The sequence below is a fragment of the Bidens hawaiensis genome, unplaced genomic scaffold, assembly GCF_021521415.1.
Source record: "Bidens hawaiensis isolate Kalapana, Puna unplaced genomic scaffold, B.hawaiensis_p1.1 tig00018037_1, whole genome shotgun sequence".
NCBI classification, from domain to species: domain Eukaryota; kingdom Viridiplantae; phylum Streptophyta; class Magnoliopsida; order Asterales; family Asteraceae; genus Bidens; species Bidens hawaiensis.
Genome location: NW_027492725.1, coordinates 87,451 through 159,539, shown reverse-complemented (window position 1 = coordinate 159,539; position 72,089 = coordinate 87,451). Strand labels below are relative to the sequence as shown.

Below are 72,089 nucleotides of genomic sequence, written 5' to 3'. Positions count from 1 at the left end.
ATGATATAGAGGCCAGAGTGGTATATTTAGCAACACTCTTTTATAACTTTTAAATATTATTATTATTAAAATATCTTATTTATGAAACTATTCATCATTTAAATTTATTTTTTGGATTCTAAAATTTTAAATTTGCTGTGAGGAATTTCAAAAACAAATTCAAGAAAAATCATCCAAAATTAAAAATACATAAAACTCGAAAATAAACCAACGATACAAATAAACAAATCATCCTCTAACCATCCTCACCTTTGTTCCAAACACTAAACCGAATAAGAATACAAGTTAGTCAACAATTAAGAAAAGTACAACCGAGTCAACTCACGCCTTCTTCGGCCTCCCTCTTCCTCTCTTAGCCGGTGCCACCCCGCCATCCTTATTGATGGCAGGTGGACGGCCCCTGCCACGGCCTCTGCCGGAAGATGTCCCGCCTCCTTTACTCTTCTTTTCAGCAAAACCGTTGGCATCCGAGTCACTTTCATCTTCATAATTGTTTTCTTCAGATTCTGAGTCCGAAGATTTCTTGGATTTCTTCTTCCTTTTGTTTGGTGTTTTTGAGGCAGTAGCCGCCTTTCGGGTGGTGGTTTGTTTGGCGGCCGTGGGTTCGGTACTAGGTTCTTCAACCCCTTCACCCGCGGGTTTTCCATCATATATTTCAAGCTGTAAAGAATTAAGGTTTAGGGGTATTCATAAACTGTAGAAAAACTGAGCCGTTTAAACAGAAGCAAATTGGTTGGTTTGGCCTGTTTTGAGATTTATACTGAACCATTTAAACAGTAGCAAATTGGTTGATTCAGCCCGTTTTGAGATTTATATGGTTCGGTTTTGACGGTTTGGCGCTTTTATGTTCCACCGTTTGGTTATGAGTGTGCATGAAATTGAAAAACCCGAACCAAGACAAAAACCGACGATTTGGTTTAATGTTTTCATAAAATGATTTCCGTTTTTATTACCGAAAAGAACCAAATTTATGGATTTCTATATGTTATTTTGGATCTTAAGTTGTTAAAAGAATTCTAACAGTGTAACCCAAATATTTTAGGCCCAAATGTATAACGATCATTTAATCATTAATTAACAAAAAGATTTGAGGCCGAATTTATTATTTGGCTATAACTTTTTTGTCCCGAAAATTTTGAAGCCTAAAACCGAAACTGAACCGAACTCAATCCCAAATCCAAAATTTTGAAAACAAAGGATTTTCAGAAACTCAAAAAACCAATATTTTGATTTTTGGTTCAATCTGAGTCCAAGCTGACCTTGATTCCCCTATAGTTCCAGCCGGGTTCAGAACTTAAAAACTGGCAGTGTAAACCAAACCAGCCGTTTAACCTTTATATTTATACTTTTACATTTTTGGAATAAGAGTAATGTATATATGATATATTCACGAACACTGAACCATCTTTATCATTTAAAATAACAATAAAGATGCAAAATACTGACTTTGGAAATTAGAAAATAAAAGAGAAACTGGTGCCATACGTTAAAACTTAAAACCAGTGAGTACAAGTCCGGCAGGTTTGCCATTTCTAGAAATCGTAAGATTGATTCAGCCCAGAACTTTCATTGAAACAGGCCGGCGGGTCAGACTTGGAACAACCTTGGCCCGCTTTAACTCCATTTGTCCTTTTAACTAATTATTTTGGATTTTACAAGTTTGAATAAAAACACGACCCACTATATATTATTAGCTTCATTGGAACAAAATACACAAATTAAAAGACTACAACATGAAGTTTACCTGATCAAGTTGACCAACGACATTCGTCCGATCAACCACCACCAAAGAATGAGCAAAACCGCATGCAACACTGCAGGGCAACGATTAGGGTCTGGATAATTAGAACCAGAAAATAATGCTTGGCAAATTTCAATTCGTTAAGAAACATAATAAGTATCTCAAATTACTAAATTAGGATAAAATCGTAACCAGAGTACTTACTTTAAAACATGCATTCCTTCAAGGGCGTCTACCTTCTTTGGGATAGAAGACGATCTGCCAAATAAAAATTTAAACAAATTTACAGCCGTTTGAAGATGGAAAATCACACAGTGAAAGTGTAAAACAAAGTAGCATACTTCTGCTGGTGGGGTCCATATCCGAGCTCACCAGATTGAGCGTGGCCCCAACTTATGCATGAGCTATCTGCACCCACAAAGTGGTGCATACTGCCTGAATCCATGCAACGTATGTTCCAACCACTACGCACAAAAAGCCACGTTAAATCTTTACTTGCCTATAATTATGTGATAAGTCCATGTAAAAGGCACTTGGGCCTTGGGGAGATAGTTAATTGTCTTGCAAGTTGCAAGTTGCAAGTATTACAAATAAAATTTTAGGTTACAATTTTATTAACCTTGATGTTGAGAAAATCATGTTGGTTTAAATCATTAAACCTGAACACAACCCATATAATTATGGGTGTAAAACACATCAACCCGGACCCAGACACACTTAAAAACGTGTTACCTGAACACGGCGCAGGCTCATTTTAACAGTTTACCTAAATGATTTAAACGGGTTGACGAACTAATATCGTATTGTAAACATATAAAACGGGTTGGCGTGTCAACTTGCTTAATTAAACATGTTAGAAACTAAACAGGTTAATCAAGTCAAACCAAGCACGGCTGTTAAACCCACTAATCTTAACAAGTCAAACGAGTTGGTGGGTTGTAAAAAATGAGTCAATGGTTAACCCGGCATACGCGTCGGCCTGTTTAATAAACGGATTAGGAAAGTTAAACAAGTTGACCCGAACATGACCCGTTTAGTTAGAAAGAAGGTAAAAACCTGAGATCCATGAGAGGTTTAGGGTACATCCAATCATCACCCGTGTTCTTAATCTTGCCCCACATGTACATCTGCCCTCCACCTGAACACACAAATTTATCATTCACAAGAACCCAAAAACCAACCTAACCATCTAAGATGTAAATATGAAACGCACTACTATAAACATATTTAACATGTGCAAAAGAGAACAATTTCTGCATACCAGCAGTAACACTAGAATTAACAGACCAGCAGACACGACTGCACCCGGAGGTACAAGATTGTGTTTTGTGAAAACATCAAGGCGGCGAGGGCTAAACTCGTCCTTTTGCTCCCTATGCCCAAGCCTGTTATATCATAGTACAAGTTCGTGTCAAAACATCATAAAAATTTTTAAAAAATACATATTAAAATAAGTTATAAGTTAAAAAGGTACTAACCTTCCATATCCTCCAAAGCCCCACCTACAATTGATAAAAAGACCACAAATTAATTCACTAATGAACACTTCTATTTATCAAAAATTTGTAACCATGCAGAAAAACTTACGTGTAAACATGACCGTTTGAATCCACAGCAACTAAACGTAAAACCATATTAGAAACAAAAGAATTATAACAAAAGTAATAAAAAATTGAAAATAACCTGTATGGTTCGATCCACAAGCCACTTTAACTATGGTTTCATTAGCAAAAGAAGCAATAGCCTTAGGGCGCGGTTGAGCCTCGTAAGCAAGTCGTACAGAGCTATCTTTTGTATTATACTGTAAACAAAGAATAATAATTTATCTTACAAAATGTACATTTATGATCTTATAAATCTTTAAAATTAAAAGGTGTGGCAAATATGTTATTGAGCATACCAGAAATCTTTAAAATTAAAAAGTGTGGCAAATATGTTATTGAGCATACCTCATTATCGGTTCCGTGTCCAAGTTGACCATATTGTGGAAGGCCAGCCGTTCTACAGATCAACAAACAATATAAAGTTAAAAAAGTAATATTCCAAACATAAACAACCGAATTTACAATCATGATAAACTTTGGTTCATGTAATTTCAAGTCCAAAATTGGCCAAAACAAGGATCTGTGGAAAGCTTATATGTAAAACAGATAGAACAGTAAACAAACAGAATGTTCACTAACCGTTCGGCGGGAAGTTCGTTTAGTCAATAAACGACCAAACATGAACACGTGTCTAGTTCATTCATATATGTTTTTAATATACGTTCGTATATTCATCTAAATTGTTTAGGCCCATAACGATTTATCTAGTTTTAATAACTTTTAGGCCCGACACACTTACTTAATATAAATATGATAAACATAAATAAATATTAAATAAAAATGTGTTGACCATACAATATAGAAGTGCCTTCATTAGGAGTCAACCATACAGTAAAATCAGCTCCACATGCAACATTCGTGACATCAGATACCAGACAACGCACCGGATACAACTCAATTTCTACAAAAGAAAGTAATCAACTTTATAATTATGTTCTTTGTACAATAATTAATATATTTAACTAACTCACCATTTTTCACTGAGCCTGAACCGAGCTGCCCGTGTTTGTTCCAACCAAAAGCCAAAGAGAGACCGTCTTCGGTTACTACAACCGTATGGGCTTTCCCGCTCCCTGCTTTAACAATTTTGTACCTGAAATTTATAAAATAAAATCAAGAACTTTAATGTTATTTCATGAATTTAAATTTGTTTAAATACAATTTTGACAAGTATGTGTATATGTAAAAACGATATCAAGCATTACTAGTAGAGTTTTAGATTATATTGTTCAGATTTAAACACGTACTAAGCCCACTATTTAGGAGACAAAAAATAGGTTTTAGATAATCAGTTTCACCTGACTAGTCAACTACAAATCCCGTCTCATAAAACTTCTGTTTTTTAAAATAAAAAAAATGGCCTTTATCCTGTCATTTTATTAACCATCTCGTTAAATTATAAAATGTTCTTGCCAAGCATTCAAACTAGGAGAGTGCATGAAACCGATAAAAATGACCTGCAACCAAAATAACGGAATCCAAACAAAAACCCAAAAACCGTACTTTCTGTTCAGGTTTGGTTTAGCACGAAATTAAAACAGAATAAACCAAACCAAATCTATGAATTTTCATTTTTAATTTTGAGCATTATGTAATTTATAGAAAATTATCAAATTTTACCTGAACATTTAGCCCAAATGCATAGCAATCAACTAATTATTAGATTAACAAACAGATTTAGGCCCTGAGTTTTAGGCCTAAATTCATTAATTTGAGCAAAAATAATTTCGGCGTAAAAGTTCCAAGCCCAAATGGTGAAACCAAACAATCCGACACAAAACAGTTTTACAAAAATCAAAAACCAAATTTTTGGTTTTTGGTTCAGTTCAAGCCCAAAACCAACCAATGCATACATCTAATTCAAACTTTCGATTCTTACAACTTAAAAACAAACACTATCTTGTACAACCCATTTTTATCATCTGAATTAGGGGCGAGCAAACAGGTCAGACCCGACACGGACCCGTTGTTTAGTGGTATTCTCTCAACCCGGGACCCAACTCTATTGTAAATAACCGAGTCTGATCGGCTAGGGTCTCGCGTTAAGAGAAAATGGTCAGACCCATGAGACCCGACCCGCATCCTTTTAATAGTATTCTTAGAACTTGGGAACCGACCCTATTTGAAATAACCGGGTCCGGTCTTGCGAGTCTTACCTGGTTTATGCTCACCCCTAATCTGAATCAACCGATTCAACATCACATAATCACTTTCAAGGCTCATAAAACAAACCCATAAGCGAAAAAAACAATCTAAAATAATAATAAATAAAAAAAAATACTGACGAAGCAAGTGCAGAGACTACAGTGGGCCTATCGCGTTGAATCTGATCACCATGTCCAAGCTGCCCCTTCTGCAAACACCAATTATTTACAGAAATAAGAACTTTAATTAATAATAAGAAAACTGAATCTTTGATGCAAGTAACTTACATCATTTCGACCCCAAGTATAACAACGTCCATCAACATCCACAGCAACACAATGACAAGATGCTACAGAATAATACCAACAAAAATTAATATAAAAAAAGAGCAAAACGACGACGTATCAGTGAGCAGAAGTCAGTGACTGACCACACCCAGACGCCACAAAGCGAATGTCAACGCCGACGAGTGGGCGGAGGCGCGTGGGCGAAACCAAGTTAGTTTCCGTCGAGCCTTTCCGGCGGCCAATGGTGTCCCACGCCGTCGTGCCACTGAACAACAGCTCTCCGCCCTTCACTTCGTCGTCTTTCTCTGCCGCCGCCGTCGTTGACATCTCAATGGAGATTAGGGTTAGTGAAACCCTAATTAAATTAAACAATTGGGGGAAATGAAATGAAAAAAAGACAGAGAAAGTGAGGATTGGGGTTCGGATTTCAATTCCAAATCAATGTATGTATTTGTTGTTGCTTTATTATTATTATTAGTTATCTTTCTTTCAAGTGTTATTTTATTATTATTATTGTTGTTATTATGCATTTCTGGAGATACCTGGAAGATGACTTTAGGAAGATTTTTGAAGAATTTTTTCGCTCTGGGTTGATAAGTGCAGCTTGATGTACTTTTATTACTTTAATTGCAAAATCTAAAACCCCGGTAGGTCTTAAAGATTATAGACCTATTAACTTAATAGGTGTGATCAGTAAAGTTATCTCTAAGGTGCTGGCAGTTAGATTGAAGAAGGTTATTGGGTTGGTGATTTCGGATTCTCAATCAGCTTTTCTGAAGGATAGGTATATCTTGGATGGGCCTTTAGTGCTAAATGAGATTGTTGGGTGGGTTAAGAGGACCAAGCAACAGGTGTTTATGTTAAAGATTGATTTTGAAAAGGCCTATGATAATGTTAGTTGGAGTTTTCTGCTCTCTATTATGTCTCAGATGGGGTTCCCGATTAGATGGTGCAATTGGGTGAAAGGGATTCTTATGTCGGCTCGTTCAACGGTGCTGGTTAATGGCTCTCCCACTTACGAGTTTAAATGTCAAAAAGGTTTAAGCAAGGAGACCCGATCTCTCCTTTCCTTTTTCTTATTGTCATGGAGGCATTGGCTTGTATGATTGTTCGAGCCGTTGATATTGGTATGTTGGAAGGGGTGAGCGTGGCTAGTGGGGCCCGGTTGTTTCTCATATGCTCTACGCGGATGACGCCTTGATCCTTGGGAAATGGAGTAAGGAGAATGTGGAAAATACTAATCGGCTTCTTCGTGTTTTTTTACTTATGCTCGAGTATGACAATTAATATCCATAAGTCTGTTTTATATGGCTTGGGAGTGGGGGATACGGAGGTTAATAGTATGTCGAATGTGTTGGGATGTAGAGTTGGGAAACTTCCTTTTGTTTACCTTGGGATAAAGGTCGGGGCTAATATGAATAGAGTTTCTAATTGGGAACCGGTTGTAGATTCGATTCGGAATAGATTAAAGTTTTGGAAAGCTAAACTTTTATCTATGGGAGGTCGCCTTACGTTAATTAAATCGGTGCTTTCGAGTCTTCTGGTTTACTACCTATCCATTTTTAAAGTTCCTTTGGCGGTAGTGGAGGATATGGAGAAGATGATGAGAAAATTCTTGTGGACCGGGTGTAGGGATGGTAGAGCGCTTCATTGGGTTTCTTGGGAAAAGGTTACTAGACCTAAAAAGAATGGCGGGTTGGGTGTTTCCAAGATTGTCGACGTTAATACGGCTCTTCTTGCTAAATGGGGTTTCCGATTCAAAAGTAGCAAGGCTGGATTGTGGCGTTTGGTTATTCAAAGTATTCATGGGGGAAAGGATGATGGTCGTTTCTTCCTTTAAAAAATATGTACACCGGGTGTTGGAAAAATATAGTGCGTCTGTTGGATAGTTTGGTGGTTAGCGACTCGTCTTTTAAGTATTGTATCAGGGGTAATTTAGGGAATGGGGCTGGTATAAAATTCTGGAAAGACTTGTGGTTCGGCAATATTCTGCTTATGCTTCGATGGCCAACTCTTTATGCGCAGGATAAGTTTAAAAATGCTGCAGTGAACGATCGGCTTCTGCAGGTTGGAAACCAAGCTGTTATTGCTGATTCCTGGACTCTGAAGACAGATTCTGTGGCGGCGATTTCTGAATTTCAAGACGTCTTGTTTGTCATCTCCCAAGTTCAGTTCAAAGAGGCTGCAGATAGTTGGAGTTGGGCTCCGAATAAGGATGGTTTATTCTCATTTGCGGAAGTTAAGAAATGGCTTATTAAAGATTGTTTTCCTCCTTCGATCCAGTGTATGAAGTGGGAGAGTTGGGTCCCTTTGAAGGTTAACATTTTTACTTGGAGATTGGAGTTACACCGCATTCCGACTCGAATGGCGATTCTGAATAGGAAAGTAAATATTCCAGATCCCTAATGCCCTTTGTGTAATGCTATAGACGAAGCAGGTACCCACCTTATGATCAATTGCGGATTCTCTTTTGGAGTGTGGAATAACATATGGAATTGGTGTAAACTGTATGGGTGGTGGCCGGGTTCGATATCCGAGTTGTTGGAGCTGCAAGTCGTGGTTAATAATTCTAAATGGGAAAGGAAGATATTGCGAGGCATTATTATGATTACTTGTTGGATGATATGGAGGGAGCGAAACAAAAAGGTCTTCCAAAATTCGACACCTCAAGTGATGGAGATAGTCGCTAGTGTGAAGGCTTGTTCCTTTTTTTGGTTGAAATATCGTTCTAGACTTAAGGATGTTGATTGGATTGAATGGGTTAAATACCCTATGTATATGTTGTAATTGGTGTGGCGGTCTTGATTTGAGGCCTTGCCGTTTGTTAATGAAATTTTCTGTTAAAAAAAAAATTATTGTTATTATGTTTTAAATTTTTTTATTTCTTTTTTTGGAGGTCATTGTCAGGAAGATTGTGCACCCCTTTTTTTTCTCCAATTAGGGTTTAACTATGTTATGTGTGTATGGGTCACTTCCGCAGGTTCTTTCTTTTTTATGGATGGATGGATGGATGGATAGATGATGCCTTTGGTTTGGTTTGGCCCACTAGATTCATGTTTTTAAGGTTGTATTCTTCTTTCTTTCTTTCTTTCTTTCTTTCTTTTTTTTTTTAACTTTGGAGGCGTTTGAATGGAAATTAAAATTGGTATTTTGTATTTTAGGTTTGTTTTGGAGATTGATTTAATGAGGGAAATGAAAGAAATCGGGTGGAAGCCGGGAAAATCGCAAATTATTAATATAACAATTGACAAGTTTGGTGTCGCCGAGGGTATCATATTTATCAATTGTTTTTTTTTCTTTTAAGTTTATTTTTTCTTATTGTTTTTAGTTCTAGTATCGTAGCGAATAACAGAAGCCGACCAAACGTCAATTTTGTAGTTTTTATTTGATTGACTTCCGGTACCGTAACAAACATGATAGAAACCGAATGATTCAGCCTAGACTCATCGCCTTAACGTCCGGGACCGACAACGCTTGAGTTTTACTAACACCCAAGTTTACCAATGGACACCACCGATTCGTGCACCTCAATATATATATTATCCATTTTTTTGCTCTGGTACCATAACGATAACTAATTGGTTGGCGATATTTTTCTAATATCCTAACGAGTGTCACGGAAACTGACCGCATTCACGTAGACTTGCCATATTTTGTTTTAAATCTGGTACCGTAACACATGTAACGAAAACCAACCGAATGCTGGTGTTTTTTTTGTTTTAGCTCTGGTATCGTAATGAACGTGACAGAAATCAGTCGAATTTGCGTACACTCACTGTCTCAACGCTCAAGATCAACAACACTCAGGGTCTTCCCAACGTCCTGGTTTTACTAACCGATACCACCCATTAGTCTATCTCAATTATATATATTTTTTGTTTTATGTTTAGGTTTTAGTTCCGATATCCTAACGCATGACACCGAAACCGATTTAATTCGAGTCGATCACCTCATCATCGGGACTGACGACACTTGAATTTTACCAACCTGCCCGGCACAACGCGCCGGGTAAAACCCTAGTTTAAGGAAACAAATAGAGATAAAATGTGAGAAAATTGATGTTTGTTTAGATCGAACCAAATTAGAAATATTTGGAGCAACTGGTTTTTAAGCACGTAAAAAAACATTCTTTCAATTCTTTTTCATTTTCTTCAAATTCAACATGGTAGTTAATCATATATTTCATTCCCCTCCTTTTTTCCTCTCATTAATTCCCTTTCTTTCATTCTTTCTTTTCTTTTGTTTATTAAACTCGAGCTAGTGGTTGAACATATGGTAATGTATGAGGTTCGGTAAATGGTTGAGTAACTTCTTGTGAGGTAGTCAGGTGGAGTTGAGTGTGTTAGCAATTAGAAATATGTTTAACTATTTAAGACACGATAAGAAATGTTAATAAAAAAATGCAGTATGTGATATTTTTATTTTCTTAAATAATTGAAATTAATAGGAGAGACGCCATAATTATTCCTTATTAGTACGTAAAACTTAAATATGTTTTATAGTCATGACATATAAAGTAGTTAAACGAGTCATATTCATGTTTGATACTTGTGTTAAGCATGTCGTTTATAACCCGTTAAGACACGAATTGCAAGCTCTAAAGATAAGTAGTGAAAAGGTTACCAAAAATTGCCACAAATTGAGCATTGGTGGCATTGAGTAGCGGTGGGATGGTGGCGTTGGCAAGTGTTACACAAATGATGAGTCTCAGTAAGGTCTCTTGTTGGATGGAGATTGGGTTGTTTGAGCTTGAGGTGTATTTGAGTTAGTTAAGGAGAAACTTTTTATAGGTGGCTTTGCTTTTCTGTCTACGGTTTGAGAATGACTCGGCCTTGACCTCCTTTGGCGGTTCGGTTGCGGATTTGTCGGCGACTTAAAGACACACTGCATGCCATGGAATGCGAAAAGAGTATGAGATAGATGGAATATCATGAAAATGTGAGTTTGCAAAGATAAAAGATAAAACTATAATTCAAGTCGCCAAGAACATATAAATTAACATCGGGCTAGAAATTGAAATAACCAAAATCACATGAAATGGAATTGAATTTGAATTTTAAATATTTATAAATCACCATGAATTTCATATTTCAACAAACAGGATAAAAATAAAAGGGATATTGGATTTATGTTGATTTTAATAATCCAAACTTTGGCATATTGGCTGGTTTTGTTCCCAACTTTAGAAATTCCTTATGTTAATCTTAACTTTCATCATATTGGCCTCCACCGACTCTTTTCCTAACAGAGACTAACTCGGTTAGTTTTTGGGCAAAAAGTTTGTCATTCTCCAACTTGAGAGGGACGAAAAGGGTTAATAAACTTCAAAACCCACCGCCACCTCCGCCGCCCGCCGCCACCTTCGCCGACCACCGCCATCGTCACCTCCGCCGCCACCATCGCCGCCGCCGTGCAGATTATAGGTTTATGAAGGAGAGTTTGAAAATTTATATTATTATAATTAATTAATATATACGAAAAATAATGTTAGTGCAAAATGTCTAATGCTAGGTCTTGTATAGTTAAAACGAGCTGAACTTGTTAGATTTGATGGGCGTATAAGTTTGTCTACCAATGTATAAGACTTATTTGGCGTATAAGTCTTATACACCAGGTGACTTATACGGCTTATATGTGTTTATGTATAAATAGGCTTGATCATGTCATATTTTGTAATCTTTGGCAGAAGATATTATCACTTATTCTGACTTTGTTATATGAATATAGTGATAATTACAGTGAGTTGACATGTGTTTAGTTCCTTTGCTATTATGTTTCTGTCGTATAGCATAGTATAGTAAACGCAACGTTTTCGGTCTGTATCTATTGTATCTACACGTATACGATGACAGTTTATGATCCCGCATCCGGTCTTTCAAGTGGTATCATAGCATTAGGCTCGTGTGTACTACTGAATTGAACGCGTCAACTCATATCAATTTAAAGATTTGCAAGTCAAAGTTTCAACAATACTTATTTCTTCAATTAAACACTCATTTGAGATTCAAAATCCAATTCAATCTCAGAATCATAATCGTAAACACCTGGTAATCATTTCTGCCAGAGTCAAAATATCAAATTCTAACAGATTGTTCCATATGAAGATCATGATCAGTTTACAGATGCTGATAACGTATTAATTCTGCTTTGCCATATAAGCTTTTTCTTCGTATAAGTGGGTTATACATATAAGATTGTTTCCCGTATAAGTGGTTGCTCCGTATATCGTCTTTGCCCGTATATGTTGTTGAGCCATATATGTTCATCTGTTGACGTATAAATCACATTTGTCGTATAAGTTGGTTCAGTGTATAAGTTCAAGATAGAGGGTATAAGTGTTAAAACGTATAAGATACTTATACGCCATGTAACTTTCAGTATAGCGTATAAGTCTTACATGCTAACTACTTATGCGCCCTAATACTTATACGTTATATCTGCTGATTTTCTTGATTTTCATGCAATTATGGAGGAGCTGAATGCTTTCATGTCACAACTTTCGGAATTACTTCATAACATGAATCTAGAGAATGAGATGGGCACATCTAACAATCCACCTAATCTTTTGAGAATGGAGGATTATCCGAGTTGGGTGGATAAATTTGAGACATATGTGCAAGCTGTTAATTATGATGTGTGGGAAGCTATTGAAGTGGAGTACATCATTCCACGTAGCGAGAATGGTACTAGCTATCGTTTATCCCAAATCCCTAATGGTGAAAGAGCAAGATTTCTTCGAGAATAGAAAATGATGAATCGTTTTCAACAATCCATTAAGTTCGAGATTTTCCAACTGATACCGCACATTGGTTCGTGTCACTCAATTTGGGAAGTATTACTTAACAAGGAAAAAGGAAATCCAGATATGAGGAAATCTAAAATGGGTTTGTTGAGAAAGGAATTTGATATATTCACCATGGGTTAAAGGAGAATCAATGGCACAATTAATTGAGAGATATTGCCATCTGGTTAATGAAATGAAGAGATTGGGTATTGAGAAACAAAAGTATGAGTATATTGATAAGCTTGTTGATTCTCTATATGAAGAATGGGATACATTCATTATGATTCAACAGTCAAACCCGATTGCATAGCTAGGTTGAGTCTAGCTCGATTTATTGAAAAATTAGAAGCTCAAGAACTCGAAGTCCGCAAGAAGCAGAAAATGAAGAGTACCGTTGTAACTCAAGATATCGGGTTATACTTCAATTCATCACAATCTGTGGTAGCTCCTAGCCCGAAAATCCCAACTGCTTTTGTCACTAACAGTAGCTATGGTGGTAGTTCACATCCAAGTCAATTTCAACCAACCAACATACCTCACTACACAAACACTGGAACCGGCTCTTCTTCTGATCAATCCTCAAAACCTATGAGTCCATCATCTGGTGTTATGCAATGCAACACAGTTATTAATATAAAGAACATCAATGGACTTACTGTTGAGAATGTTCAAGAGCAATGGACTTATGTGTTATGTGATAATATTGGTTAAAACACTAACTCAAGATGTAAACAAGTTAGTTTAAGCTAGATAAGTAATACTTAGAAGTTGAGGGGCCAAGGTGTAACATATTATTATTTATAATATTAAAACCCTAACTCTTTCCTCCTCCCCACACAACCCGATCGCCCCCCCCCCCCTTGGCTCCCTTGGCTGCCGTCGACATACACACACATACATACAATCAATTTCAAGCTTTTGATTGAAGATTAAGGTGCTAGGAAGGTATAAACGACTATCCTATGCATCCTTTATACTTAATCTTGACTTTTATTGGGTTAATTACAAACCCTAGATTCCGATTTTTATATGTTATTGTGTTCATATGATTTTGTTTGATTTGATGATGTATTGATGATGATTTGATAACTAGAATTGATATTGTTACATGTTAATTGTTGTGTCTTTGATTTGAGTTCAAACAAAAACCCTAATCATGTATGTAATGTGTAATTGATGTGCATGGATAGTGATTATGGAGTCTAGAGTGTTATATGAATGAATTATGGTTCATAGATAGTTAATATGTTGAGTTTGGATGCAAGATTGTGTTATTGATGTTTAATTGACTGTAACGGGGTGTAAAGGTGAAAATTGGTTGAGATAATTGATACTACAGTAAACTAGGTTGAGTCTAGTTTCTAAAGAATATAAATTTGCAATTTTTGGACGTGTAAAAGTTAACCTTTATGATTTTACAAAAACGTTGTGCAAAGCTGAGTTGTTAGACCTGCTGTTAGGTTGTTTTGTAAATGTTATGTCATGAACTACGAGACCAATTGGGTTGGTTCCACTTCTGGAAGTTGACTTATTGAGTTAGGAACCTAACCCAAGTGGTCTTGCAATTATTGGATTTTTCGTTTAACGGGAATTTCAAATAACATTCTGCTGTGCATGAATTTGACTGTTATGAGTTTGCTGTAATGATTTGATTATTGTGGGAAACCTATGTGGAATAAAAATATAATAAAATATGTTCTGGAAACCTAAGACATATATGCTTTTGTGATGATTTTTGGTAAATTAATTGTGATGCTATGATCGGTGGGATAGACTAGTTTTTCAAGTAGAATTCTGTCGTTAAGAAACTAGTTGCTGAATTTTGTGGAAGTTGCATGAAACAACGTGATTGCTAATTTATTATCGTGTTTTGACCAAATTGCCCTTGAGGGGAATGATTGCTAATTAATTGTCGTGTTTGGACCAAAATGCCTTGCGGGGAATAATTGCTAATTGATTGTCATGATTTGACCAAATTGCCCTCGTGGGGAATAATTGCTAGTTAATTGTTATGTGTTGACCAAATTGCCCTTACGGGGAGTAATTGCTAGTGATGTACATCATGAATACATGACACGTAAATAATTGCTCACACATGTAACGTATCACAAATACACTTGTTAAAGTCACACACGATTCACAAACGAAACACGAAACATGTTGTGTGCATAGGTATTATGTGCCGGGTCTAGAGACTCGATAATATTCCGACACTTAGAAAAAAATCTCTTTGTTGTTTTAGAATGCTAGAGAGAGTTTTTCTGTGACGTGCATCATGGTGAATTATTTTGGGAATACTTCGCAAACAGTGAGTTCACTTACCCCTTTTAAACTGTTTTCAAACGCTTTTCACTTGGGGGAGATAACATACTCCGAAAACGCATTTAAGATTTTGTTAATATAGATTATATATCACTTGTAAAGACTAAGTGGCAAACGCAATAACTAAAGTCCTTCATTCACATCGAACCGTTTAATATTGGATAATAGCGAGTCATTGTTGAGTAGTACTACTGGGTTTGACAAACCCCACCCAACGCTAAACTCGACTGGAGGTCGAGTGGGTGTAATCTTGGCTAAACACATACCATGGTCGGGATAGACCTGGTGGCAAGGCAAATGATAAACAGTCAGCTTCGGTGTCGAACACTTAGTAATACTTGTTTTATAGGCTAGCTACCTATAGATATATAATTGACATAACACTATCTGGTAACGCAAAACGCTGAACGCAAAACGCTGAACGCAAACGCTAAACGCTTTATTTTATATAAACTTGTGAACTCACCAACCCCGTGTTGACACTTTTAGTATGTTATTCTCAGGTAGCCGAGGCGGGCGCGCGGTTTAGGATCATGCATTGCTTGAAACACTTTTAATTATGTAAACTTATTTTAAACTGTTATCATTGGGTTTTAAGTCGTCCTGCGTGACGCAAAATTTGTTTCTATGGTTTTACGCTTCCGCATTTAATTACTCGTAAACGTTTTCATGGTTTTGAAACTTTATTTTATGGTTTGATTATAACTAATGAATCCGATCCTGTTAGTTCACACCCTCTGACGGTAAAACTCCGTTAGTGGATTTTGAGGGTGTGACAGATATATCCTCGAGTCATATGAGTGTTTAATTGCGGGACAAATTGGAAACTATAGCATGACTAAGGAGGATTATGATCCAATTGATCCAGAAGAGATGGAGATGTTGGATATTCGTTGGTGCATGGCTAGTGTTGTCAGAATAGTTCAAAGATTTAGGGAAATCACTAGAAAGAATTGTCTTTATGGGACGAATTCAAAACTAGGATTTGACAAGTCAAAGGTTTGATGTTTTCGATGCAAAGAGAAAGGACATTTCAAGGGGGAATGTACTAATCAAGAAATTGGTGAAAATAGTCATAATCCATTTGGTAGGGACTACAATAGACATGCCATATATCATCAAAGCTCTCCTTCATCAGCTGGATCATCAAAGAAACCTGAGACCTCATCATCAAAAGCTTGTCATGCACAACTGGATGAAGGGTTCAACTAGAACACTATCGTTCACAGGGCAAATTTAGCTGAGGTAATTGGTAAGGATCAACAAGCTGGAGAACAGGTAAATGTTGTGAATGCAGGTGAAGCAGTGGAAGAACTTGAAAATGAAGATGCTGAGAACCAAGAACCTAAATAAACTGATGGTGAAAAGACTGAGAGTGTTGGAACATGTGATGATCAAGAGGAGATCAACACTGAGGAAATGTCAAGTGATCTTGAGGAAACAGAATCTCTTGAATCTCCTAAGAGTTTTGATTCAATTCCAAATGAAGTTTTTCAATCATTTTTTCCACCTGATGTGTTTGAAAGTTTTGCAGGTTGGTTTAATGGAGAGGAAGTGCCTCATGGAAAAATTGATTTTGGAGTTGATGATGAAGATAAGACTGCATAATCTGATGGAATTCAAGAGGAACAAAGATTGAGGAAATTAGTGAAGCAACTGTGCCGCCTGAAGGTGTTCCAGCGGCAGTTGATGAAGTGAGAAATGTTCAAAAAGCAACCATTCATCATGCTAACATGGCTAGGCAGGTAAGATTTTCTACTCAAGAGGTTAAACATATTTGTGATTCATATGATGAAAAAGAATTTGTTATTAACTCATTAATAACCGACTATAATAAAATGTTTCATGATTATCAAAATATAAAAGAGGCTTATGACAAACTTCAAACGTGTGCGAAAAATTATGAGTGAAAATCCTACAAGATGAGAAAACAATTTCTATGCTTAAACACACGGTTTAGGATGAATAGATTGCCATCAATAGGCATATCGATGAGAAAGCGAAACTTAAAAAGAAAACTTCAACTGATTAAAATTGAAACTGAAAGGGTTGTAACTAAACTAAAAAGTTATTCCGCCTCATTATGTGTCCTTGATCATATTTTTCCAAAAGAGATTCTGAAATACCATGTTGTACCGCCTCCTATCTGGAGCTCTTATGTTCCAAAATAACCTGAAGGGTTCTTTAAGGCGATGAATGTAGTGACCGATTCACCACATCACGATATTTCATCATCTCTTTCATGTGATGGGCAAGCTGTTAAGTCTTCTCACAGTTCTGAGTGTGAGAGTGAGGTGGGTAAGCAAGCTGCAGAATTTGTGATTTCTAAGGCAAAATCTGAAACTCAATCAAGTGATAAAACTGGTAATCAAAATTCTGATAAAACTGGTAATCAAAATTCTAAATTTTCTAAAACCAGTTTTTACTACAAAAGAAAAGGTATTGGGTTCAAAGAGGTTAAATACACTAGATTTAACAAAGAGTCTGTAAAACCAAACAATGGTTTTCAAAAGATTGTTTTTGTTAAAGGTGAAACCTCTGACGAACAAAAAGAGGCCATCTTTAGAAAACAATCTAATGATGAGTTTTATAGACTAAAGGTTGAGAGAGACCGAGAAGAGGATCAGGTTCCTCCAGTTAACAAGTTTGTTGACAGTAGCATATGTTTTTGTTGTAATGAGGAAGGACATTTGTTTTACTCATGCCCAAATCGATTCTCTCGTTCCTAAGAGAAAAGGCTTGTGGTAAACATGAAACCACATGTGAGTTCTACGTCTGTAAAACCCACATTTGCACCCAAACAGATTTTAAAACAGGTCATGGAAAAAGAACCAATCAAAATTAATTTTGAGGTTGATGAATCTTCAAATGTGAAGAAAATTAATTACGATCCCAACAAGTTCCCTTATGGAGTTAACTATTGCTAGCATACTACATGCCTTGACTTTTACTAGTTGGCTTATCTCTGTTTCTTTCATGTTGCTTCCACTTGGATTTCCCAGTTTTGGCTGCCTTTGATGTTTCAGCGAACATTGTAGGCATTGTAGTGTGAAACAATTTAGCAACTCCATTACTCCATTAGTATTTGACTACAGGCTCCAAGTGTGATCCTTTTCCATTACTTTCTATACTCGAAGTCCTACTACTTTCGTATATCGTTCTATCACGCATTTCTTCAAAAGGTGTCTGGTTGGCACGTGTCTTACCACAACGTCCAGTACGGCCTCCTCGTGCTCTTCCCTTTGTAGCAGTTGTCTATCTCATCTCTAAGTAAACACAAGCGTTATCACTCTAGGAATTATTTAGCACATGATTCGTAAGGTAAGTAGTTAAGGACAATGGCCAAGTGTAATTCACACTTGACATTACTCCTCAGGTTCTACATACTTCCCTTTATGATTTCGCTTGAGCTAGTTTCTACTTCTCACATAATCATGTAAACATACATATAACCTACATTCGTATCCCTATCATTTAAGCTAGCATACACACATTCTTTTCCTAGCAATTGAGCTAGCATACAGACATTCTTTCTTTAGCAATTAAGCTAATAACATACATTCTTCCACTTTCATTTGACATGTATATACATATTTTTTTCTAAATCTTTACACGAACTAAATCATGCAACTTACCGTTACCGAGCTTGCTTGAGCGACACATGGCTTTCTTGAACTGAAATCTTCTTTCTTTTCTTCGTTAAGTCCAATTCTCTGTTCGAGTCTAAGCATGTAAGATGCTTAATTCTCTTGAACTAATGCCCTGATACCAACTTGTAATGCCCTGGTCCCGGTGCCCTACATTAACGTTGTATTTACTCATAAACACAGTTTTAAATATCAGAGTTAATTAAAACTTTCGCGGAAATAATAAAACTTCAATCATTCGTTGCAAAACACTCAAATTTGTCTTTAAAAAACATAACATAAAAGCATCTTATTTAGACGTCATGCCAAGTCTTCAGATGCCAGCCTCCTCTGTCCTGCCATGTGTCTCTCTCAGGCTAGTTATTTCAGTCTATTTACCTGCGTGCATACTAAAAGTCAGCTACGCTGAGTGAGTTCTAATTAATCAGGTAACATACAATACATACACTTACATTCATATACGCATCAAAGATACATATTATATACTTTACCCTTTTACCTTTCTTTCGTACACACATTCTTTCATACATACATTCTTTCTTACTTTTATACTACATGCATAACTATCTTTACAATCTAAGATGTTATTAGAGCCTAGTCTCTTCTATCTTAGATATTTTAAGGGTCTGGTCTCTTATGTCTCAAATATTATTAGGGTGTGGTCCCATATACCTTAGATATTAGTAGGGTCTGGTCCCTTCTTTCCATACAACCATACATACACTTCTTTACACATATATTTTATTGTATACTTTCATACATACTCTTAATCACTCATGTATCATTCATACATCTTATATAAAACTCACATTTCTTGGAGATACGTGCAATATCCGAAGATCGTTCACGTACGGACAAGCATTCATTCATAACCTCAATTATTATCACATAAATCATATAAGGAATAATCTTACCACTTAGGGTAAGCGTATTAACTAATCACATCGATTTTGCACACAGCCCCGAAAACATAACAATGAAGTGGGGCTAGAAACTCACCTGTAAGCGATTCCTTTATGAATTTATGGTTATGCCCTTCTTGAGTTGTGCATGGCTAACTGTGTATCAATTAAGTAATATAACTACTTCTAATTATATTATACTTCCCGCTTTATAAACGTTACCTTTCCTTATTAATTAATTACTTATCTTCATATATCATATAAGTCCATATCTATAGTTTACGTACTTATACGCTGTTTATCTCTCATTTATTTGGAAAATCATTTTAACTTGTATGTCCTTAATGGCGTGTAAGTCATCCAGCGTATAAGTCGTCCAGCGCGTAAGTCTTATATATACATTTTATATACACATATACGGGCATACATACATATACGCCCACATACATATACATCCACACATATATATATATATATGTTTATATATATGCACGGTACATGCATACATACACATTTATATACATACACGCTACATATATTCATATATGTTTATATTCATAAACGGTGCATGCATAAATATAGGCTACATATATTCATATACGCTGTATACATACATGTTACATACATTTACGTTATATACATACATATATGGTCTCTTCTACTTATGCGCTGCTTATACTTATATGGCGTATATACCTATACATATTCAAACATATACGGATACACACACTTATAAACTAACATCATATGTGTCCAAACATATGCGCCCGTATAACCCGTTTCATTTCAAACAACTTTTTTTTGTTCAAGTTTACATTTTTCTCACATAATAAGGTCCGATTTACTAACCCACCAAGTTTCATGTAAAATCGACTTCGTTTACCCGTCCTATTCACAAACCGAACACTACTCGTTTGACCCTGTCACACCCTCAAATTCCACTAACGGAGTTTTACCGTCAGAGGGTGTGAACTAACAGGATCAGAATCATCAGTTATAATCAAACCATAAAAACGTTTAAATGAAATTAAGTGCGGAAGCGTAAAAACCAAAAGACAAAAGTTGCGTCACGCAGGACGACTTAAAAACCCAAGTAATAATAGTTAAAACATGTTTGCATATCAGAATGTTCAAAAACCATGCATGATCCTATACCGCGCGCCCGCCTCGGCTACCTGAGAATAACATACTAAAAGTGTCAACACAAGGTTGGTGAGTTCACAAGTTTAAATAAAATAAAGCGTTTAGCGTTTGCGTTCAGCGTTTTGCGTTCAGCGTTTTGCGTTACCAGATAGTGTTAAATCAATTATATATCGATAGGTAGCTAGCCTATACAACAAGTATTACTAAGTGTTCGACATCGAAGCTGACTGTTTATCAAGTGCCTTGTCACCAGGTCATCCAGACCATGGTACGTGTTAGCCAAAATTACACCCGCTCGACCTCCAGTCGAGTTTAGCGTTGGGTGGGGTTTGTCAAACCCAGTAGTACTACTCAACAGTGACTCGCTATTCCAAATATTAACCGGTTCGATGTGTAGGACTTCAAATGTTTCGTTTGCCACTTAGCCTTTACAAGTGATATATAATTTACTAACAAAATCTTAAATGCGTTTATCGGAGTATGTTATCTCCCCCAAGTGAAAAGCGTTTAAAACAATTTAAAGGGGTAAGTGAAACTCACTGTTTGCGAAGAATTCCCAAAATAAATCACCAAGTGATGCGCGTCACAGGAAACTCTCTCTAGCGTTCTAAAACAACAAGGAGATTTTTTAAGTATCGGAACTAATATCGAGTCTCTAGACCCGGCACATAATTCCTAATCACAAGATACGTTTCGTGTTTGTTTGTGAATCGTGTGTGACTTAACGAGTACATTTGTGATACGATACGTGTGTGAGCAATTATTTACGTGTCATGTATTAATAATGTACATCACTAGCAATTACTCCCCGTAAGGGCAATTTGGTCACACATAACAATTAACTAGCAATTATTCCCCGCAAGGGCAATTTGGTCAAAACACGACAACTATTTAGCAAGTATTCCCCGCAGGGGCAAATTGGTCAAAACATAACAATTAACTAGCAATTATCATGTTTCATGCATTTTCACAAAATTCAGCAGCTAGTTTCACCGAGACAGAAATTCTATTTGAAAGATTGTACTATTCCACCGATCATAGCATCTTAATTAATTTACCAAAAATCATCACTAATGAATGTATGTGTTAGGTTTCCAGAACATATTTTATTTTATTTTTATTCCACATAGATTTCTCATAATGATCAAAACACTACAGCAAACTCATAACAGTCAAATTCATGCACAACAGAATGTTATTTGAAATTCCCGTTAAATGGAAAATCCAATAATTGCAAGACCACTTGGGTTAGGTTCCTAACTCAATAAGTCAACTTCCAGAAGTGGAACCAACCCAATTGGTCTCGTAGTTCATGAGATATAACATTTACAAAACAACCTAACAGCAGGTCTAACAACTCAGCTTTGCACAACGTTTTTGTAAAATCATAAAGGTTAACTTTTACACGTCCAAAAATTGCAAATTTATATTCTTTAGAAACTAGACTCAACCTAGTTTACTGTAGTATCAATTATCTCAACCAATTTTCACCTTTACACCCCGTTACAGTCAATTAAACATCAATAACACAATCTTGCATCCAAACTCAACATATTAACTATCTATGAACCATAATTCATTCATATAACACTCTAGACTCCATAATCACTATCCATGCACATCAATTACACATTACATACATGATTAGGGTTTTTGTTTGAACTCAAATCAAAGACACAACAATTAACATGTAACAATATCAATTCTAGTTATCAAATCATCATCAATACATCATCAAATCAAACAAAATCATATGAACACAATAACATATAAAAATCGGAATCTAGGGTTTGTAATTAACCCAATAAAAGTCAAGATTAAGTATAAAGGATGCATAGGATAGTCGTTTATACCTTCCTAGCACCTTAATCTTCAATCAAAAGCTTGAAATTGATTGTATGTATGTGTGTGTATGTCGACGGCAGCCAAGGGAGCCAGGGGGGGGGGGGGCGATCGGGTTTATAATCAACCCATTCAAACTCAAAAATTAAGCATGTAAAATACATGTGGAATAAAACTCAAAATTTCCAGATTTTAGGGTTTATAATTAACCCATTCAAACTCAAAATTAAGCATGTAAAATACATAGGATAGTTGTTTATACCTTCCTAGCACCTTAATCTTCTATTAAACTTGAAAGATCTTGTGTATATGTGTGTGTGTGATTGATGGCAGCCAAGAACAAGGGGGGAGGGGGGCCGATCGGTCTAGAGGGAGGGAGAGGGAGTGTTAGGGTTTAGGTTTATATTATTATTTATAATAACATGTTACATCTAGGTCCCTCAACTTCTAATTTGCACTTTTCTAGCTTATTTTAACTAGCTCTTGTTTCTTGTTTAGTATCATACATAATATAATCAAGTAACACATATGTCTAACACATAATTATCACATAATTATTGTTTTGACGTTTTTCGTTTATTCACCAATTGTTTGCGTCAACTCATTTGCGTTTCGGTGCAATTCCCGAAAGACTACACATGTAGTAAGTGTCAAGCGTCATTTAAACCCTAGTTTAAATGTAATGAGGTGTGCGTTACAGATTCAATGATCTTAAGTTTGAATTGACGGAGTTGAGTTAACCTGAAATTGACGATTGTCACATCATTCCCATGTTAAAGAATTTTCGTCCCGAAAATTTGAGTCAAGTCGTGATGAGTGTCTGAAAAAGTAAGAAAAATTTTCAGTTTGTCATATCTTCCCCTAGTAGAAAGAAATTTCATCCCGAAATTTAATTCATACCTCCGGTGATTTCTGACGGTTTGTCGGGTTTCGCGGTTTTCTGTGTTTGGTCAGACCTTCAAAAAGGTGAGGATACTTTTTCATCATTTGATCCTCGCGTTCCCACGTGAACTCCGGTCCACGTCTTGAGTTCCAACGAACCTTAACGATTGGAATTTTGCTGTGCTTGAGTGTTTTGGTTTCCCAGTCCAAATCTTCAACTGGTTCTTCAATGAAGCGTAGCTGTTCATCAATTTGCAGTTCGTCCAAAGGGAATACTTGGGTTTCATCGGATAAGCATTTCTTCAAACTGGATACGTGGAAAACATTGTATACACTGCTGAGTTCCGCTGGTAAGTCCAGTCGGTACGCTACCGGACCAACGCGTTCCGTTATCCGGTAAGGACCAACGTATCGTGGGTTGAGTTTGTTTCGCTTCCCAAAGCGAACCACACCTTTCCAAGGTGAGACTTTGAGTAACACTTGGTCATTCACTTGAAATTCGAGAGGTTTTCGGCGCTTGTCGGCTTAACTCTTTTGGCGATCTCGTGCTGCTGCCATGCGATTTCGGATTTGAACAATATTTTCCGAAGTTTCGAGTACCAGTTCTGGACCAGTGATTTGGCTGTCACCCACCTCTGCCCAGCAGAGTGGTGATCGACACTTCCGTCCGTACAGTGCTTCAAACGGCGCTGCTTTAATACTTGCGTGGTAGCTGTTATTATACGAAAACTATACCAAAGGTAAGTGAGGTTCCCAAATTTTTCCGAAATCCAACACACATGCACGCAACATATCCTCCAGGGTCTGAATAGTTCGTTCACTTTGCCCATCCGTCTGAGGATGGTAGGCTGTGCTCATATCAAGACGTGTGCCTAGTGCGCTTTGTAGTGACTTCCAAAAGTGTTAAGTGAAACGAGAATCTCGATCAGAAATGATTGAGACAGGAACTCCGTGTCTAGACACTACTTCCTTCATGTAGACACGAGTCAATCTTTCCATTTTGTCCGATTCCTTAATCGCTAAAAAGTGTGCGGACTTAGTCAACCGGTCAACGATCACCCAGATGGTATCGCATCCCGTCGGTGTTTTAGGCAATCCCGTGATAAAATCCATTGAAATGTGTTCCCATTTCCACATTGGAAGTTCCGGTTGTTGTAGTAGGCCAGATGGTTTCTGGTATTCTATTTTGACTCTGGCACAAGTCAAGCATTTGCTCACGTAGGTGGCAATGTCGGCTTTCATATTCGGCCACCAGTAAAGTGCCTTTAAGTCATGATACATTTTATCTGAGCCAGGGTGGATAGAATATCTGGACTTGTGTGCTTCGTTCATCACCAGAGTTCTCAACTCTCCGTATCGTGGAACCCAAATCCGGTTCTCAAAATATCGGACCCCGTCCGATTTGGTTTCAAGTTGCTTGTTCATGCCCCGCATGAGTTCCGATGGAAGATTATCATCTTTCAAAGCTTCGAGTTACGCCTCGCGAATCTGATCGGGTAAGTTGGTATGAATCGTGAGTTGCAATGCTCGCACTCGTCTGGGTTTATCTGTTTCTTTTCTGCTGAGGGCGTCGGCCACTACATTGGCCTTGCCAGGGTGGTACTTGATGGCACAATCATAATCCTTAAGCAGCTCGACCCAACGACGCTGTCGCATGTTCAGCTCCTTCTGATCGTAGATATGCTGGAGACTCTTGTGGTCGGTGTAAATGGTAAACTTGGTACCGTACAAGTAATGCCTCCATATCTTAAAGGCAAACACCACAGCTCCGAGTTCCAAATCATGGGTCGTGTAGTTCTTCTCGTGAACCCGCAGTTGTCGAGAGGCATAAGCTATAACCTTCTCGAGTTGCATCAGCACACAACCGAGACATTGTATCGATGCGTCACAGTGTACCTCAAAATTCTCCGTTCCCTCGGGTAGGGCTAGAATAGGGGCGCTACAGAGTTTGGTTTTCAACAGTTGAAAAGCGGATTCTTGCGCGTCACCCCAATTGTACTTAGTACCCTTGTGAGTCAAAGCGGTGAGGGGTTGGGCAATCTTTGAAAATCCTTCAATGAAACGCCGGTAGTAGCCGGCCAGTCCTAGGAATTGCTGCACCTCAGTCGGGGTCTTAGGTGCTTCCCAGTTTTTGATGGCCTCTACCTTACCGGGATCGACATGGATACCATTCTCGTTGATCACATGTCCTAAAAAGTGAACCTCGCGAAGCCAAAATTCGCATTTCGAGAGTTTTGCGTACAGTTGTTCCTTCTTCAATAATTCCAGAATTACCCTTAAGTGTTCCTCATGGTCAGCCTTGTCCTTGGAGTAGACCAGGATATCGTCAATAAACACAATCACAAACTTGTCGAGGTACGCCTTGCATACTCGATTCATGAGATCCATAAATACGACTGGTGCGTTGGTTAGTCCAAAAGGCATAACCGAAAACTCGTAGTGACCATACCGTGTTCTGAAATCCGTCTTTGAAATATCTTCTTCGCGCACTCTTAGTTGATGGTAACCAGATCGCAGATCGATCTTCGAGTAATAACTCGATCCTTGGAGCTGGTCAAACAGATCATCAATTCGGGGTAAAGGATAACGGTTCTTGACCGTCACCTTGTTCAACTCCCGGTAGTCGATGCACATGCGGAAAGTCCCGTCTTTCTTTCGGACAAATAAGACAGGGGCTCCCCATGGTGATGAGCTAGGTCGGATAAAATCCTTATCCAACAAATCTTGTAACTGAGTGGACAGCTCCTGAAGCTCCGCCGGTGCGAGCCGATACGGAGCTCGTGCTATGGGTGCTGCACCGGGGGTCAACTCGATTTGGAATTCGACTTGTCGAATAGGAGGGAGTCCAGGAAAATCCTCCGGGAAAACTTCCGGAAAATCTCGCACAATCGGTATATCTTCATTTTGATTCTCTTCCGCGGGTTTCTCAACAATCTGCGCCAAAATTGCCGGATGACCCTTTCGTAGATACTTTTGCGCCTTCATGAGGGTAATAACGCTGGTGGTCATGCCGTTTCTCTCGCCCCAGATCGAAATGATCTCGCCGGAAGGGGTAGTAATGTGGACTATCTTGTCGTGACATATAATCTCCGCTCGGTTCTCGGATAACCAGTCCATGCCGACCACGACATCGAAACTACTAAGCGTAAAAGGAATAAGGTCGATATCAAAGACATGACCTGCCAGTTTTAACTTACATCCCGCAAGTACATGATTCGTTACTATAGTCTTACCGTCAGCTAATTCAACAGGAAACTTAGCATCTAACAGGGTTGGAGTTAGGTCTAAGAGTTGACTAAAGGCTTTCGACACAAAACTCCTATCAGCTCCAGTGTCAAACAATACAGAAGCAAAACAATCGTTCACAGGGAACTTACCAGTCACCACGTACGGATCATTGCGGGCTTGACCCGACCCAATAACAAAAGCTCTTCCTTTACCATTGTTTCCACCACCACTGCCACTTCCATTACCTCCATTGTTGTCGTTCTGTTTCAGCTTGGGACAATCTTTCCTGAAATGACCTTCCTGCCCACATTCGAAACATCCCTTCGTCGTCATAGGTGGTTTAGGCCCTTTGCCGCAAGGTCTCCTCTACATTCCTTTGCCTGGTGACCCATCTTTCCGCATCTCAGACACTTGACACGGTCACACGGGCCAGCATGATGATAGTTACACCTGTTGCACTTCGGGTACTTCCCAGCATAGCCGCTCGAACCCTGCCCGCTACCGTTGTTATTGTTATTGTGACCCTGATTGTTGAAGCTCCGAGTGAATTCGGGCTTTCGGTAGTGTTGCTGCTGTGGGGGGTTCGAGGATGAGGATCTGGTGTTGTCAAACTTTCTCTTTCCGCTGCTCGGGTTGTTGCTGTTGTTGTCAGCACTCGGGTTGTCACGGGCTTTAGTGGTTGAACCCCTAGGTGGTAGCGCACCTTGGGTCACTGCTTGATCCGTTAGTTTGTGAGTTAACCGAATCGCTTGTTGAATCGTGGCTGGTCTGGAAGACGTCACCATGCCCTGAATTTGCGGTGCTAACCCATCAATATACATTTCAATCCTCTTACTCGGCGGGTCTACCATCCGTGGACACATCACGGCTAACTCGTGAGAGCGGGTAGTGTAGGCTTCGATTTCTGAACCCACCATCTTCAATGACCAAAACTCGGATTCCAACTTTGCAATTTCCTCCCTAGGACAGTACTCTTCTCGCATCATGTTTTTGAACTCCTCCCAGTTCATCGCGTTAGCCAGTTCCAATCCAAGGATCTGCACGTTTGAATTCCACCATGTGAGGGCAGAATCTTCAAGTGTTCCAGCAGCAAATTTGACCCTACTGGCAGGGGGACAATTACACATCTCAAACGCCGACTCGGCCTTCTCAGCCCAACGCAGGAAGCCTATAGCTCCCTCGGTGCCCTTAAACGTACTGGGCTTGCAGTCAAGGTAATTCTTGAAGGTACACGTTCCAATTGGACCTCCCGCTTGGTTCTGTACATGTGCGGCTAGAGCGGCCGCCGCGTGGTCATTCAGTAGAGTTTGGAGTTCTGCTGCAGTCAGGTTGATGTTACCACGTCCGTGTCCAGCATTTCTTCCTGCCATTTCCTTGAATCACAGCATAAAATGTTAAACATGAATTTTTCTTTCATATGCAACACGCCATACATGTAATAAAAGATATGTAAGAAAGAAATAAAAGGGACAAACATCACATCACAACCATATATTAATCCAAATAATAATTCATGATTAAAACCATTGTATTCGCTACAAAGTATTTAAAACCAATCCTTAAAATCATAGAAAAATAATAGTTTGGATGGAGACAACCCCTCCATCTAGGTGTTATCATCCTTATATGTCATCGTTTGAGGACACCTCTGAGTGTGCCTCCTCCTCTGCCGGTTCTTCCTCCGGTTCTTCTTCAGGTTCCTCCTCGGGATCTTCCTCGGGATCCTCCTCAGGGTCCTCTTCGGGATCTTCTTCGGGTTCCTCTTCAGGCTCTGCCTCAGGCTCTGCTTCAGGTTCTGCCTTAGGTTCGGCTGCGTTCTGAGCAATTTGCATTTGTAAGACATCGCAGCGTTCTAAAGCTATCTCGGTTCGGGTCCTTGCTACTTGGAGTTGCTCTTGCAAGTCTATCATCTCGGCTTGCATCTTTCTCATAATCTGCATCTGTTGATCACTACCCTCTTGCATTTCCTTCATTGCTACTGTCATGCTGGAAATTTCCTCTTTAGTTTCGGTTCCATCTTTTAACAGTCCGAAAACGTTCGCTCTCGTATAGCGCATGTAACCAACATCACGCTCCAAACAAGAAACAACAGCTGCGAGCACACGCTCTACAGGTTCGGTTATGGGTGGTAGGATGTTGGGGTAAGCAGGATGGTTCGGGTGGGGTAGCGGGGGAACTTGTTCGCGATAGACCATACGTCTGATCATATTAGGATACCAATCCCAGCTAACTTCGTTTTCGTACATGCCTCCTGATAAGCGATACCTCTTCGGTGCGGGAGCTTCGAGTTCCGGAACTACTCGGGGTGGCGATGCGGTAGGTATCTGCGGTTCTTTCCCGTGAGCATGAGTCATCGGATCGGATGATGATGATGATGGCGGCGTCAACATTCCTACAGGTAATCCGTGTATGCGCGCGTATGAGTGAAAGGGGTAAAGAGATAAGATAACAAAGACTACACAAATCTATACAGTGCGTATCATTATAACTAATGGGTCGTCGCGGTTATAGTCTAGTATGCATGCAATTTCTAGTTCGCTATAACCAATGGCTTTGATACCAATCTGTCACACCCTCAAATTCCACTAACGGAGTTTTACCGTCAGAGGGTGTGAACTAACAGGATCGGAATCATCAGTTATAATCAAACCATAAAAACGTTTAAATGAAATTAAGTGCGGAAGCGTAAAAACCAAAAGACAAAAGTTGCGTCACGCAGGACGACTTAAAAACCCAAGTAATAATAGTTAAAACATGTTTGCATATCAGAATGTTCAAACACCATGCATGATCCTATACCGCGCGCCCGCTTCGGCTACCTGAGAATAACATACTAAAAGTGTCAACACAAGATTGGTGAGTTCACAAGTTTAAATAAAATAAAGCGTTTAGCGTTTGCATTCAGCGTTTTGCGTTCAGCGTTTTGCGTTTCCAGATAGTGTTAAATCAATTATATATCGATAGGTAGCTAGCCTATACAACAAGTATTACTAAGTGTTCGACACCAAAGCTGACTGTTTATCAAGTGCCTTGTCACCAGGTCATCCAGACCATGGTACGTGTTAGCCAAAATTACACCCGCTCGACCTCCAGTCGAGTTTAGCGTTGGGTGGGGTTTGTCAAACCCAGTAGTACTACTCAACAGTGACTCGCTATTCCAAATATTAACCGGTTCGATGTGTAGGACTTCAAATGTTTCGTTTGCCACTTAGCCTTTACAAGTGATATATAATTTACTAACAAAATCTTAAATGCGTTTATCAGAGTATGTTATCTCCCCCAAGTGAAAAGCGTTTAAAACAGTTTAAAGGGGTAAGTGAAACTCACTGTTTGCGAAGAATTCCCAAAATAAATCACCAAGTGATGCGCGTCACAGGAAACTCTCTCTAGCGTTCTAAAACAACAAGGAGATTTTCTAAGTATCGGAACTAATATCGAGTCTCTAGACCCGGCACATAATTCCTAATCACAAGATACGTTTCGTGTTTGTTTGTGAATCGTGTGTGACTTAACGAGTACATTTGTGATACGATACGTGTGTGAGCAATTATTTACGTGTCATGTATTAATAATGTACAACACTAGCAATTACTCCCCGTAAGGGCAATTTGGTCACACATAACAATTAACTAGCAATTATCATGTTTCATGCATTTTCACAAAATTCAGCAGCTAGTTTCACCGAGACAGAAATTCTACTTGAAAGATTGTACTATTCCACCGATCATAACATCTCAATTAATTTACCAAAAATCATCACTAAAGAATGCATGTGTTAGGTTTCCAGAACATATTTTATTTTATTTTTATTCCACATAGATTTCTCATAATGATCAAAACACTACAGCAAGCTCATAACAGTCAAATTCATGCGCAACAGAATGTTATTTGAAATTCCCGTTAAATGAAAAATCCAAAAAATTCAAGACCACTTGGGTTAGGTTCCTAACTCAATAAGTCAACTTTCAGAAGTGGAACCAACCCAATTGGTCTCGTAGTTCATGAGATATAACATTTACAAAACAACCTAACAGCAGGTCTAACAACTCAGCTTTGCACAACGTTTTTGTAAAATCATAAAGGTTAACTTTTACACGTCCAAAAATTGCAAATTTATATTCTTTAGAAACCAGACTCAACCTAATTTACTTTAGTATCAATAATCTCAACCAATTTTTACATTTACACCCCGATACAGTCAATTGAACATCAATAACACAATCTGTCCAGAAACTGTTTGCAACAAAACTCAACATATTAACCATCTATAGACTATAATCCGTTCATATAACACTCTAGACACCATAATCACTATCCATGCACATCAATTACACCATACATACATGGTTAGGGTTTTATTTGATCTCAAAATCAAGACACAACAATTAACATGTAACAATATCAATTCTAGTTATCAAATCATCATCAATACATCATCAAATCAAACAAAGATCATATGAACACAATATATGAAATTTCCAGATTTTAGGGTTTATAATTAACCCATTCAAACTCAAAATTAAGCATGTAAAATACATAGGATAGTTGTTTATACCTTCCTAGCACCTTAATCTTCGATTAAACTTGAAAGATCTTGTGTATATGCGTGTGTGTGATTGACGGCAGCCAAGAACAAGGGGGGAGGGGGGCCGATCGGTCTAGAGGGAGGGAGAGGGAGTGTTAGGGTTTAGGTTTATATTATTATTTATAATAACATGTTACATCTAGGTCCCTCAACTTCTAATTTGCACTTTTCTAGCTTATTTTAACTAGCTATTGTTTCTTGTTTAGTATCATACATAATATAATCAAGTAACACATATGTCTAACACATAATTATCACATAATTATTGTTTTGACGTTTTTCGTTTATTCACCAATTGTTTGCGTCAACTCGTTTGCGTTTCGGTGCAATTCCCGAAAGACTACACATGTAGTAAGTGTCAAGCGTCATTTAAACCCTAGTTTAAATGTAATGAGGTGTGCGTTACAGATTCAATGATCTTAAGTTTGAATTGACGGAGTTGAATTAACCTGAAATTGATGATTGTCACAGACCCGAAATGAACCAACTAACCCGTTTACTCTCAAGTTCATTACTTTATCAATAATCGTGGCTCGTTCTATCATCCTATCAATTTTCATGCTAATTCGTGCAAGAAAAGTAAACCTATTTAACGAAAATGTACCTTTGAGGGTTATGTTTGAAATCACTCGAATATAACACAACCATATCAAACGAACTCAGAATTGTAATATTTAAGCGAACACGGAACCGTCTCGCCCCGATCTACAAACCCATAAGCTCACCTTCGCCGGAAAACGCCACTACATTTGTCGGAAAACTGAAACAGTTTCTGGCAAAACTCAATTTTTGCTGTTACGGTTTTGCTGATAAAAACTGGACTTTCCGACCTCCGATCAAAGATCTGATGGTTGTACATCTTCATCTATATTCCATGAACACTCTGTTAAAATTGGTGATCGATCCGACGATTAGATCTCCAGGAATCGCCGTGTCTTTATGGGCTATGGTGTAGAGATGGTTGTAGGCTATGGTGTAGAGATGGATGGAGATGGATGGAAATGGAAAGGATTAGGGTTTAAGGGGTATTTATACTCCCTTAAGACCATGAACCTTAGGCCCATCTTTCTTTTTTAGTCCATATTTAATTTCATCTTTAAAGCCTACTTAACCTTCCATCTTTATTATTTTATTATTTTGTCTACTAACTCATGTAAACTTTTCCATCATAATTAAATAATATATTATATATTATTTTTAGGAATTTCAGGATGATATAATGTATGACATGTGAATGTGTTATTAATAACCTATGAATGATTTAGTAAGTACATAATTATGAAAGTAATAAAATGAATGTATGATGGTATGGTTGCATAGAAGGAAGGGTACTAGACCCTAATAATATCCGAGGAAGGAGGGAAACTGGACCCTAATAATATCCGAGGATGAAGGGTACCGGACCCTAATAATATCCGAGGAAGGAGATAAAACCGGACCCTAATAATATCCGAGGATGGAGGGTACCCGAACATAACAATATCCGAGATATGTAGGACGAAATGCTCTTTACATTGTAAGGTTAGTTATGAATGTATTGTGTATGTTAAAGAAAGAAAGTACGAAAGAATGAAAGTATATATATAGAAGAATAATGAACAGGTTAAGTATGTAATACGTACCTTCGGGCGCGTATATGTGTATGTAAAGTAAGTTATCTGATTAACTAGAACTCGCTTAGCGTAGCTGACTTTTAGTATGCACGTAGGTGAATAGTTTGAAGCAGTTAGCTTGAGGGAGACACATGGCAGCATCCGAGGAAGCTGGCATCTGAAGATTTATCATGATGTTTTAATAAGATATTTTTAGTTATGAATTTTTTGTATTGAATGTTTTGTAATGAATGACTGAAGTTTTATTATTCAGCGAAAATTTTAAATTAAATCTGATATTTAGAATTGTCTTTATGAGTAAATCCACCATCAATGTAGGGTGCCGGGAATGGGGCCTTACATTAACAAGATGAGAAAAATCCAAAATAAATCTTAAATCTTGAAATCAAGTAGACATAAAGCTTAAAAATAGTGTGTAAGGTGTGTGTGACATGGGTAAATAAACACGATTAAATAAACCATTACTGATGTAACACAAAGTTTACCTCTTAATTCATCAAATTGACCCCATATTTATTGGGTATTCCGTGTAAATGTAAGGCCTCGAACCCGGAAACCATACTTTGGAGTTGGATACTAATAAACTCAGTTTACTACAACAGAAGCACATTCAATTTGCAGTAGAAAATAAAACTTTTATACATCTACTTTTCCTATAATCTTCAATATGGATAACCTCGACGTGTAACATGCGTCACTTTTAGGACCCGAAAAACCGACCCATTTAAAATTTATTTATTTCTTATGTTAATTTGTTTTATTATTCTGTCTATTGTTAATAAATTAAATCAATAAAGTTTTATTTAGTTTTTGATCATTTAGTTCATTATGTGACGCCCAAATTAGTTTTGTTTATTGTATAAAATAATTAGATTTATCAATCATGTGCAAAACCCACCCCTAAACCCAACTTTTATCCTTCTTGATCAACATTCAAACACTAGGGAACAATTTGCAAATTATTCGACAATTTATTTTTTCTTTTTTTATTTAACAAGACCCCCCTCCCCCTGGTTTTAATCTTGGTCCACCTTTTAAGGCCGGTAAATACTGATACGATGTTATATATGTAACATTCGTTAATTTTCAAATCAGAAAATTCGATTCGTTTTAAATTTTTGGTTTCTCTTATATATATATATATATATATATATATATATATATATATATATATATATATATATATATTGTAATTTTATTAATTAATATCAAGTTTCATTTCATGTATTTTATGTGATCATTTCTATACAATTAATATTTTCACCACCCTTATAGTATTGTATTTAAAACATTCATAATCAAGATTATCTATTCTTGTACATATCTCATGCAATTTACTTATATTATTCTTGAACTATTATTATAATCATTACCATCTTTTCATATGTTGTTTTTTTAACTAATTAAAATAAATCAATGAATGCTTTAATTAAATAAATTTATTGAAAGAATTAATCACTTTGAAAACCTTTTAAATCATTTTATTTTTGTTTTAAATTATATTAAACATGATTAAATTCTATAAATTCTATAGACATAATAACTCTACAATTTCACTAAATAAAAAGGACTAATCTTTCATTATTTTCACACCACAATATGCTATTTTCTTTAGCTTGAAAGCGCTAACAAGTAAGTTTTACGATGTCATGCATTTTATATTTGTTGTTTTAATTTTATGTTGAATGTTTATGATTGTTCTTCATAACCATAATACTTTTATAATAAAAAGTATATATTTTGGCTTTAAGAATCACTATGATTATGGATATCTAAGACAAACACTTTGATTTTCTAAATGTTGAATCAAACATAGTTATTTTTCAAAAACAAGCATAAATATTTAGCTAAATCTTATGATCTGTTGATCATCATAAACTTATATATATATATATATATGTATATATTAAATAAGATGATTTATTATTTAAATATTGTTTATTTTTCTGTTCAACATAAACTAATATGTATAATTTCTTTAAAATCTTTAAATTTATTAAATAGTAAATTAATTTATTATGGTACTAGAAAATGAAACATTTAATCATAAATCGTTTTTAATCTTGTTATTTAAGCTTATATTAGTAAGATATAATTATTTATTTACAAATCATTCTTCCACTAACAAATATCAAATAATTTATATAAACTTTAATTAATTTTAGTTAAACTCATTTTAAAACGAAAATCCCTAAGTCCTAATTTGTCGTAGTTTCCTTTCCATTTAGACTTGTTAAAATCTAGTATACGTCTTTACTTGTTTAGGATTATCCATCATGATTCTCCGCCTCGTTTGTTCGACTCGTTAAAACTATCGTCCTCATTTTCAAGGTGAGTTTTTCACAACCCCTTTTACCACTTTTCAATATTTTTGGCGTGTAGCACGTCTCAGTTTTTACTTCGTTAGTTATGCATTTGTTTACAAAGCGATTCACAGTATATCGTTTGTGTTGTTATTACTAACACATAATGTTTATGATGTATACATATATTTTGTGCAACGTGTTTACCGTTTTACGGTGGAAGTTACGCAAACGCATACACATAACGGGAGGGTCCGATGGGATGTACATGCGTGGCCTAACGCTTCAACTTCGGTTCTTATGCTTGGCAGCTCTCATTTCCACTACTACTACGGCCTCGGCCAAAGGAACGGGAGGACAACATTATGTGTTTTCATTTACTTTATGTTTGAATTTATAATGCATGACGATTGTTGAATCACACACACACACATACATACACATACACACACACACACATACACACAAACACACATATATAGGGGTGGGTTAACGTACAATAATGGCTTATCATATACATTACGTACGCGGCGTTCTAGAGCTTTAGATTAAAAAAACGCGGTGGCTATTTCGTAAATAACCCAATAGTAGTTCGCGATTAAAATTCGTCGATTACAAATCGACTCTGATCCAAATTCGGAACTCGTCGCTCAATCTTATCCAATTTCTAAAATCTAATCACAGCTTAAAGTATGAAATATCTAAAGTCAAAAACCAAATCAAAATCAAACGACATTGAACTTCAAGAAATCTTCAAATTGATCAAAAACTGATGATTTAATCAATTGAATTGATGTGTAGAAGTATTTAGATTCATCAATCGATTATGGAACTGCAGAAATAATGCACTCAATCGAGCTCTGATTAGGGTTCAAAATATTATGTTTAAACGTTCTGAAACAAAACTGAAGACCTATAAACGTTCAGACCAAAAAAGACATCTTTAAACGTTCTAATACGTTCAATGAAGTTCTGGGTGTTAAAAAAATGAACATCTTTAAACGTTCTAATACTTTCAATGAAGTTCCGGGTGTTCAAAAAATGAACATGTTTAAACGTTCTAATACGTTATAAGAAGTTCTGGGTGTTCAAAAAAAGTTTAGAAGTTCTGAACTTCTAAACAGAACTTCTAAACTAACGAAAAAAATTAAACACCTGAAGTTCTGAAAGGATCCATAATTGCCACGAACTAGCCAAACACAAAGTCATTACATTGATCGAGGACTTCTTAATTTTCCCCGTGAGAGGACTTCTTAGTTTGTCCCGTAAGAGGACTTCTTAGTTGACCCAACCCGTGTCCGATGTTTTATAAATATGAGCATCAACTTAACACGTGCATACCATGTAATTCAATAGAGCATGTCATTGTTTCTAAAACCATTTTCATGCACCCTTATCATTATAAAATCTCATTTACTATATATATATATATATACAAGCCCAAAAAAATACCAAACCATTTAAAAGTAGGCTCGTAGAACTCACCTTAACGATCTCGAAAGTTAACAAGGAGCTAGAGAGTCAACAGGCGATAAACCCACAAGGAATAAAACCTACAGTAACACATATTGCCTCATTACTTGAATTATTCCAAGATCATCCTACTTGTTTTTTTTCCATGCATGCATGGTTTATCAATATATTTGAAAGCATGCATATCTTTGTAACTTATATTCCATGCATGGATGAAATTAACATTGAGATTTAAGAAAATAAACCAAACTCACCACCTAGTGGCACCTTGACCAAAGAACATGTCGCCACAATTAATCCGTCAATGAGAATCGGATATTTTGCATGTCCCCGACCCGGTTAGCCCACCACAGCTTAGGATGTAACAGGTTATCGTTTGCTTAGTCGGCCATCATACGGCAACCGAGTCTGGCTCATGCAAGCAGGCACAGTGTGAATAACAAACCCGTTTTAATATAACAAATTCAAAATACATATCGGTAAGGATTCATGATTCTCACCTTGAACTGATTCCGATTGACGGCTAACCGAGAGCTTAAGATAAACCCTTGAAGTTTCCTTGAATGTCATATGCTCCACAAGTTAAAGTAATTACTGGTTCCTCTTGTTTCTGATTAATATATATACTATACAAACGATCTTGCGTGAAGGAGGGATGTTACAAGTCTACCCCTACAACAGATTTCGTCCTCTAAGCCTGCCGTAGAGAAAACAACTGAGGGTAATTCTTACTCATTTCATTTTCAAATTCCCATGTTGCCTCCGACCTCTTTCTATATTTCCATTGGACTTTCACTTGCTTAACCGTCTTGTTTCGTAATTGCTTTTCTTTCTGGTCAAGTATAGCAACAGGTTCTTCAATGTAGTTCAATTTATCATCAATTTGGATGTCTTTAAGAGGCACATAAGCCTCCGCGTATGCTAAACATTTCCTTAGATGAGACACGTGAAAGGTAGAGTGAATGTCATTAAGTTAGTCAGGCAATTCCAACCTGTAAGAAACTTCACCAACACGAGCCACTATGTTGAATCGTCCAATAAACCTCGGACTCAGTTTACCCCATTTACGAAATCTATTAATCCCCTTCCACAGAGAAACATTAAGAAGAACATGATCACCTGCTTCGAATTCTGTCGGCCTATGCCTTTTATCCGCATATGATTTTTGTCTATCTTGTGATGTCTTCATAAACGCCTTAATCTTATCGAGTTTCTCAGTTGTTAACTCAACCACTTCTAAGCTTCCCAGTTGTCATTGTCCAATTGAACCCCAACAAAGGAGTCCTGCATCTCCTACCATATAACATCTCGAACGAGGGCATCCGGATACTAGAGTGATAACTGTTATTGTATGAGAACTCAGCCAAATGTAGATGATTGTTCCAACTACCACCAAAATCAATTATGCATGCCCTTAACATATCTTCAAAAGTTTGGATGGTTCTTTCAGATTGACTATCCGTCTGTGGATGATAAGATGTGCTACTATGCAGTCTAGTTCCCATTTCCTCGTGAAACTTCTTCTAGAACCTTGAAGTAAATTGCGTGTCTTGGCCAGACACGATAGAAACAGGCATACCATGCCTTGCAACGATCTCTTTAATAAACAACTCTGCCAATTTCTCAGAAGTGTGAGTTTCGGAGATTGGTAGGAAACGAGCACTCTTAGTCAATCTAATCACAACCACCCAGATGGTGTCATAACCCTTAGCTGTACGCGGTAGCTTAGTTATGAAGTCCATCGTAAGGTGTTCCCATTTCCATTTCGGCATTTCTAGAGGCTCGATCTTTCCATATGGCTTCTGATGTTCGGCTTTAACTTGCAGACATGTTAAGCATTTACTCGCATAATCGGTCATTTCCTGTTTCATGCCCAGCCACAAATAGTTCTTCTTCAGGTCCTGGTACATTTTGGTAGCACTAGGGTGAATCTAGTAACACATCTTATGAGCTTCATCTATAATATTTCTTCTTAACTCCCCGTGACGAGGTATCCATATACGTCCGGACCTGAGTTTTACCCCGTTACTGTTAACTAGCAAAGACCCTTCCTGGCCAACCATACGCTCCTTATTAATTCCCCGCTCATTAAAGCATCAGTTTGCGCCTCAAAGATCTGTTTCATAATATCCGGCTTTAAGATAACATGGCACGACTTTACTTGAATAGGCTGCCGACTTAATGCGTCGGCTACGACATTAGCCTTACCCGGGTAATATGTTATCTCACAATCATAGTCTTTGATTAATTCCAACCACCGTCTTTGTCTCATGTTTAACTCATTTTGTTCGAAGAAGTACTTCAAACTCTTGTGATCTGTATGAATTGTGAATCTAGCACCATAAAAATAATGTCTCCAAATCTTTAATGCAAATACCACAACTGCTAGCTCCAAGTAATGCGTAGGGTAATAACCTTCTTGAGGCTTTAGCTGTCGTGAGGCGTAGGCTATCACTTTCCACGTTGCATGAGGACACAACCTAACCCTGGACAGGAAGCATTTGAATACACAACCAAGTCCTTGATACCATCTGGCAATGTCAATGCTGAAGCTTGCGTTAACCTCTGTTTCAATTCATGAAAAGCCTTTTCTTGGTCAGATCCCCTTCAAATTTAACGTCTTTCTTTATCACTTTGACAATGACGAGACTACCTTAGATAAATCCTGAATAAAGCTTCGAAAATAACCCGCTAAACCTAGGAAGCTGCGAATTTCAGACGGTGATGTAGGAGGGTTCCATTTCATAGCAGCTTCCGCTTTAGCGGGATCAACCATAATTACACTTAGGTTAATCACATGACCCAAGAATTGTACCTCCCTCAACCAAAACACACACTTAGAAAACTTTTCATATAGATTTCCCCTTCTTAAACTCTTAAGAACTTCTTTAAGGTGATAAGCATGGTCACTTTCACATTTTGAATAAATAAGGATGTCATCGATAAAAACAATGACATAACGATCTAGCATAGGGCGACATACCCGGTTCATCAGGTCCATAAACACCGCGGGGGCGTTTGTTAACCCGAACGACATCACAAGAAACTTGTAATGTCCATAACGTGTGTGGAAAGCAGTCTTTACTTTTAACTGATGGTAACCCGACCTAAGATCGATTCTCGAAAACCAACTTGCTCCTTGCAGCTGATCAAATAAGTCATCAATCCTGGGTAATGGGTACTTGTTTTTCACGGTAAGCTTATTCAGCTAACGATAATGGATGTTAGTACACGGTTTTGCGTCTCGAGTCTTTGTATCTATCGTTTATTATATTTATCGTTTTATTTATGTAATAAATTATTAAGTTATTACTGCAGTTCGTTAAAGCATAGTCTAGTTTGTTAAGGATGTTTAACGAACTAGATCTAAGTTAATATCCCTCCTGATTCGTTAAGGATGTTCAACGAATCAGGGGGTGATTTGTTAAGGTTATTTCATTTAAGTGTATGTAACGAAGTGGATGCTAGTTCGTTACGGAATGTGTAACGAACTAGATCCATCTTCTATATATAATGGCATTTGTCCACTGTTTAATTTAAGTTTTGAGATATATTAACGAATTGCTGTCCAGATTCACAATCAAGCTTCAATCTAAGTATTAAAAATATACACATACATACATACAACTAATATATCATATATACAACATACAATCAAGAGTAATTATGAACTAGATCCTTAATTAAGAGGTTAATTGTATACATAACAGATCTGAGATCTGTGTATTGGATTAACGAGTTCAAACAAGTGATATCAGAGCTTTCGGTGCTCGTTTACGCTTGATTTGGATGTTAATTGGTTTATTAAAGTGATAATCGATAGTGTTTATATTTAGTTTCTGTTCAATTTGAATTTGGATCAAATTGTGTATTAATTTGATAATTAATGGATTGTTTGGATTGGATTTGAGTGTGTTAAGATATTGGGAATTTGTAGTGAATTCTTGAGATTTGGTTTGGATTAGTGTGGTTATTGTATTGGATCTGGTTAAGCCGAAAACAGGGGTTTGGTTTTGGTTAAATCGGATGCGAGTTAAGTATTAACTGAGTTACAGGATTATGCGAGGTGGATTCGAGATGTATTTGCGAGTGTTGTGGTAGTTTGTTTGAGTGATTTGGTTAAGTATAATGTGAGTAATCCTGATTTGGTTTCTGGGTTTGTGTTCATACGTTTTCCAGAAATCTGGAAAGTATGAGTTTGAAGGTTTGAAGCTTTAAAGATTCATTCTAATTCGTTAATCTTTCAGCCTAATTCGTTCACATCTTTAAGCTGATTCGTTAAATTGATTAGCTAATTCGTGAACTATTTCATTACACATTTCCGATTCGTATTACATTCTAATTCGTGTTACCTAAATTGTGTGACACGTGTCTTACCTCGGTAACTGTTTTATAATAACTTTTCCCACGTGGCATTTGTTGTCAGAGGTTTGTTACAACCGTTGTAACTACCTAATTCCCTATAGGTTGATTCGTCATCAATTGTAGCTGATTCGCTACTTAATTCGCTAAGCATACACTTAGTGATTCGTTAAAGGAAACCATTCTGTTTCGTTAATTAATTCGTGGACCAATTCGTTAAAATCATTTCTGATTTGTTACCTGATCAATCTTAACTTCGTTAAGGTGTGATTCGTCGATTACTGTTCACAGTTCGTTACTACTGTTCACAGTTCGTTGCCACTGTTCAAAGTTCGTTAATTAAATTTTCAATTTTAACCCTTAGAGTTTGAAAACTTTGTCATTTAGCAAATATGGCTGGTATGTATGCATTAGCTTCCCAAAATATGTTAATGCAACAAATGTTACAACTGGATACCGAGATCGGTTCACATTCAAAGTGTCCACGTTTGATGAAATTTAGTGATTTTTCTGAATGGGGACCTCGTTTCCGTGCTCATCTAGGGTCAGTTCACCCTGATTGTTCTTATTGCTTGGATGAGGTTTATACCGTTCCAATGATTGGGGATGAGACTATTGGTTTTACACCTAAAGCTATCTCACAATATTCGGTTGAAGAGAAGAAAGAATTGGAAATTGAAACAAAGGCTAGACTCTTACTATGGCTTTACCTGAAAACATCTTTCACCAAGTAAGGAGTATAAAGATTTGTGCCTCATTATTCCAACATATTCGTATGAGAAGTATGGGTAACACCGCTGAAGGCAAGAAGGTTATGCTCAAGTTTCAATTTAGAAACTTTAACCTACTTAAAGGTGAGACTGTTGAAGAGATGACAACAAGATTTAATCATTTGATAGCTGAGATGCATAAGATGAGGTTGGAAACTTCTGAGATCGACAAAAATTGATACCATTAAAAGTGCACTACCGAGTTCCTACTCGACTTTCTTGATGTTTCCGAAAAAGAATAATTATTTCAACAATGAAGATTTGACTGCATCGGAATTTATGCAAAATATCGAGGCACGAGAATACGATCTTAAATATCAAAAGTCTTCAAAAGATAGTCAAGATCCTACATTTTATGGTGGGAGTATGCCATTAAGTTCAACTATTTCACCTATCACTGCATGTCTCACACAAAATGCAAGTGAGAATGCAACAACTATGTATAGCGATCCACGTGCTTGTTTCTACACAGCTGGAAATACTGGATTCTCTGGTTTTTCTGGTTCATCTGGAGGATCTGGAACTTCATCACCCACAAATCAATTCTCGTCTCAAACAAATGTAAACATGAGGGAGGCCGAACAAAATTTTGCTTTCTTATATGCCTTCATGACTTCATATGAGAACTTGGTTAGTAGCAAGATTGCAACGAGTGATTTGATTGATGAAGATTATGATCAAATTGATCCCGATGATCTAGAACTTATGGATCTAAAGTGGAATATGGCTATGATAGTTAGGAAAGTGAAAAAGTTTATGTAGAGAACGGGTAAAGATCTTCCATCTTTAAACAAGAAATTGGGTTTTGATAAATTAAAGGTCAAGTGCTACAATTGTCAAGAGTTTAGGCATTTTGCAAAAGAATGTGATAAGCCAAAGAAGGAGTACACGGGTCCCAGAAAGCAAGATCAGAATTCATCTGGTAAAAGTGGAAGTGATGTAGGAAAGTCTTCTAGAATTAAACCTTCGTCTTCCGGATCTCAAGCAATGTTATCCAACGTAGATGGAGATGACTGGTCACAAAGGTTGCTATGTGGTAACAATCAATAAAATCTAGAAATGTTTGGATTTCCTGAGTATTTTCAAGATGTGAGTGGAGGTGAAATCTCTTCGGATGCTGATACTGAGTCTGATCCAGATGATTCAAGTGAAAAGCTTCCAACTACTTTTGCGTGTATGGCAAAAATCAGTGATCCAACCATGTCTGCTTACATGGCTAAGCAAAATGAGGTTAGTACTTCTACTTCTAAGTTATCATGTGCTGATTGTGAAACCAATAAGCCTAAGATAGACTCCTTAAAACTTCAAAATGATAATTTGCTAAAAGAGATTGTTTCGTTAAAAGATACTTATAGGCAATCCTTGACTTCTAAAATGAATTCAAGAGAGAAAATTGAGGCCTTAACTATAAGTAATCATGATCTTAAGGCCGAGTTATCGGTTAAAATGACTATCAATGATCAAAAGTTTCAAGAAATCTTGAAACATAGATCAAAGATAACCGAGCTTGAAAATGAGGTTCTTGATTTAAATAACAAATTGGGCAAATTCAGAAACTCTTCCTATTTGCTAAATGAAATAATTGAAGTATCTGGTAAGCAAAAAGATTCAAAAAAAGGAATAGGTTTTGTTGAGATTTCACCACCTTTTCAAAATGATTACAAACCAAATCCTTTTGCTAGAAAAGAAGAGGATGTGATTGTTAAAGAATTTGTGATTCTTGAGAAAGCAAAACCAGTTAAATCTAAAACTGTTAAAGCCCAACCTTCAATTCAGAAACCTCATGTTCAAAGCAACAAAGTCTTTATTGAAAATGTTGACAAAGATATCATTGAGGATGTGTTCGAACCTGAAATCATACACAAGAACAAGAACATTCCAAATTCTAATCACATACTATGTGAACCTCATGAATTTGAGGAGGCTGTGTATGGTTCGCACACAACTCAGGTGAAACAAGATACTCATGTTAACATCAAACCAGTGATGGCTAAGAAACCAGAAAAACCCAAAATTTCTGATGAGGATTTGTTGTGTTTTATAAATCCAATGGTTTCCGAGCCATCTACTGGTCGTGTGTTTAAATTAAAGGGGATAGACATGAGGTTCACTGAGAAAGACATTCCAATAAGTATCATTAAACCGGAACTTATTGAGAGTGTATTTCACAATGAAACTTCCAAGATTCAAGATCTTGAACGTCGGTATGCTCAAGCTAAAACATTAGTTTCATCTAACCCTTTGACTAAAGATAAGAAAGTTTTAAAACATGCTAAGAAAGTCCAATTTGTAAAGTCAACTTGAACAGATACTTTGAAAGTTTCTCAAATTGTTCTAACTTAGATTTTTATTTAAAAAAGAAACCTGAGTTATCTGATGATTTAGCTAAGAGTTTTACAAAGAACTTGAGTCATCATCAACCTTCTGTATCATATGTTACTGCCAATTCTCCATACAAACATGTGGACATGCGAAGCTGTTTCCTTTGCGGTCAACAAGGACATGTGGTGAGAAACTGTGGTCAGAAGAGTTCTCAGAATCTTCACCCATTTATCAAAGATCAATCAAAACCAGTTCCTTTGATAACAGAGATTCTGAAACGACCTGTGTCGTATGATAATGATACTCACATCATGTTCTCAAACGTGAATCCTCAAAAAGTTGTTCATGTGAATGAAACTCATGGTTCTGTTAAACCAAAGTTTGTTCCAACTGAACCGTTATGCAAAAATGTGAACTCAAATGTAGTTCAAGCTGCTTATCTAAGACGAAAGTCTAAGAAGCCTGTAACTTATTCTCAAGTTGCTGAACAACAGTTGAATTCAACTAAGTTTAACTTTTCTCAAGAAAACCAAAAGGTGCCCAAGACTGAGGCCTGGGTTGCCTTTTTGAACTAGTCACTTTTGTTTGTGTGTAGGGTACATCCAAGACCATTTCTGGTGAAAACTGGACTATGGATAGTGGATGTTCTCGTCATATTACTGGAAATCTCGACCTCTTAACTAATGTAAGAAATATTCAAGGGGGTTATGTGGTGTTTGCTGGGAATTCTAGGGGTATGATTACACAGGAAGGTAATGTTTCGAATGGGCATATTACTTTTGAGAAGGCTAACTATTGTGACAAGGTAGACCATAATTTATTGAGTGTGTCGTAAATCTGTGACATGAAATACACTACAGTATTTACAGATAAAGAGTGTCTGATTTTAAAACCAAGGTATGTGATTCCCAAGGATATGGTTATCATGAGATCACCCCGATCAACTGATATATGTCTTAAATATGAGTTCTAAAGTATCAACATCTATCGAAACATGTTTTGTCTCGAAAGCAACCGAGAAAGATTTCATTCTATGGCATCATAGAATGGGTCACATTCATGTTCGTAAGATGAACTATCTAATGGCAAATGACCTAGTTGAAGGTGTGTCTTTGAAGAACTTAAAGTTATCTGATCATTGTACTGATTGCAAAAAGGGCAAACAGAAGAAAAAGGTGCATCCTTCTAAGTTATAAAAATTCCATTGATACTCCTCTTGAGCGACTTCATATGGATCTTTTCGGTCCAGTGAATCGTGCGAGTATTTCTTGAGATTGGTATTTCCTGGTAGTTACTGATGATTATTCACGATACTCATGGGTCTTGTTTATGAGTTCAAATGATCAAACACCGGTTCTCGTTCAAAATTTAATCACTAAGATTGAATCACTATACAAACAGAAAGTGAAAAGAATTCAAAGTGACAATGGTACTTAATTAAAAAAATACTTTATTGGATTTCTTTTGTTTACAAAAGGGAATTCATCGAGAATACAGTGCCCCATACGTACCACAACAAAACGGTGTTGTTGAACGAAAGAATAGAACGTTGATTGAATCTGCTAGAACAATGCTTGCTGATTCAAAGCTTCCAATCCATTTTTGGAATGAGGCGGTGAATACGGCTTGTTATACACTCAATCGAGTTCTAACTGTTAAGAGACTCAAGAAGACAAGTTATGAGCTGTTGAATAATCGTAAACCTAATTTAAAGTACTTGGAACCGTTTGGATGTCCTTGTACGATGTTGAAAAAGGATGTGGGAAAGTTTGATGAAAAAGACATTGAAGGGAATTTCTTGGGATATGTTTCTCCTGAGAAACGAGTAACTTCACGTCTTGTTGTGTTGAGGAATGGTACCATGTGGATGTCAAAAGTACACCACACCTTCTCAAGGGAAAGGTCCCGACTGGATGTTTGACTACGATAGATTATTTAATTCATTTACTCCAACAACTGATCAACCAGATGAAGATTTAGTTCGTGCTTATTTTGAAGAACAACTAGTAATTCCAAGATTTTCAAGTTCTAATGATGTTGAAGTTCCAACCGATGTTCCAGCTGAAGATCCTGATAATGATTCTCCAGTTATCTTTGATAATGTATCTACTTCATCTGATGACACTCCAGTTGTTGATTAAGTTATCGAACTTGATAGTGATGTTTCATCTCACGACCTGGGTGAAAACTACACTAATTTATTTGAAACTGTTGATGTTCCTGAGAATCCCACTCTTAGGATTCATAATTAACGAACTAGATCTAAGTTAATATCCCTCCTGATTCGTTAAGGATGTTTAACGAATCAGGGGTGATTTGTTAAGGTTATTTAATTTAAGTGTATGTAACGAAGTGGATGCTAGTTCGTTACGGAATGTGTAACGAACTAGATCCATCTTCTATATATAGTGGCTTTTGTCCACTATTTAATTTAAATTTTGAGATATATTAACGAATTGCTGTCCAAATTCACTCTTAAGCTTCAATCTAAGTATTGATATTATACACATACATACATACATACAACTAATATATCATATATACAACATACAATCAAGAGTAATTATGAACTAGATCCTTAATTAAGAGGTTAATCATATACATAACAGATCTGAGATCTGTGTATTGGATTAACGAGTTCAAACAATCGATGCACATGCGCATGCTACCATCTTTCTTCTTTACAAAGAGTACTGGAGCACCCCAGGGCGAAATACTCGGCCGGATGAAACCTTTATCAAGAAGATCTTCCAATTGGGTCCAAAGTTCTTTCATCTCAGATGGAGCTAACCGATAGGGAGCCTTAGCAATAGGTTGAGCTCCTGGAATAAGATCAATTTGAAATTCAATTTGGCGATTTGGTGGTACATCATATAAATCATCCGTAAACACATCAGGAAATTCTCGTACCACCGGAACGACTTCAAGTTTAGTACAATCAGCTTTAGAATAAACAACATATGCTAGAAAGGCCCTGCATCCCTGTTGCATAAGCCTTCCAGCCTTGATCATAGAAATAACCCGTGGCATTAAGCACCTTTGATCACCATGAATCGTGACTAGGCTGCCATTAGGGGATTTAAGTTGAATTAATTTCTCCCCACACACAATGTTTGCGTCATAAGTGGACAACCAATCCATTCCGAGAACAACATCAAAGCCACCCAGGGTCATAAGGAATAGCCTAGCAGGAAAGTTAAAGCCCGAAAGTTCTATAAGACAATTTCTAATTGCTTCATTAATTTTTACATACTTACCACTAGCAACCTCTACTTCAAAAGCATCATCTATCGGCTCAGGGATTTTATTTAGTAGAGGACAAAATGCGATAGATATAAAACTCTTACTAGAACTTGAATCGAACAAAATAGTAGCAGGAACACCATTAACCGAAAATGTACCTGACACAACATCTGGTTTTTCATTGGCTTCTTTCTGTGAGAGATTGTATGCTATTTCTTTAGCTTTTGGTTTGTCTTTTGCTTTTACACTAAAAGTTTTCTCTTGACCTGACCTGCGCAGTTTATTCTTAGGGAAGGCAGTGACCGAGTGCCCTGTTTCACCACAACTAACACATTTCGCATCAGGAAATTTATACGAAAAGTTCCCCGTCTTTCCGTATCTAAAACATAGGTTTGAACCAAGAAGACATTGGCCATAATGACTCTTACCGCACTTTTTACACTCTTTCTTTTCTCTAGGACCCCTTGTTTTTGTTTCCCCTTCCTCTACCTTAACTCTCTTTTCTCTCGTCTTGTAGTTTTTGTTACTAAATCGTTTACCATTGTTGTTATGGTTGTTCTATTTTTTCTTTGGCTCGGACAGTTGAACAACATCCCTCTCGTCATATAGCATACCACTAAGATCGACGACTTCTTGGAAAGTTGCGGGTTTAGCTGGTATCACCAACCTGCGGATGTCGACCGGCAAACCCTGGATGTACCATTTAATCCGCTTGGATTCAGGAGTCACCCAGTCAGGTACCAAATGTGACATCTCATTAAACTTATTAGTATACTCTTGATGTGTCATATTCCTAGTCTCAAGCTTCAGAAGATCCCTCTCAATCTTGTTCAGTTCATTAGTCGGACAAAAGTGCTCAATCACCAACAACTTAAGCTCGTCCCACTTCATCCTTTGAAAACGAATGAATGAGCTGCAAACTTTACCTTCTGATCCTCCCTACATTCACTAATTTTTATTACCACATCCATTTCTCTGATCCAACGATGAGCAGCTATAGCATCTTTGGTACATCGAACTCTGGAGGATTACGCTTTTTAAACAAACCATAATTGCATCCCTTAGATACTTCTTTATCTGAACCCCCTTCGTCTTCATCACTACTAAAAACGGTTACTGGTTCCTTACCCTTCTTTCCCGAGTCCTTCTTACCGGCAGTCTTCTTATCCTTATTTTCAGTTTCAATCTCTTTAGTCACGACCTTAATACCTTCGACCATGATCTCGGGCATGGTACCACGGATCACCTGGTACACTTCATCAGCAATAGCCTCTCGGACTATTGGTTCCAAGACAACTCTATCATCAGTGGGGTGAGAGTTAGCCTCGGACTCCGAGTGGTGAGAGTCTTCATGCTCAGGTTCAGTGGTTTTGGTACGTCATTTAGTCACTCGGGGTTTTGGATTAGGCTCAGAACGACCTCCACCACGACCGTCCAAACATCCACCTCTAGCCATTGCTAAAAACCTAGGATAAAGAACAGAACACCGATCTTGTCAATTTAGGATATAATTCAGAACACAATAAGTATGCAAATTTCTAATTACTGTGGCCAAGTGCAATTAACTTTTCACGAACTTCACTTGTTCCAAATCTACCCTATAATGAGTCATATCAACATCTAGTTTACTAAACGAATAAGTTAGAAGTTTTATGAATAATAAACCATAAGAACATTACCTCTTGGCTAGATGTTATCCGTACTGGCATTTCTTGCTTTGGTCCCATGCACTGTCTGAGTCTAGGCATTTAGGGATGCACAGATCTCTCAAACTAAAGGCTTTGATACCAACTTGTAAGGCTCCAGTCCCGAGGAAACCTTACCGTTGGCAACATTATAAGAAAATAGTTCGACTGGAATTAAAGGAAAAACCGTAGCAGCGGAAACTAGTCTTACAATGAGAAAATAAAACATAGACCGATAAACCAAATAAGTTCAAGTACGGATATAAATAAGGAAAACGAAATGCTAGTCTTTAAACAAACGAATAACTTCTAGTGCAGCCAAGAGGATCTATATCTTTTGCAAGTACCTGAAATCAGTCTGATATTCATATATAAAAAATTTCAGCGTTGCTGAGTGAGTTCTAGCTTTTTAAATCATAAATAGGATTTAAGCTTTTATGGCATAATACAAATAAAAGTACGCGACATAACATATAAACAGTCGTGTCGTGCACCAGGTCGTTAAGGATCCATAATTGCCCCGAACTAGCCAAACACAAAGTCGTGACATTGATCGAGGACTTCTTAATTTGCCCCGTGAGAGGACTTCTTAGTTTGCCCCGTAACAGGATTTCTTAGTTGACCCAACCCATGTCCGTTGTTTTAAAATATGAGCATCAACTTATCACGTGCGTACCATGTAATTCACTAGAACATGTAATTGTTTCTAAAACCATTTTCATGCACCCTTATCATTATAAAATCTCATTTCCTATATATATATATATATATATATGTGTGTAATATATATATCATCCCAAAACAATAGTAAACCATTTAAAAGTGGGCTCGTAGAACTCACCTTAATGTATCTAGAAAATTAACAAGGAGCTAGAGAGTCAACGGGAGATAGACCCGCAAGGAATAAAACCAACAATAACACATATTGCCTCATTACTTGAATTATTCCAAGATCATCCTACTTGTTTTTTTCCATGCATGCATGGTTTATCCATATATTTGAAAGCATGCATGTCTTTGTAACTTATATTCCATACATGGATGAAATTAACATTGAGATTTAAGAAAAAAAAACCAAAATCACCATCTAGTGGCACCTTGACCAAAGATCATGTCACCACAATTAATCTGCCGATGAGAATCGGATATTTTGCATGTCCCTGACCCGGTTAGCCCACCATAGCTTAGGATGTAACGGCTTATCGTTTGCTTAGTCGGACATCATATGGCAACCGAATCGGGCTCATGCAAGCACGCACGCTGTGAATAACAAACCAGTTTTAATCTAACAAATTCAAAATACATATCGGTAAGGATTCATGATTCTCACATGGAACTGATTCTGATTGACGGCTAAACGAGAGCTTAACAGAACCCTTGCAACGGTCGGGCAGATTCAAGAACAAGGAAACCGCAACCATACACGTCAACCGGAACCGATCATTAGAGGATAAAGATCGACTTTGTGTTAAAATATTGAGTTCGCGTGACTTACTGATCGAAGCAAAAAGGTTATGCGCTGAACTCGCGTAATAGAAATCTGCGGAGACGAATCCCTACAACAACCATAACACCGCGCATGGACGAAATATTTAATAAACTAACTCATCAATTTAAAAAGATAAACTAGAACTCATGGTAGAGATTTACCTAGAATAAGATGTGGAAGATGATCGCGAGAACTCCAACTCGATCCGATGGAGTTCTTTTAAATAAATGGATGTAATCCCCATTTTTCACTTAGGCCCTCCCACAATATCAACTTAATAACTTGTTACCAAAGTTATAAACACAATATTCTAAGATAAAAGTTTCTTTGAATGTCATATGCTCCATAAGTCAAAGTAATTACCGGTTCACTTTGTTTCTGAGTAATATACATACTATACAAATGATCTTGCGTAAAGGAGGGGTGTTACATTCCATTAGCGAGGGATTGACATAAACAAATAGGATCAAGTTGGGAGTGATGGGTGAGAAAATGAAAGTTGGACGTGTTATCAACCAACAAGTGAAACTTGGGAGTATTAAAAACCAATATCCCTATATTAATTGATGATATTCACTAATGTAAGAAATTGTTTTATTTCTCATTATTATTATTATTATTACACTAAACTGTGAATTACTCGCTCAACATTTGTTGTTAACAAATTAATTTTACTCATATTGCAGGTTTTTATTCAGATGGGTTGAAATGGAGAACTTAAATTGGACTTTAGGATAATTAATAAAGATAGAATAATTGTTGTATATTCTTTTCGTCTTTAAATTCTTAGTGTACAATTGCTTATGAATGAAAAAATTTTGATATTGACACTTATTATTATTTAGTGTCTTTGGGCTATGATACAAATATTGTAACGCCCCGGCATGTTCTGCGGTTAGGTTGGGGTGTGATAGTACGCACTTCAAACTCGCCACGTCTTTCTACAATACCTGCTAGCATACTAAAAGTTAGCTACACGCTGAGTGAGTTTTAGTTTTCTTTCTTTACGTAAAAGTATCATTTATTCATTTAACTCATGACATAATCATATCCGAAGATACTAATGTCATTCTTTACTTAACTAAGAGTAATTTCCCTTTCATGTCTTACCTTGCATTATTCTAATATGTACATACAATGGCACACACATAATACAGAAACACAAATTCATGTCAATTGAAGGAACATTTGTCCATATCCAAAAAAAGGAACACCTGTTCACATCCATACAAGGAACGTCTATTAATGTACATAAAAGGAACATCTATCCATTGAAGGTACACCTATACTTACCCATAAAATGAACACCTATACTTATCCATAAAAGGAACGTTTACTCTTATCCATGAAAGGAAGCTTGTTCATATCCATAAGAAGAACATCTATCCATATTCGTGAAAGGAACGTCTATGGTCTAATCATATAACGTTAACTCATATCTATAAAAAGAACAATAAACACATAACCATTTAATGAGCACTTAACACATAATCATAATCATTTAAGAAATAATACCACGTAGCCATTCAAGGAATACTATCACCCAATCCATAGAAGGAACACATGTCAAACGAATAAACATTCACAAACCGTTCACGAACACTCATGAGGTGGACAAGTATAAGGTACACTGACCTCCCTGACGTCCACGTCATGACATGCTCACATTCTTCGTATCTACTTAACACAAAAGAAGTTAAAGTAAATTATATTCTTAAACCACTTACATTTTTATCTTAACGGTTATTTATTAACTCTCCTATGAACGAGTCTTTTCGTCAATTAACATTTTTTATGAGTATGTATACAACCCCAAAAAATTTAACAAGGAATAAAGGGTCAAGAAATCACTTGGATCCTGACGCCTTCTGAACTAATAGTAATTTCCCTTCCTCAATAGTGCATGACTAACTGTTAAGAAACTCGTTGTTAATTAATGATTCCACCTTAGCTAATGGGTTCAAAACCCCATTAACTTAATTAATCTGACTAACAGTTACTATCTTTAACTGAGCTATTTATGATGGTTACTTATCACAGTGGGTACTCCCAAAGTTTATTTGCAAAGTGTATTTCCATTTGTAAGTTAATATTCCCATTTGCAACTTAGTATTCCCATTTACAAACTAGGATTCAATTTGTAACTTAGTATTTCCATTTGCAAACTAGTATTCCCATTTGCAAAGTAGTATTCTCATTTTCAACTTAGTATTCCCATTTGCAAATATTATTCCCATTTTCAACTTAGTATTCCTATTTGCAACTTAGTGTTCTCGTTATTTTATATGAAGCGAACCTTACTTGTAAACGAACTAGTCCAAATAGCTCGTTTATTCTAAATTTGAAACTTTAACGAGTGTTCCATCCCGATCTAGTGGCATACTAAATTTCATATAAGAACGACTTCATTCACCCATCCTTTTTACGAACCGAACACTACTCGTTTTATCCGAACTGAGCCAACTAACCTATTTATTATCAAGTTCGTTACTTTATCATTAATCATGACCCGATTCTTCATCCTATAAAGTTTCATGAAAATCCGTACACCAAAAGAAAACCTTTTTAGCTAAACATACATTTTCAAAGTCGGTTCAGATTTGGTTTCGGACACGGGTTTGATCTAAATCTTTCTGTAAGGCCCGGTCCCGGTGCCCTACATTGTCGCTGGATTTACTCATAAACACAGTTCTAAATATCAGAGTTAATTAAAACTTTCACGGAATAAATAAAACTTCTACATTCATTACAAAACATTCATAACTTGTCTTTAAAACACAACTTAAAACATGTCTTTTAGTTTAAACATTTACAACTGAGTCTTTAGATGCCAACTTTTTTATTCATCTGCCATGTGTCCCCCTTCAAGCCAGCTGTCTCATCCTACTCACCTGCGTGCATACTAAAAGTCAGCTATGCTGAGTGAGTTCTAGTTAATCAGGCAACATACAATACATTCACATGTTTATATATATACGTATCTGTAGATACATATTACATACTTAGCCTATTATCTTTCTTTCATTTGTACATACATACTTTCTTTCTTCATACTTTCATTCTTTTAGTCTATACATTTCTTACATAACTAACTATTCGTTTTAAAGATCATTTTCACCCTATAACCTTTGCAGATATTATTAGGGTCTGCAACCCTTTAACCATCGCAGAGTTTAGAAGAGTCTGCAACACTTTAACATTCGCAGATTTTATTAGGGTCTGCAACCCTTTAACCTTCGCATATATTGTTAGGTTCTGCAACCCTTTAACCTTCGCAGATATTATTAGAGTCTGCAACCCTTTAACTATACAAACCTTTTTCCTTATATAACATAATTTCGTACATACTCCTTTCATTACTTACCTTCATACATGCATGTTTCGTACTAGCCATACTACACATTACTTTCCCTGACGATACCGTACGTGCAATATCCGAAGATCGTTTACGCACCGACAAGCATTCATTCATAAAAATTGTACATAATATCACATTAATCATCATAGCATACACTTACCATTCACATCGAGTATGCACACAGCCCCGAAAACATAACAAGGAAATGGGGCTAGAAACTCACCTGAACTCGGTTACGTTCACAGTTAATGGTTATTCCTTTCTTTAGCTGTGCGCGACTAACTGTATAACAATTACACATATCGTGCTTCTAGTTTATTTGTAACCCTCATTGAATAGGGGTCTGGGGGCAACGCCCCTGGCAGCGGGGTTCTAGTGGTGGCAGCCCCTAGAAGGGTACAAAGGGCAGAGCCCCTGGCTGGGGTCGACTGCCAGGTCAGTTTGGAAAAAAAAAATATTTTCATAAACTGCCTTAATACAAATTTCATTAGAAATCTTAAATTATTATTTTATTCCCTAACTCATTCGTTATAGCGAACTGCCTCTGATTAAGCCTCATTCGTTATCCCATTCGTTATGACGAATGACTTCATTCGTTATAATGAATGGTCTAATTTGTTATGAAAGCTCCCTTTGTTATATGGCCTGATTCGTTATCTTAACATAACGAATGGGTGAGTAACGAATGACCTAATTCGTTATCTTAACATAACGAATGGGTGAGTAACGAGTAAGCTAATTCATTATCTTAACATAACGAATGGGTGAGTCTGATTCGTTATCTTAATCATAACGAATGGGTGAGTGACGAATGTCCTAATTCGATCAACACAACGAATGACCATCGGATCTTTTAAACTTTGAATCAGATGTCAAAGTCAAAATTTCCAAGAACAATCAACACCAGATTCACGATTAAGCCTCAAATCTTGATGAAATACCAAGAAAATGGTATCAATGGATTCGCAATATCAGCACCTATAAACCCTAACCATCCAATCATTCATACATCGGGCTTTAAAGGTGCGATTGATCAATATAGGCATATGGCTCATCAGTTGATTAATTAACCTAACATATGTCAAGAATTTCATTAAGATTTGTTGCATTAGATTCGTTTTTACCATACTCAAACAGATCTATGATTTATAAACGAATCCGAACCTAAATGATCAAGTTCTAGTTATACACGTACCTTAAACGAGTCGGTGTACGCACACGATCTAGTTTTGATATCGGCTTTGGCTTGTTACGATGCTCTAACACTATCAAGCTTGGGTTCTCAACTTCGGATCTTGGCTTGGGATAGAGGATGGTGTGTGTGTGTTTTCCAAGGTGTAGGCTATGGTGTTGAGATGGATTAAAATGGAAAGGTTTAGGGTTTAAGGGGTATTTATTTTCCCTTAAGCCCATGGACCTAAGGCTTATTCCATCCCTTATTCCATCTTTTAAATGTCCAAGCCCACCTTCTATTAGTTTATTTATCTAAACCGATAAACAACACACTATTAAATAAACGAAATTCTTTTCCAAAGGCAGGATGTTACAAGTCTTCCCTCCTTAAAGAGGTTTCGTCCCCGAAACCTAACTATTACTTAAAAAATCCTGGGTAAAACTTGCGCATAGAATTATGTTGAGGATCCTCTATCCTTGAGTAGTTTATGGATCACTTATCCTTGTGATATATTCCATATTGTAAAGGATCAAGGATTCTCGGTATTATACGTTTACAAATAATTGTGTTTGAATGGTGTTGTGTTTGATAGAGATAACGGCTTGAAGACTAAGTCATCCTATTCTTGCGCTACTAGACGACTCCCGCACGTGCTCAAGAAAGAAGAAACGGCTAGTGGAGAAGATGGCGTAATTATAGGAGATATGATTTTGTATATAAACGAGTTATTGATCAACTAGAAACACAGACACACTTATTAGCTTACACTCACATACATTAGCTTAATTCTCTGCAATCACACACTTAGCTTAATTGCATTCGTTGATCATAAACTCTACCAATTGTAACCCGATTTTGAAATTAATAAATTGGTGATAGAAGAGTTGTCATCGCCCGGGTTTTTTTATTCTTTGATCTGATCAAGATCAAGGGGTTTTTCCTCGCAACAAATCACGGTGTTCATCTCTATTTCATTCATATATTCACTATTGTCATCACATCACTAATCCTCGTCAAACGAATTTGGATACATTATCCTTGGTAGATCTTTGTCCAAAACAACAACCATTCTAACCCATAACCAAAATTCCCTAGCATTTCCTAACCCATCTTGAACTCCTTGGAAAATTATTTGATCCCTCATAACCTATTCGAATTCTAAAAGTTATCCATAATGACCCAAAACAACTCATTTGGGTTTGTTTTGCCACCCCTAAGCAAAACAATAAAAGATGGACATGTAGGGAGAAAGGGAAAGATTTTATTATTCAGGTGTATGTTACAACAATATACAATGGAATACACACACACACACACACACATATATATGGAGAAATTAATAGAATAAAGCAAGTCAATCTATTTTAGCCGTTGATAAACATATCAACAGTTATTCATGTAGATGCACAAAAGAATCTGTTCAATACCCGACCCAGTGCAACCGACCAAGGACCGGTTCCAGGTCCTACCGGGTGGACCCAATACCCAGTTTGGGTATTTTTATACCCGGAAACCCTACCCGGTTATCCCATTTCGTTCAAAAATCGGTTGCTACCCGGTTCCGGTTCCAACCCAGTTCCGGTTTGTACCCAAAATAACCGGTTCCACCATGTATTAGCATTAAATGACCTGCAATTTCAAAAAAATAGCCATTGGAACCGGTTCCAATGGTAATATAGTCATTTTATGATCGTTGGAACCGGTTTTCGAGGTCAAAATCTATATAACATGAATTCTTATCAATTGTTTTACCACCAAACTCAAAAACACTAATAAAAAACTTCTCGGTTTACACTCGGTTACAATCCCGACTTACCTACACCTCCAATTTTTTCACATCCACCAACACCACTTGTTATTATGGCAAGTACCAACAAGGATAATAAGAAGGCTTCTAATCCATTTTTATTGGCCCGTTTTGTGTTGAAGATGACCCCGAAGTTGTGCGGGTCATCCCGCATAACCTCAATGGAGACGTATGGTGAAATTGGGATTTGTTTGAGTTGATCATTGGAGACCTTAAGGCTCGTTGCAAATTTTGTGGGACATATTTAAAGCAAGATTCGAACTAAACTTTAAAAAAACACATCGAAAAGAAATTTTGCAAGGCGTTGAATGAAGTTCGCGCATCGGACCAAGTCGAATTGGGTCGAGATGGTACAATCTTTCGTTACAACATGAAAGCGGTTCATTATAGAATGGCGAAGTTCGTGATTCCACACGGTTTGCCGTTTACTCACTTTGACAACCCTCTTTAGACGGTCATGATTCAAGAAACTCCTCAACCTTGCTCCACCCATGTAAGTCGTACTACTCTTAGATGTCATTTTCTAAAATTGTGGGAATGTGCAAAAAAGAATTAATTGTGTTTTTTCGAACTATACAAACGGGTGTGAGTTTAACTAGTGATGTTTGGTCGGCACAACATGGGTTACCTGAATCCTACCTTTGTGTAACCTTTCATTGGGTCGATCCTGTTTCTTGGAAAATGATAAAACGCACCATCGCGTTTGAAAACTTTCTGTATCCGCATACCGCCGAACAATTGTTTGAAATTGTAGATGAGGTAATAACGACTTTTAACTCGAGGAATAAAATTATTTTCAGTGTCGTTTGATAATGCAACAAACAATACAAAGGAGATTGAAAATTTTATCATAAAATATACACCACCTTGTTACGGGAATTATTTTATGCTCGATGTGTTGCACATATTATCAATTTGGTTGTCCAAGAAGGTCTCGCCAATGAAACCATGGAAGCCGTTTTGAGATGCTTTAGATATATGTTACAAGATGTTTTCAAAAGTGATAAAATAAGACATCTTGAATATAAAAACTATTGTAAATTGGTTGAAAGAAAATATTTGGGGCCGAATTGGGACGTTCCATGCCGTTGGAACTCAACTTGTCACATGCTCTCGTGTGTTTTTGCCCAAAAAAACATTACAAAGTTTTCATAATACTCTTGTTGATCGGTGCGAAGTCGATATGTTTCCCGACGGTGCTTGGGTAAATATCAGTTATTTCTTGGAGTATCTTGATGTTTTCAAAATTGCAACAACTAAATTATCGGGGGTTTATTATGCTACTAGTTGTTGGGTGTTGCAAAAATTTTACATCTCCTTGAATTTTAAAGAGCTTGAAGACGATTATGATCTTTTCAATAATATTGTTAAACCAATGAAGAAGAAGTTCCAAAAATATTATGAAAACATACCACTGATGTTTACTTGTGCCGCCTCTTTGAACATATTTGAATGTTGTCGAGGTTGAGGCATTGATCGAGGAAATATTTGACAACATGGGAATGCATGAGATCCACCCGATGTTGTCAACGGAAGCGCAGAAATGTTTCAACAAATCCCTTCAAGAACTTTATGATCATTATTTCCGACTTTATGGTCCAAGTTCAATGTCGACTTTTATGACGCAAACAACAAGGAGGCCATGTAAGGACAAGCTTATAAATATGATGAATGTTGTTCGTGAGTCGACGGCTAAGCGGCAAAAGGGAAACACACCAAGAAGTGAGCTTGGTCGATATAGTGGAGCAAACTATGTTAAAGGTGCATCGATCGATGAAGTTCGTAATCTTGATATTTTGGCTTGGTGGAAAGGAAAGCAAAACGAATGTCCTATTCTTTCTGTCATGGCTCGTGACTTGCTTAGCATCCAAGCTTCAACGGTAGCTTCGGAATCAGTTTTTTCTCTTAGTGGAAGGATATTATCGATGCGAAGAACAAAACTCACTCCGAAGTCGTTAGAGACATGCATTTGCCTAAAGGATCATTTGTACATCATTGTTAGATGCTACCCTACCCGGTTCCACTGGGTTCTCATATTATCCTACCGGGTCAGGTACGGTTCCTAACCCGGTTCTTGACTAGAACCAGTTCCAGTTGTACTCGGTTTAAAAATACCCGGTCCCGATTTTTTAAAATACTCGATTTGTGCACGTCTAGTTATTCATAACAAATACACATCTTTTTTTTTATTTATAAACCTTCTCAATGAACCTACTTTTCATTTCTAAAATGATACTGTACCTTAAATCATACATAAAAATTATTGTTCTTTTTTTTCCTTCAAAATTATCATTAAAACTAAATTAAAAAAAGGTCAAAAGTTTCACATGTTTAAACAGTTAAAAGAGTGACCTTGATGCAGGGTAATTGGGTTTTGTTTCTTTTTTTCTGCAGTTTCTTGTTCTTGTTTCTTGGGATTTTAGTTTCTTGCTAGCCCTTTATAATAAATTTGCCTTTTAGCGTGCAAAAAACAAAAAAAAAAAAAAAGTTAAAAGAGCGATACTTTTAACAAAAAAAACTAAGAATCTAACGCAAAACTAACAATAATTGTCATTGATCATAGTTGGCCAATATAAATTAAACCGAACCTGAATGAGTATATCGTGTACGTCCACATGAAACAAAACCGGAAACCTAACCATCCTTTCAGCCAAAATAAAACTTTAAACAGTTTGAAGTTACTTTCTTTGAATTTTCCATAAGCAAACACAAAACAAGTTTTTGGGTTTACTTTTTTTGAGCTACAAAAGACTCGATGTTTCCCAACCAACGAATATACTCGTTTTTGCTTTTGTGTTGCATACATTTATGCAAATAGGCGGCAAGTTCATCATTTATTCCTCTCGTCTCCAAGAAATCGTATAGTGAAGTCTGCAACTCATCATCTAGATCACTGGAAATTAAACAATCATTATATTAGGTAATCTTGGATAACCGAAATCAGATAAGCAGGATGCAAGAAAAGTGTTTTTGTTGTTTGGCATAGTAACAATCAAACGATAATTCGTAATATGTTAAGTTGTAATTAGTAACCAGAAGACAAAGTTAGAATAACTTAATTCACAATCGTGAACTATATTTATCAGTCTATGACAAGATAATAAATAACCAATCTAAATACCTCATAATATTTGATAAATTTTTAGAGGGGCTAACCAGCCAGCATGGTTTGAAACGAAAGTTTAAACGAGCCAGCCTGTGAGTTTTTGCTGAGGTGGCATTTTTTGATGACGTGGCATGCATTAGTGGCATTTTTTTATATAAAAACTTGGTCCCACACCACTACTTCATTATTAAAAATTAAAATAAAAACTAAAATAAAAACAAAATATAATCTGTCTAACTCTCCCCAATTTAAATCCACCACCACTACTCACCCTTCCTCCATGAAGTTCCAGTCACAAACTTTTACCTCTCTTCCAGGCTTCTAGCACGTTAGGTTAACCACCACCACCATTGAAATGCCGCCTCCACTCCACCAATATGTAGTCCCGATGATCACTATGCACCCCAATCTGAACCTCGACATCACCTCCAGCAACCCCACCTCAGCGCATATCCTTTTTCTATCGTTTTCTACCACAAGATCTAAGTTTTCAACACCGGAAAAACGAGATATACGATGACCTGCAACCAAATGAAAAAGTAGATCGAGAGAAATACAATAGATGAAGTCAACTTCTCTATTTTCGAAAAAACGAAATCTACGACCACCTGCAAGCAAATCAACTTCTATGTTTATAATTGTTGATTGAAGCCCAACTTTTGATTGAAATCCTAATCGAAGTGATGCAAAGTTTTTTCTTGGTGTCCAGGTTTTGGGGGAATGATATTATGATTCGATTTCCTCTTGAGCAGAGATGGTGGTTGTGAGGCAGCTATGGTGGTGCTGGTTATTTTTTTCTAATGGTGGTCTGTGGTATTGGAGGATGAATGGATGATGAGGTCTGGCTTTTAAGGTTGATGAGATACCTAAAAATTGGATAGTGTCTATTGGATTAAGAAAAGAATATAAAAATGCCACATATGCATGCTAAGTCATCAAAAAAAATGCCACGTCAACAAGAAAACTAACGGAGTTAGGGTTCGTTAAGTTCGGGAGTGCCATAAATAAATACAGTGAAAGTTGGGAGTGGTGGGCAACAAATCGAAAGTAGGGAGTGATATCATCCAACAGGTGAAAGTTAAGAGTATTAAAAATCAATATCCCGTAGCGTAAGTATAGATATAAACTAAAATTATAGATACATATAAAATAATTAAAGATATATATACATGGTTATATATGAGATAATAAAAGACACAAGCTCGAGCTTAAAAGAACTACTCACAAGGCGAGCTCGAGCTTCAGAATTAGAGCTCTAAATAAGCAACGCTCAAGCTCTCTTAAGTTAAACGAGCCAAGCTTAAGTTCATTTACACGTTAGTTTGAAACCATATTACAAACAGCCTAAGAATAAAAAAGCCTGAGATGGACTTCAGTTTAACGAGCTCGATCTAGCTCGTCATCCTAGACAAGCTTATTATTCATATAACTTTTACTTAATAAAAAGCTTATAGAAATAAATTTTGAAACGAGCCAAGCTTGAGCTTGTTTACACCTAGTTTAAGACCATATTACTAAAAACCTAAAATTAACCAAGCTCAAATAGACTTCCCTTTAACAAGCTTGAGCTAGCTCACTATCCTAGACGAGCCTATTATTTAGGCAGTTTTTATATGATATATAATTGTAATAAGAACAACTAAAATTGTATATACATTATTAATAAATAAACAAACGAGTCGATCATGAGCTTTAAAAACAACTCACGAGCTGAACTCGAGTCAAGCTCAGCTCGGCTCGTTCACACACTACACGGATTACTATCAAATAAACAAAAGAACCGAACTTACTCAAACGGAGGACCCAAATACGGTTTACCAGTCATACCATCTTGAACGTGCATAAAAACCTTGTCAATCTCTACACTGTCGGGCCAAACATTGCACAGGAATTCTAAAATACCAGTTTCATCATCTTTAAATATGTCAACCACCATTGAAATGTAGAGCTCGAGATCATTATCCGTGTCTTTTTGAGGAGGGGCGGAAACTTGGAACATGGTTACTTGTAATTTGATTTCTTCATTGTTACCTAACTTTTTGTTTAATCTGATCCATTGTTCACCGGTCCTCTCATCGATTGTAAAAGATTTGAACTTTGACACAAGCTACATGAATATATATATATATATATAATTAACAAACAAATTCTGAAGGAGAACCCTTAGAACGTTGGACGCGTATCAAAACAAGTGGAAATTAAATTGGTAAATAAAAAAGAAACCTGGGTAAGGGGAGATCGATCGAGTTCGTATCGAATGTCGTTGCGGATGAGTCTGCGAATGCGGTCTTCGAAGGCGGAATTGCGCATATCGGAGACGTAGCGTTTCGATTGTTGGATTATTGAAAATCGTTGATTTAGATGGTAAGAGGACAAGATGGACGGATGGAGTAGCCGCCGGAGGACAACCATTGCTGACGCTGTTCAAGATTTAACAAGGGCTTTTTATGACACTTTTTGTTTTTAATAGATCTGGGCCTTTGAAAATAGGTTATCCAAAACTAAAACCCTTCAATTCAATTAAATATGGATGTAATTAAAAAAATTAAAATTGTTTTGTATTATTTTTGATGTTTCAAAATCCAACAATGTCCTTAATTTAATTTGACCCTAACCTCGTTAAAATTCATCGCTAAATTAGGTCATTTGTAGCTCACATGGAGGCACAACAATAATTTCACCCCAACAAATTTACTATCACAATACGTATTCCATCGCCAACACCAGTACACCACATACCCCAACCCACACTATCTGTCACTGCCACCATCCACCCCCCCACCACTAGATCTCTGTTAGGCATTGTAATATCACGTAAACTTCGGGCCAAAAATATCAAGAATCAAAGTCAATGGACTAAAACTATAAAATTTCAAACTGAAAGGGGCTAAAAGGAAAATTCCGAATTTCCTGACCCATCGCACTACGCGATGGATCAGAGATGGGGTATCTGACATGCAGTGACACGTGTGCCACGTGGCACACGGTGGAAACATCTGCCGCCGCGTGTCACCATGTGGCAACACGTCCGTCACGTGTCGCCACGTGGCGCGACGCCTGCCACGTGTCGCCACGTGGCAGGTCTACTCATTGACTCAACAAGCCTACATCGCGGTACGCGATGGGCTTGCCAAGAGACCCATCGCGTACCGCGATGGGGTCCAAAATGGGCTCTATAAATAGCAGCCACGGGATTCATTCCCAACACACCAAAAATCACAAATACTACTCTCTCTAACTTCTCTCTAGACCTCGAAAAGCGTGCCTTCGATCTACCTCGTTTTGCGTGCCGATTCCTCATTTTCCGTGCCCATTACCTTAGTATTCGTACCACTCCCCGACAATATCCCAATCAAGAAGGAAGTGCTGCCCCGACGTCCTGACGATCATCTCGAAGTACGTGCTGTGAAGTGTCAGCGTCTCGATAAGCGTGTCAAAGGGAAGGTGTTGATCAAGCGTGTGTTGATAAGGAAAATAGAGTCGAAGTGTTGCCCGAGTGAATAGGGTGTATTGAGCCAAGAAAGGTAGGCATAATGCTCGAATAAAATAATAATAAAATATTATAAAGGCTTAATACTTTAAGTCGAAATTATTCTCGATAAACAAAGAAATATATAACAAAGAAAATAAAGAAAAGAAAAATGAAATATATATGTGAGTATATATATATGTATATGATTATTCTTTGTTATAAAATATATTATTTAAGTATAATGAGTATACTTAAATAATAAAGAAAAGAATATGTTTCTTAAATAAGAAGAAACGTAGGGTTTTTATGAATAAACTAAAAGTTTATAAAGATTACTTTTTAACTAAAGGTTTTAAAGTAAAAAGATATATTGAACTAAAGGTTCATCGAGATAAATAAGACTAAAGGTCTTAAGCCGGATCGTGTATCCGACTAACAAAAGTTATACTCGTACTATAGGTGCGGGAAAGCAAGAGAAAGACACACGGACGGTGTTGGAAGCCGATCCCATTGAAAAGATGAATACGCCCCACTTTTACAAACTTGTTTTCAAACAAACAAACGTGTTATGTGTAAAACTTTACATAAGGCTACGTGTCTCTGAAAACATTGTAAATAAGAGTATAAGCCTAGCCCTCAGGCTGTGGTATACATTTGTCAGGATCCTTACATATGTGGAACACGGTGGGCACATCGCACCACGCTTGGTCACGACCTCCAGCCACGATGGGCCGGACCTAAGTTATGTCCGAGTGAGACTGACCATGTGTATATTTATGGTACCTAAGTTATGTCGAAACACTGCGGTGTTTTGCTGATGGGACCTAGTGTAGAGACTCGAGTTTATAATGATTGTTTAACTTGATTATTCCTAAGCCAAGATGGGCCGAGACTTACGTGGTCTCGAGGGGTGATTAAGTAAAAAAAAATTTTAGCGTCAGCATATTCACCAGCATTCGTTGCTGACATATTTTTATAACATTTTGCAGGTAACCAAGATTAGAGCTTGAAAGATGAAGAGCTCACGAATCCGATGGCGCAGATAATTTTGTGTAAATATTAAAATATGATGTTTTTGTAAAACATATAAACAAGTAAATTCTAAACGAGACTTTTCTCTCGTCTTTTTGTAATGTAAATATTTATAATATCGATCCTTAAGTTTTTATAAGTCTTCCTCTAATAAACGTAACTCTGATTTATTTACAAATGTGGTACCAACTAGTGATCACACTCCTAGGCCTAAGATGGGGGTGTGACAGGTTGGTATCAGAGCCAGGTTCTTAGAAAAATGGGTATCATAAAACAATACCCAAGATTCGATCCAAACGTATGAAATATTTACTTGTTTATTTGAATAGGGATAAGATTGGTTGTTAACCCTTTCTTTCCCTCTCCTCAATCTAAACCGCCTAAAAACAAGATGTCTTACGAGAAATTAATGGAGTATTATGATAATGAAGCAAGAAAAGAAAGAAAGTATTACAAATTCCCAAGAGGCATCATGAGTAAAGATTACTTCGAATCATTCTTTAACTCCAACGAAGAACATAACCAAAATCCTAATCCAAGTCCAATCTACCATCTAGATAACACTCCACATCAAGTATACCAAGCACCAAGGCATTCCAGCTATCATCCAACAAGCCTAACCATGTATCAACCATCTGAAATACCCACTTATCATCCTACCGAAATCCCTACCTATCAACCAACTGAAATTCCGCCGTATTACCCATCCGGAGGTCCAACACAATTACCACCGAATCCTCATCCTTCATACGCATTCCTCTCCAACTTACCAATCAAGGAGGAACCAAAATCTTCTTCATCCGACTGGATGCATGCCACTCCGATCAACGAAGGTGGCATACCGGCACTTCAACTATGGATTCTGCCGATTCTCGCGTCAACAAGGAAGAGACATCTCACAAACCCAAGATGAGAGTGACAATTCCATACGAGAAGATACACATGCCGGCAATGTCCGAAGAGGAATCAGAAGAGGAAGACAAAATGGAAGAAACCGACCCTGAGGAGGAATATCCGGAAAATCCAAATGAAGTAACCACATCGACCGAAGAACAACACTCAACTCCAAGCTATGGTTATGTCGACCCGTATATGCAATTTCTCCATGAACTCAAGGGTAAGGCGTCATCAAGCTTTCCACCATACCAAGGTGAGATTCCATCCATTGAAGAACAGGCCAATGAGATTCGTGAGCAAAATGAAGCAGCCGATGCATTCTTCAATTATCCCTCCGATGTGACTGCATCTCCATACCCCGATCCCAAGAACCACTACGACATTGTGATGATGGGTTACCGCGACACACCTCCAAGATACGGGTACCCTACTGACATACCTCAGTCCCAGGAGGAGCAATTGGATCGAGCCCTATAGGAAACAAATGAGTTGAGAAAGAAGATTGATGTTGATGGAAAGAAAAAGAAGAAGATAGGAGACAAGCTTCTTCGCAAATGCAATAAGCTGACGAAAGTTGTAAAGAAATTCATGAAGGATTAGGAGAATGATGATGGTGGCATGAAAAAAAGGTTTACATGTTAAAATAGTTTGTATGTTATGTGTATTATACAATGTAATAAGGATAGGAGTTATATATCGCTTAAAAACGATATATAAGTATGTTGTAAAATAATATACATATCATTTATGATATGTATATGTATGTGAAATAGATAAACTTATATAATAAGAAAGGAAACATGTTAAATTTCAGATAAAGAATAAAAGATAAAGAATGTCTAGACAAAGTGATAATCGAGAGGTTTCCCGAAAGGAAGCCGATAAACGTGAAGAAAAAGGGAAAGGTCCCTAGAAAGAACAAGTGGGACCAATTCCCGATAAATATATGAACCAAATCCAACAAATGATTAATAAGGCTGTTAGAGAAGAATCTGAATTTAGATCACAATCTAGACAAACAAATTCTCAATTTGTTCACCCTTTTCAAAAAACCGTTAAGTCACGTCCGAAACCATCTCATTTAGAAGAGAGTGTTCATGAGTCGAATGCCGATGGAGGCGTTAGACAAGAATTTAAGAAACTCAAGATTGGCGGATGTTCGTTTAAAGACTTTAAGTATTACGGGCCAAAATAATTTCATGGTGACAAGGGAGCCATCACAACTGTGAGGTGGCTTAAAGAGATGGAGACTATTGTGATTACTAGCAAGTGTTCTGACGAGGAGAAAATTCAATACTCCGCCCTGATGTTCAAAGGCGAAGCACTCGAGTGGTGGAACACGTTAATGATGAGTAGAGGAAGGGAGGTGATGTATAGTTTAACCTGGAACGAGTTCAAAGAGTTGTTAATGTCGAAATTCTGTCCGATGCACGAGACGGACCAGATTCAAACCAAGTTCCTGGCTCACAAGGTTGTTGGAACAAACCTTCGTGAGTATAACACGAAATTTCACGAATATTGTCGTTTGGTTCCCCAGCTGGTTACTCCTGAATCCAGCAAAGTCACGCGTTACATATGGGGATTACCACGAGAAATTCGTGACATGGTGAGGTCACACTTGCCACAAACCGCTGAATCTGCGATGGAGTTAGCTGGATATTTGATGGGCAGAATGATCCGCAATAAAAAGGAGGATAAGAAGGTTGTAACAACACACGACTCAAGGAGAGGAGGAGATAACCGCTTCAAGGGTAAGGGAGTTGACCAACGAAGGTCTAGCTTCAACCCCAGCGTTCCTCAATGCAAAGTTTGCAAGAAACATCATAGGGGTAAATGCAACTTCACTCCTCGAGTCTGTGAGTCATGCAATAGGCCCGGCCACGCAACGGCCGATTGTTGGAAAAAGAAGATGACCTGCTATAATTGCAAAGAGATGGGACATCTTAGCTTCGAGTGTCCCAAGAATAAGCCCGCGACTGGTGGTGCGGGTGGTAGCGGTCAAAAGAATGAGCCTAAGAAGGGCAACGCAAGGATCTTCGTCTTAGACACAAAGAAAGCAGCCGACATGCCGGAAACCATTACCGTTACGTTCCTTGTTAAAAACGCTTATGCTAGAGTCTTGTTTGATTCAGGAGCCAATTTGAGTTTTATAGATTATAACTTTTGTAGTCTATTAAACGAACCTTTAATCAAACTAAATAAAACTCTAAGCGTCGAGACCGCTAATGGCGAAACTGTTAAAATCACCGAAGCCTTAGAAAATGGAAAAATCTTATTAGCCGGTTACGTTTTGCCTATTCAGTTGCTACCCATGACTCTTGCGGGTTTTTACGTTGTATTGGGTATGGATTGGTTATCCGACAACCATGCTCGTATCCTCTGCAATAGCAAGATCGTTGAACTCCAAACTCCTGGTAAACGAACTATTCGAATTGAAGGGGATAAAGACGCTGGCTAAGTTACCCTACTCTCCATGATAAGGACTAACAAATGTTTAAATCAAGGATGCTTAGCATACATGGCCTACATCACCGAAGAATCAAAGCCCAAAGAAATCAAAGACGTTCCTGTTGTTTCCGATTATGCCGATGTCTTTCCCGACGAACTTCCTGGCATTCCTCCCGATCGTGAAGTAGAGTTTAGGATGGATCTTATTCCTAGTACTGCTCCGATCGCCAAAGCTCCATATCGCCTCGTGCCAACCGAGATGAAAGAACTGAAGAAACAACTTGACGAGCTTCTCGAGAAATGTTTCATACGACCAAGTTCATCACCATGGGGAGCGCCGATACTATTCGTTAAGAAGAAGAATGGATCCATGCGTATGTGCATCGACTACCGAGCTCTCAACAAGGTTACAATTAAGAATCGATATCCACTTCCTCGAATTGACGATCTTTCCGACCAACTTCGAGGTGCTAGCTTCTTTTCAAAAATCGATCTTCGTTCCGGCTATCACCAACTCAAAGTTCAAATCGAAGATATTCCGAAAACCGCCTTTTGAACAAGGTATGGCTATTATGAGTTCACCGTTATGCCATTCGGACTTACTAATGCGCCAGCCGCGTTCATCGATATGATGAACCGAATCTGTAAGCCTTACTTGGATAAATTTGTTATTGTCTTCATCGACGACATACGCATTTATTCTAAGTCTAAGGAGGATCATGAAAATCATCTTCGAACCTTACTTGAAATCCTTAGGACCGAGAAGTAGTACACCAAGTTCTCGAAATGTGAGTTCTGGTTGCACGAGGTGCAATTTCTTGGTCACATCATCAACGTTAACGGTATCCAAGTGGACCCCGTTAAGATTGAAGCTATCTCTAAGTGGGAGATCTCGAAGTCGCCAACTGAGATTCGAAGTTTCTTAGGATTGGCTGGCTATTACCGTAGGTTCATCGAAAACTTTTCCCGAATCGTTGTTCTCTTAACTTCTTTAACTCGTAAGAACATCAAATACGAATGGGGAACAAAGCAACAAGAGGCGTTCGATACACTTAAACAAAATCTGACCCCAAGCTCCTATACTGGCCTTGCCAGAAGGTACCGAAGACTTCGTTGTCTTTAGTGATGCATCTCATTCCGGCTTAGGATGTGTACTAATGCAACGAAAGAAAGTAATCTCCTACGCCTCTCGTCAACTCAAGGTGCACGAAAAGAACTATACAACTCACGATCTAGAGTTAGGTGCCATAATCTTTGCACTTAAGATATGGAGACACTATCTCTATGGAGTAAGATTTATCATCTACACCGATCATAAAAGCTTGAAACATATCTTTGATCAAAAAGACCTTAATATGCGCCAACGACGCTGGATGAAAACTCTTAACGACTATGACTGCGAGATCATTTATCACGAAGGTAAAGCCAACGTTGTGGCCGACGCCTTGAGTCGTAAAGAGCACGAAAAGCCAATAAGAGTCCGAGCGTTAAGACTAGAACTTCAAATCGATCTTATTGACCAAATCAAATCTGCTCAAACTCAAGTGATCACTGAAAACAAGATCTCCGATGAAAAACGTAACGGCACCATTGACTCGTTAGTCAAAGGTGGTGAAGATGGTATCCTTAGAATGGGAAACCGGATTTGGGTACCAATCGTTGAGGAATTACGTGAAAAGATAATGAATGAAGCCCATATAACCAAGTACATGATGCATCCCGGTAGTCACAAGATGTATCAAAACCTCAAGTCGAACTACTGGTGGAATGGGATGAAAATGGACATCGCTTCGCATGTTGCGAAATGTCTTACTTGTTTGAAAGTCAAGGCTGAACACCAAAAGCCTTCGGGATTGTTCAGCAACCCGAACTTCCTGTATGGAAGTGGGAGTTAATAACCATGGATTTCATTACAAAACTCCCGAAGACAACTCGACAACATAACGCTATATGGGTGATTGTGGACCGCTTAACAAAATCTACGCACTTCATTCCTATCAATGAGTCGTACTCAATGGATAGATTAGCGCGTATTTATGTGAACAACATTGTTGCTTTTCATGGAGTACCGCTGTCTATAATCTCTGATCGAGACAGTCGTTTTACGTCTCACTTTTGGAAAAGCTTCTAACAAGCGTTAGGCACAAAACTTAACCTTAGCACCGCCTATCATCCGCAAACCGATGGGCAAAGCGAAAGGACGATTCAAACGTTGGAAGACATGCTCCGAGCTTGTGTGATCGACTTAGGTGGAAGTTGGGATGACCACCTACCCCTAATGGAATTCTCGTATAATAATAGTTATCACGCAAGCATTCAAGCCGCACCATTCGAGGCGTTATATGGTCGAAACTGTAGAACGCCCGTGTGTTGGTCTGAAACCTGAGATAATCAATTGTTTGGACCCGAGATAGTCCAAGAAACCACCGACAAAGTTCTTCAAATCCGAGAACAACTTAAGACGGCACGTGATCGCCTAAAGAGTTACGCCGATGTCCGTCGTAAGCCGTTAGAGTTTAATGTCGGTGACAAAGTTCTATTAAAAGTCTCGCCATGGAAAGGCGTCGTTCGCTTTGGAAAGAAAGGAAAGCAAAGTCCTCGATTCGTTGGACCCTTTGAGGTACTTTAACGAATCGGCAATGTTGCATATCGATTGCGACTGCCCGAGGAAATCCAAGGGATACACGACGTATTCCATTTTTCGAATCTACGTAAGTGTTTAGCCAACGAATCTCTTTCGATGCCATTAAAAGATGTAGAAATTAACGAAAATTTGAAATTCATTGAAAGACCAATACAAATAGAAGATTCGAAAACGAAGAAACTTAAAAGCCGAACATTAAAAATCGTGAAAGTGAAATGGGATTCCCGAAGAGGACCCGAGTATACATGGGAACTCGAGTCCGAAATGAGAAAGAAATACCCCCACTTGTGATAAGCAATCTTGAGAATGAGATTTATTTCAAGGTGGGGAGGATGTAACATCACGTAAATTTTGAGCCAAAAATGTCAAGAATCAAAGTCAATGGACCAAAACTATCAAATTCCAAACTGAAAGGGGCTAAAAGGAAAATTCTGAATTTCCTGACCCATCGTGCTACGCGATGGATCAGAAGAAAGCCCCATCGCGTACCACGATGGGGTATCTGACACGCAGTGACACGTGTGCCACGTGGCACACGGTGGCAACGTCTGCCGCCACGTGTCACCATGTGGCAACACGTCCGTCACGTGTCGCTACGTGGCGCGACGCCTGCCACGTGTCGCCACGTGGCAGGTCTACTCTTTGACTCAGCAAGCCTACATCGCGGTACACGATGGGCTTGCCAAGAGATCCATCGCATACCGCGATGGGGTCCAAAATGGGCTCTATAAATAGCAGCCATGGGATTCATTCCCAACACACCAAAAATCACACATACTACTCTCTCTCTAACTTCTCTCTAGACCTCGAAAAGCGTGCCTTCGATCTACCTCGTTTTGCGTGCCGATTCGTCGTTTTCCGTGCCCATTACCTTAATATTCGTACCACTCCCCGACAATATCCCAATCAAGAAGGAAGTGCTGCCCCGACGTCCTGATGATCATCTCGAAGTACGTGCCGTGAAGTGTTAGCGTCTCGATAAGCGTGTCAAAGGGAAGGTGTTGATCAAACGTGTGTTGATAAGGAAAATAGAGTCGAAGTGTTGCCCGAGTGAATAGGGTGTATTGAGCCAAGAAAGGTAGGCATAATGCCCGAATAAAATAATAAGAAAATATTATAACGGCTTAATACTCCAAGTCAAAATTATTATCGATAAACGAAGAAATATATAACAAAGAAATAAAGAAAAGAAAAATGAAATATATATGTGAGTATATATATGTATATGATTATTCTTTATTATAAAATATATTATTTAAGTATAATGAGTATACTTAAATAATAAAGAAAAGAATACGTTTCTTAAAAAAGAAGAAACGTAGGGTTTTTATGAATAAGCTAAATGTTTATAAAGATTACTTTTTAACTAAAGGTTTTAAAGTAAAAAGAGATATTGAACTAAAGGTTTATCGAGATAAATAAGACTAAAGGTCTTAAGCCGGATCGTGTATCCGACTAACAAAAGTTATACACGTACTATAGGTGCGAGAAAGCAAGAGAAAGACTCACGGACGGTGTTGGAAGCCGATCCCATTGAAAAGGTGAATACGCCCCACTTTTACAAACGTGTTTTCAAACAAACAAACGTGTTATGTGTAAAACTTTACATGAGGCTACGTGTCTCTAAAAGCATTGTAATAAGAGTATAAGCCTAGCCCTTAGGCTGTGGTATACGTTTGTCTGGATCCTTACATATGTGAAACGCGGTGGGCACATCACACCACGCTTGGTCACGACCTCTAGCATTCGTTGTTGACGTATTTTTATAACATTTTGCAG

General features: G+C 37.5%; 2 protein-coding genes and 1 pseudogene across 3 annotated transcripts; all 3 read right to left on the bottom strand.

Annotated features, from left to right (window-relative positions):
• Nucleotides 1-154: 154 nt before the first annotated feature.
• On the bottom strand, nucleotides 155-6,208 carry LOC143555299 (uncharacterized; annotated as a pseudogene). Its single transcript, XR_013139178.1, has 15 exons — nucleotides 5,921-6,208; nucleotides 5,778-5,839; nucleotides 5,631-5,698; nucleotides 4,317-4,438; nucleotides 4,141-4,246; nucleotides 3,691-3,742; nucleotides 3,425-3,542; nucleotides 3,329-3,359; nucleotides 3,220-3,243; nucleotides 3,003-3,126; nucleotides 2,798-2,879; nucleotides 2,083-2,205; nucleotides 1,946-1,999; nucleotides 1,745-1,814; nucleotides 155-660 (listed from the first exon to the last, which is right to left on the bottom strand). The product of XR_013139178.1 is annotated as an uncharacterized LOC143555299 (transcript).
• Nucleotides 6,209-37,192: 30,984 nt separating this feature from the next.
• On the bottom strand, nucleotides 37,193-38,411 carry LOC143555300 (uncharacterized). The gene is made up of 3 exons (XM_077044875.1): nucleotides 38,032-38,411; nucleotides 37,494-37,742; nucleotides 37,193-37,433 (listed from the first exon to the last, which is right to left on the bottom strand). The coding sequence occupies exons 1-3, from the start codon at nucleotides 38,409-38,411 to the stop codon at nucleotides 37,193-37,195; spliced, it is 870 nt and encodes a 289-aa protein (XP_076900990.1).
• A 20,878-nt stretch (nucleotides 38,412-59,289) lies between these two features.
• On the bottom strand, nucleotides 59,290-62,257 carry LOC143555297 (uncharacterized protein At2g39795, mitochondrial-like). The gene is made up of 3 exons (XM_077044873.1): nucleotides 62,041-62,257; nucleotides 61,608-61,924; nucleotides 59,290-59,604 (listed from the first exon to the last, which is right to left on the bottom strand). The coding sequence occupies exons 1-3, from the start codon at nucleotides 62,227-62,229 to the stop codon at nucleotides 59,439-59,441; spliced, it is 672 nt and encodes a 223-aa protein (XP_076900988.1). The 5' UTR covers nucleotides 62,230-62,257; the 3' UTR covers nucleotides 59,290-59,438.
• Nucleotides 62,258-72,089: the final 9,832 nt, after the last annotated feature.

Coding starts and splice junctions, on each gene's coding strand:
- LOC143555300 (XM_077044875.1), bottom strand. CDS start 38,411: ATGTACCAGGACCTGAAGAAGAACTATTTGTGGCTGGGCATGAAACAG. Junction 37,743..38,031: donor GACACGCAATTTACTTCAAG/GTTCTAGAAGAA, acceptor ACAACTGGGAAG/CTTAGAAGTGGTTGAGTTAA. Junction 37,434..37,493: donor GTTGGTGAAGTTTCTTACAG/GTTGGAATTGCC, acceptor GTCTCATCTAAG/GAAATGTTTAGCATACGCGG.
- LOC143555297 (XM_077044873.1), bottom strand. CDS start 62,229: ATGGTTGTCCTCCGGCGGCTACTCCATCCGTCCATCTTGTCCTCTTAC. Junction 61,925..62,040: donor ATCGATCTCCCCTTACCCAG/GTTTCTTTTTTA, acceptor ATATTCATGTAG/CTTGTGTCAAAGTTCAAATC. Junction 59,605..61,607: donor TATTTGGGTCCTCCGTTTGA/GTAAGTTCGGTT, acceptor TTTAATTTCCAG/TGATCTAGATGATGAGTTGC.